The sequence below is a fragment of the Rhinoderma darwinii genome, chromosome 4 (genome assembly GCF_050947455.1).
Source record: "Rhinoderma darwinii isolate aRhiDar2 chromosome 4, aRhiDar2.hap1, whole genome shotgun sequence".
NCBI classification, from domain to species: domain Eukaryota; kingdom Metazoa; phylum Chordata; class Amphibia; order Anura; family Rhinodermatidae; genus Rhinoderma; species Rhinoderma darwinii.
This window is the reverse complement of record NC_134690.1, coordinates 70,503,990-70,576,078: the sequence shown is the minus strand read 5'-3', so window position 1 is coordinate 70,576,078 and position 72,089 is coordinate 70,503,990. Positions and strand designations below refer to the sequence as shown.

The 72,089-nt window shown below is 40.5% G+C and overlaps 1 protein-coding gene across 1 annotated transcript; it reads right to left on the bottom strand.

Annotated features, from left to right (window-relative positions):
* Positions 1-26,114: 26,114 nt before the first annotated feature.
* CLDN18 (claudin 18) lies at positions 26,115-34,853 on the bottom strand. The gene is made up of 5 exons (XM_075863914.1): positions 34,634-34,853; positions 30,320-30,484; positions 28,151-28,289; positions 27,266-27,376; positions 26,115-26,330 (listed from the first exon to the last, which is right to left on the bottom strand). Exons 1-5 carry the CDS (start codon positions 34,851-34,853, stop codon positions 26,183-26,185), a joined length of 783 nt encoding a protein of 260 aa, XP_075720029.1. The 3' UTR covers positions 26,115-26,182.
* Positions 34,854-72,089: the final 37,236 nt, after the last annotated feature.

Sequence of the window (72,089 nt, the reverse complement as noted above, 5' to 3'; positions counted from 1 at the left end):
TCGACAAGCACCAGGGCATTGTCACCAGCCATGTTTATGGTCTGAGGGGAAGGTATAAACACTAAATGCTTCACCTCAGAAACTGTCAACATGACAAAATGGATTTTGACACGACAGCAGAGGAGGTTCATTCATGTACACAGCCATGCGCGGACCATGCGAATTGTGTGAGTAAATAGGACACAATTAAAATCAAGAATTTAATTAAAATCTCCAGTAATTAACCTGTTCCTAACCCATGAAGAAAATGAACGTCATGGGCGGCTGTCATTTGTCGTACCTTGATGTACATTTATGTCATAATGATCTTGCGGGCGCAGCCAGTGCACCTGTGGGATTAGTGGCATGAGGGGCTGTACTACAAAGGGCAACCTCTATTATACTTATGCCCTTGGATGAAAATGTTTTTTCCATTTTAGATATTTACGGCAAATCCACAGGATAATGTGTGCTGAAAAAAACCCTACAGGGGGATTTGCACCCCCACTACCATCCTGAATTGTTGATATGTGGCAGGATGGAGTCAAATACTTAAAGAAGCTTTGCTTCTGGACAACTTAATTTCAATGATTTACACTAAAACCAATGACGATTACAATTATAATAGGTTTTCCAGAACCAGGGTTAACAGTCGATTAGCTGTCTCCTCATTGGCAATAGTTAAAGAGGCTCTGTCACCAGATTTTGCAACCCCTATCTCCTATTGCAGCAGATAGGCGCTGCAATGTACATTACAGTAACGTTTTTATTTTTAAAAAACGAGAATTTTTGGCCAAGTTATGACCATTTTCGTATTTATGTAAATGAGGCTTGTAAAAGTCCAAGTGGGCGTGTTTAAAGTAAAAGTCCAAGTGGGCGTGTATTATGTGCGTACATCGGGGCGTTTTTACTACTTTTACTAGGTGGGCGTTCTGATGAGAAGTATCATCCACTTCTCTTCAGAACGCCCAGCTTCTGGCAGTGCAGACACACAGCGTGTTCTCGAGAGATCACGCTGTGTCGTCACTCACAGGTCCTGCATCGTGTCGGACGGGCGAGGACACATCGGCACCAGAGGCTACAGTTGATTCTGCAGCAGCATCAGCGTTTGCAGGTAAGTAGCTACATCGACTTACCTGCAAACGCCGATGCTGCTGCAGAATCAACTGTAGCCTCTGGTGCCGATGTGGCCGACACGATGCAGGACCTGTGAGTGACGTCACAGCGTGATCTCTCGAGAACACGGCTGTGTCTGCACTGCCAGAAGCTGGGCGTTCTGAAGAGAAGTGGATGATACTTCTCGTCAGAACGCCCAGCTAGTAAAAGTAGTAAAAACGCCCCGATGTACGCACATAATACACGCCCACTTGGACTTTTACTTTTAAACACGCCCACTTGGACTTTTGCAAGCCTCTTTTGCATAAATACAAAAATAATCATAACTTGGCCAAAAATGCTCGTTTTTAAAAAATAAAAACGTTACTGTAATCTACATTGCAGCGCCTATCTGCTGCAATAGCAGATAGGGGTTGCAAAATCTGGTGACAGAGCCTCTTTAATAAGGGCCCCATCACTGATATTTAGCTCGGGCCCTTGAGAAGTATTTATTGGCCTTTGAGTAAGAAGGGTATACGACACTTCAGCGGTGCTCATGGATATATGTATTCAAATGAGATACACCAAATTCTGGTGCAGCAGAAATTGAGATTCGTCAGAGAGGGTGACAATTTTCTGATGTTCAGCTGTCCTGTTTTGGTGAACCTGTACTCTCTGCAGCCTCAGTTTTCTATTCTCAGCTGACAGCATTTTTAACATTGTATGAAATTTAATTCATATGAAATTTGTATGAAAGTGCCACATACAAATCTGTTCTCACTATGCTATCCAGAAAGTCTCAAATAATAGGGTGAACATACATCAGCAGCATTGCAAGGTTTATATATTTGTGCCTAATAATAAAGCTTATATAGTGCATGGAAGGCATATAAAATGATGGGTTATCCCCACACCTATACATGCTGGCACTCACATGAGAGCTACTAACGAACCTACTAACCTGGCAAGCTTTATCAGGATGATTACAAAAGCTGCAGAGGCTAGTATGATGCTTTACTTAAAGAAGCACTCCAGCCCCACCTATAATTCTGCTAGTCAACAATTGCATGTTGGTATACAACAGTTTATTGCTTTAAAGTGTACTTAAAGGCTATGTAAACCATTGAAATGCCCAAAAAACATGTATTTTTTTGAAATAAAAAGTTGTATCAGTGTGTTTTGTGTAACTTTGTAAATACTTTTTATTAAAAATTTGTTTTACTTTTTTAGATACAGCTGCTCTGTATTGTCTATACAGAGCAGCTGTATCTAGAACTATTCACTGAATCCGTCAGTCCCATGGACCTGACGGGTTCAGTGTCGGCGGGTCCTGCGTGTCTCTGACATGAAGGATCCACCTGTAAACCATCACATCTAAGTTCATAAGCTGTCATATGTGTATACATGAGTAATAACACTATTTCTGGCCATTATATGACTTGTATTCTGCATTTTTTGGCAGTTTTCCCCCCTGGAAGGTCTAATTCTCCGTTTTCTCTGAGCTAGTGGGCAGAGCTGAGTTACCTGACCTGACGAAGGGTCCGGTGCGGTCCTGAAAAGCGTTGTCTGTATGAATAAAGAAACTATTTCATTTTATACATCAATTGTACTTACTAGCCATTACCAGGATACTGCATGAACTTTTTATACAAAAATCAGGCAGCACTCCAGAGATATGTAGCAAAAACGTGAAAGTGCTTTATTAATCTATCAGTCAGGTGCGACGTTTCAGCTCTACAATACAATAGAGCCTTTCTCAAGCTAGTGAAAGTATGTGAAATCAGCATAATATAGGCGAACTTCAATCAAGCAGTAATTGTATACAAAAAAGTGATAATTAACCATAAATAAACATATACAATATAAATACAGTGTATGACAAACAGTGATAGAGATAATGCATATAAAGCTTATAATGCAATATACATAGACATCGCTCTTCAAAAAGTGTAAAGACAGTAGATAAATATTTGTAATTTATACATAACTATCAATAAACATTACCTGTAAAAATAAAATCACATGAAAAACACTCACCATAATGGGACCGGCACAGAGGTGTTTTACTGCAAACCGCGCAAATCATGGCGTCCCTGGAAAATAGATAGGTCAGAATTGTGTCACTCCATTGCGCATGTCCGCGCATGCGCAAATGTAAAAAACTTCACTAAGTAGCCATGTTGGAAGAGGGTATACAGGAACTAACCATCAATCTCGCTATTTGACAAGCGACGTAAGTGTAAAAGCAAGGGAGAAGCAGGGAAGTATAATGTACAATATATTTAATCTGATTGTAGTGAGAGGACCAAAAACTCTCTTATTGTAATAAAAGGTCTGTGATGACTTGTATAGAGATAACCAGTTTTTTGGATAGCATCCAAGAAAAAATCCGAACATTGGACCGTCCTTCATTAAGAAGGAAAATACAACCTTATGCGAGCTACCAAAGAAAATACATATACAGTATATGTGTATACACAAAACCCAGGAGCGCACCATATACTCTCCCCTCAAACCACCTCCTTCATTTCTTTTTCTAAACATCAAAACCGTGTGTCATAAGGATGGCATATGCGTGAAAATCACGCAGCCACGCACCAAACACTTATGACACACGGAAATGCAACGAGCAAAAAACGCAGTGTTTTTTTTGCGCGCAAAACGCACGTTGGTGTAAATTTCGCCTTAGGTTGTGTGAACAGTCATCGTATGCCATTCCAAATTTGATGGTACGTACATTATTCAAAGATTAATAAGAAAAGGAGGGGGGGGGGGTTTGAATCATATCACCCTGCTTGATCCTTGTTAATTCTACTCACATAGCCCTGAATATACCAAAAGGCATTAGTGATTAATTTTCATTTCTGGTGAGCCCATCCATGTTTCACAATAGCGTGGTCTGTGAATAAACAGAAATGTGAAAGCTAAAAATAGAATTAGATATTATTCAAAAAACAACATAATAAAATAAAAAACTACAATGAGGCTGTCATAGAACGGAGTAGAGGAGATATGTGGATATATATATATATATATATATATATATATATATATGCAGCAGCGTGAAGGAGATCACACAGCAGTAATGATCAATGCAGCTGAGAATCCAGCACTGGGATGAAACATAACACTTACTACAAGCTGCATCAGCATTTATGTTTGTCTCTGCTCATGCTCCCTCTTCTTACACCCCCCCCTTCATGGACTTCTATGGGCAGCTGTAACATTTGCCTCCAAAGTGTAGTGCATGATTACTGAGATAATGGGCTGATATTCAGACATAACCTATGAAGCCTAGTTGGGGGTAAAATGACTAATCATGAAATAAAAATATCTAATGCAAAGATCAGCTCTCCACTCACTGCTACAAGTTAACAAAAAACAACCGCATCAGGTAAAAAAATAAATAAAGAGGTGAAATCCTCAACACCACAAGGTAAATTCTTTCAGTCGCTGGTCTATGACTCCAAACAAGGGAGAAAAAAGACAGATAGTGCATCACCTTTGGGAAAGTATAAACTCCACGCTTTATTCCATACTTATAAGATTAAACAGAATTAAAAGGCATATATCATATAATATATCCACTTTTACTGTGCAAACTTTCCGCACAGTTTGTATATGGTACTACTACTCAAGGAGTGACGGCCTTTTTTTCCTTACACTTTCTCCGCCAAAAGATGTCAGGATCCTGGGTTTCATCTTCTGGCTTCCTCTGTTGCCCCAGAGGAAGCTGGAAGGGTGAAACCCATGGTCGGGCTACATAACTTGGCGTGCCGCATGAGATTTTATATGATATATTATATGATATATGCATTTTAATTCTGTTTAATCTTGTAAGTATGGAATAAAGCGTGGAGTTTATACTTTCCCAAAGGTGGTGCACTATCTGTCTTTTTCTCCCTTGTTTGGACTTATAGACCAGCGATTGAAATAACTTATATAGCACGCTGCGCTATCGCTTTGTGGAACTACAAGATCTAGAACTACACACCAGTGGGATTTGGAATTGTCTCTTTCGCGTGCAGGCTGGAGGATAAGAGAACCCTTCGTGAACATTTCTGACTTTCTTGCTTACAACCGTCTGAGCGGTAAAACTTTATGAAAGGACTAATCATTATCATTTTCTTGGATCCTGACACATCTTTTGGCGGAGAAAGTGTAAGGAAAAATGTCCGACACTCCTTGAGTAGTACCATATACAAACCGTGTGGAAAATTTGCATTGTAAAAGTGGAATCACACTCACCTTGCTAATAGGACACAACTCTATATGACAGTGGTATAGTAATGAGCCTGGGATAATATCAACTGCCTTCCCCTACAAGACCAGTGTGACTGATGCAGAGTCCAGAAATGTAGCGCCGTGAGGGGGCTCCTGAAGCTGGAGCAAGTTTATAGTGCCTGGGTTCACAAATAGTAATAGTGGTATGCAGGGCCGCCATCAGGAATTTCAGGGCCCCATACAGCTAAATTTTCTGGGCCCCCCTACCGTGGCACCGCCTGTTAACGGTACTAGGTCCAGCACTATATCATGCTACCCATGGCCGCCATCAGGGGGGTATTAGGGGTACTTATGTGAGGGGCCCGGCCAAACCTAATTGAAAGGGGGGCCCGGCAACTGCCTCGACTTGCCTTTGGTAGAAAAAAAACAGGCCCCTGCAACGGGGCCCGTTTTTTTCACCAAAAGAATGTTGTGAGCTGCGGGCCCCCTCTCGTCATGGGGGCCGTCAAACACCGCCCGCCCGTGCGACCGATCGGGCGCACCCGCAAACTCCCGCACTCGCGAGCGCGCACCCGCGACCACACGCATCCGCGACTGCCCGCGCGCGCACCCGCGAACGCCTGGAACCGCACACCGAATTTTGAGGCAGATTTTGACCTGCCCACACTATCTTGCCGCGTTTTTTTGCTGCGTTTTTTGCCCACGGCGATTGAGGACAGCAGACAAAAAACGCAGCGAAAAATGCATTTTCTGCCTCCCATTGATTTCGATGGGAGGTCAGAGGCGGAACAACGGCAAGAAAGGACTTGCTGCTTTTTCTTTTTTCCGCGACTGGCTCCCATTGATTTCAGATTAAATCAATGGGAGGCGGTTTTGGAAGTTGTTTGGTGCTGATTCTGACGCATTGTTTACTTCCAGGAGATAAAAATCTATCTATATTCATGTGTTTCAATACACGTTTTTCTGCCACGGTTTTGTGACCATAAGGGTATGTTCACACGGCTTATTTTCAGCCATTTTTCGGGTCGTAAACACTGCGAAAAACGTCTGAAATTACAGAAGCTGAACGCCTCCAAACATCTGCCCATTGATTTTAATGGGAAAAAACTGTGTTTCGTTCCCACGGGGCGTATTTTTATGCGGCCTTAGTAAAAGCGGCACGTAAAAAAACATTAAAAAGAAGTGCATGTCACTTCTTGAGCCATCATTTGGTCTATAGAAAAACAGCTCCAAAAACGGCCGTAAAAAAATGAATTAAAAAATGCTCGATGCATAAATAACGGCTGAAAATCAGAGGCTGTTTTCCCTTGAAAACAGCTCTGTATCTTACAGCCGTTTTTCGTTTTGCGTGTGAACATAACCTAAACGTCACCGTTTTTCTTAACAAAGCAGATCTATAAAACGTTCTTTGTACATTTCTAATTCTTTGTTTTGTCCCCGTTGAACTGTCATGGAGTTTGGAGCTTTAAAAATTCCCAACTAGTATTAACGTCTTAGTAAAATCTACCCTTACAGTGATATTTCAGAAAACAGTTTTTCATGGCCTGACTTTTTTGAATTTTATTCATAGTTCAACTTTTAATCTCATTTTTGTAATTAATAACGGTAAAATGTAAGGAAACTTGTTTTACTCATCCAGTTTTATACTGTTAGTTTTTAGATTGATGTTAAACATGCATAGACCACAAGGGGGCAGGAAACACCCATTCATTTTAGATTGGAATGAGTGCTCGCCAAATCATGGCGTCCCTGGAAAATAGATAGGTCAGAATTGTGTCACTCCATTGCGCATGGCCGCGCATGCGCAAATGTAAAAAACTTCACTAAGTAGCCATGTTGGAAGAGGGTATACAGGAACTAACCATCAATCTCGCTATTTGACAAGCGACGTAAGTGTAAAAGCAAGGGAGAAGCAGGGAAGTATAATGTACAATATATTTAATCTGATTGTAGTGAGAGGACCAAAAACTCTCTTATTGTAATAAAAGGTCTGTGATGACTTGTATAGAGATAACCAGTTTTTTGGATAGCATCCAAGATAAATCCGAACATTGGACCGTCCTTCATTAAGAAGGAAAATACAACCTTATGCGAGCTACCAAAGAAAATACATATACAGTATATGTGTATACACAAAACCCAGGAGCGCACCATATACTCTCCCCTCAAACCACCTCCTTCATTTCTTTTTCTAAACATCAAAACCGTGTGTCATAAGGATGGCATATGCGTGAAAATCACGCAGCCACGCACCAAACACTTATGACACACGGAAATGCAACGAGCAAAAAACGCAGTGTTTTTTGCGCGCGCAAAACGCACGTTGGTGTAAATTTCGCCTTAGGTTGTGTGAACAGTCATCGTATGCCATTCCAAATTTGATGGTACGTACATTATTCAAAGATTAATAAGAAAAGGAGGGGGGGGGGTTTGAATCATATCACCCTGCTTGATCCTTGTTAATTCTACTCACATAGCCCTGAATATACCAAAAGGCATTAGTGATTAATTTTCATTTCTGGTGAGCCCATCCATGTTTCACAATAGCGTGGTCTGTGAATAAACAGAAATGTGAAAGCTAAAAATAGAATTAGATATTATTCAAAAAACAACATAATAAAATAAAAAACTACAATGAGGCTGTCATAGAACGGAGTAGAGGAGATATGTGGATATATATATATATATATATATATATATATATATATATATATGCAGCAGCGTGAAGGAGATCACACAGCAGTAATGATCAATGCAGCTGAGAATCCAGCACTGGGATGAAACATAACACTTACTACAAGCTGCATCAGCATTTATGTTTGTCTCTGCTCATGCTCCCTCTTCTTACACCCCCCCCTTCATGGACTTCTATGGGCAGCTGTAACATTTGCCTCCAAAGTGTAGTGCATGATTACTGAGATAATGGGCTGATATTCAGACATAACCTATGAAGCCTAGTTGGGGGTAAAATGACTAATCATGAAATAAAAATATCTAATGCAAAGATCAGCTCTCCACTCACTGCTACAAGTTAACAAAAAACAACCGCATCAGGTAAAAAAATAAATAAAGAGGTGAAATCCTCAACACCACAAGGTAAATTCTTTCAGTCGCTGGTCTATGACTCCAAACAAGGGAGAAAAAAAGACAGATAGTGCATCACCTTTGGGAAAGTATAAACTCCACGCTTTATTCCATACTTATAAGATTAAACAGAATTAAAAGGCATATATCATATAATATATCCACTTTTACTGTGCAAACTTTCCGCACAGTTTGTATATGGTACTACTACTCAAGGAGTGACGGCCTTTTTTTCCTTACACTTTCTCCGCCAAAAGATGTCAGGATCCTGGGTTTCATCTTCTGGCTTCCTCTGTTGCCCCAGAGGAAGCCGGAAGGGCGAAACCCAGGGTCGGGCTACATAACTTGGCGTGCCGCATGAGATTTTATATGATATATTATATGATATATGCATTTTAATTCTGTTTAATCTTGTAAGTATGGAATAAAGCGTGGAGTTTATACTTTCCCAAAGGTGGTGCACTATCTGTCTTTTTCTCCCTTGTTTGGACTTATAGACCAGCGATTGAAATAACTTATATAGCACGCTGCGCTATCGCTTTGTGGAACTACAAGATCTAGAACTACACACCAGTGGGATTTGGAATTGTCTCTTTCGCGTGCAGGCTGGGGGATAAGAGAACCCTTCGTGAACATTTCTGACTTTCTTGCTTACAACCGTCTGAGCGGTAAAACTTTATGAAAGGACTAATCATTATCATTTTCTTGGATCCTGACACATCTTTTGGCGGAGAAAGTGTAAGGAAAAATGTCCGACACTCCTTGAGTAGTACCATATACAAACCGTGTGGAAAATTTGCATTGTAAAAGTGGAATCACACTCACCTTGCTAATAGGACACAACTCTATATGACAGTGGTATAGTAATGAGCCTGGGATAATATCAACTGCCTTCCCCTACAAGACCAGTGTGACTGATGCAGAGTCCAGAAATGTAGCGCCGTGAGGGGGCTCCTGAAGCTGGAGCAAGTTTATAGTGCCTGGGTTCACAAATAGTAATAGTGGTATGCAGGGCCGCCATCAGGAATTTCAGGGCCCCATACAGCTAAATTTTCTGGGCCCCCCTACCGTGGCACCGCCTGTTAACGGTACTAGGTCCAGCACTATATCATGCTACCCATGGCCGCCATCAGGGGGGTATTAGGGGTACTTATGTGAGGGGCCCGGCCAAACCTAATTGAAAGGGGGGCCCGGCAACTGCCTCGACTTGCCTTTGGTAGAAAAAAAACAGGCCCCTGCAACGGGGCCCGTTTTTTTCACCAAAAGAATGTTGTGAGCTGCGGGCCCCCTCTCGTCATGGGGGCCGTCAAACACCGCCCGCCCGTGCGACCGATCGGGCGCACCCGCAAACTCCCGCACTCGCGAGTGCGCACCCGCGACCACACGCATCCGCGACTGCCCGCGCGCGCACCCGCGACCGCCTGGAACCGCACACCGAATTTTGAGGCAGATTTTGACCTGCCCACACTATCTTGCCGCGTTTTTTTGCTGCGTTTTTTGCCCACGGCGATTGAGGACAGCAGACAAAAAACGCAGCGAAAAATGCATTTTCTGCCTCCCATTGATTTCGATGGGAGGTCAGAGGCGGAACAACGGCAAGAAAGGACTTGCTGCTTTTTCTTTTTTCCGCGACTGGCTCCCATTGATTTCAGATTAAATCAATGGGAGGCGGTTTTGGAAGTTGTTTGGTGCTGATTCTGACGCATTGTTTACTTCCAGGAGATAAAAATCTATCTATATTCATGTGTTTCAATACACGTTTTTCTGCCACGGTTTTGTGACCATAAGGGTATGTTCACACGGCTTATTTTCAGCCATTTTTCGGGTCGTAAACACTGCGAAAAACGTCTGAAATTACAGAAGCTGAACGCCTCCAAACATCTGCCCATTGATTTTAATGGGAAAAAACTGTGTTTCGTTCCCACGGGGCGTATTTTTATGCGGCCTTAGTAAAAGCGGCACGTAAAAAAACATTAAAAAGAAGTGCATGTCACTTCTTGAGCCATCATTTGGTCTATAGAAAAACAGCTCCAAAAACGGCCGTAAAAAAATGAATTAAAAAATGCTCGATGCATAAATAACGGCTGAAAATCAGAGGCTGTTTTCCCTTGAAAACAGCTCTGTATCTTACAGCCGTTTTTCGTTTTGCGTGTGAACATAACCTAAACGTCACCGTTTTTCTTAACAAAGCAGATCTATAAAACGTTCTTTGTACATTTCTAATTCTTTGTTTTGTCCCCGTTGAACTGTCATGGAGTTTGGAGCTTTAAAAATTCCCAACTAGTATTAACGTCTTAGTAAAATCTACCCTTACAGTGATATTTCAGAAAACAGTTTTTCATGGCCTGACTTTTTTGAATTTTATTCATAGTTCAACTTTTAATCTCATTTTTGTAATTAACAACGGTAAAATGTAAGGAAACTTGTTTTACTCATCCAGTTTTATACTGTTAGTTTTTAGATTGATGTTAAACATGCATAGACCACAAGGGGGCAGGAAACACCCATTCATTTTAGATTGGAATGATCTTAACTCTTATTCTTTAAGCATTTACTGATAAATCTTTTCTTCTTTGATGTTACCTGAAACCAGGAACACTTGATCTTCTTAACAACTAAAAAGAGGATCGACGGCGCTGCTCATTTTATTGAGAGATATAAAAACCAGGATCATCTCACTACTGAAAACTAAAGTCTATTCAAGGCTTTGATGATCCTGTGGTCATCAACTTTGGCTACTGCTGAAGACCTACTGATGTCTCCCTTTGCTTCCTATATCATCTTTAAATGTCAGTGAAAAACTTCAAGAGTATTCCCAAAGCTGTAAAATATTTCTTATGATAAATAGAGAAATTAAAACCAAAAACTGAGTTTAACGTCGACACACCTGTGGAGTTTTTAATATATGGGTATGAAAATTGCCATAAAGACGATGCAATCGTTTTACTTTTTGCTATGATCTTTAACCCCTTCTTGTCCCATGATGTACATTTACATGAACTGATGTAAATGTACGGCATAGTGATGGTGCTGGCACAGGAGCTGGGGCACACCATTACTCGCAGGTGCCAGCGGTATTATACAGTCATCATCCAGCTCTAAAATCCAAAATCGAAGATAAATCAGATTCCAGTCATTTAACCCTCTAGATGCCACAATCAATGCCAACCGCGGCATCTAAGTGAAGTGGTTAGGTAGAGGAATGGGGCTCCCTCTCTCACCCCATCGACCTCCATGCCAATGGGTTATCATGGCAGTCAGGAGCCCAATAAAGCCTCCCAGATCTGCCATCTTAGTACACCAATTAGGCTCAGAGGCCTGTCATCGTTACACTGACCGGCATAAAACACTGCGATACAAAAGTATTGCAGTGTATTATATGAGCGATCGAGCTCATACATGGTCAAATTCCCAGTCGGACTAAAAAAGAAGAAAAAAAAAAGGTGAAAGTAAATCTTTAAAGACATTGAGAAAAAAAGGAAAAAGGGAAAAAAAAACCACAAAAAAAACCTTTTTCCTATAAAAAAAAAATGCTTTATTATGTAAACCATATATAATGAAAAAGACATAATTGGTATTGTTGCATCTGCAACGACCCCAACTTTAAAATTATATAGTTATTTAACCTGCACTGTGAGCATCAATGGAAATATAATGCTAAAATTGTTGTCTTTTGTGCATAAAAAAAAAAAGGTACCAATGAAAAAGTAAACTCATTTTGCAGAAAACAAGTCCTCACACAGTTCCATCAACAAACGGCCCAAAGAATTAGACTTTTGTATAGTTTTCCCTACTCTCGCCACAATTCAAAAAGTGGGTGGAAGTGACTGTGGTCACTGTAGCCCAACGCATGTAATATAATTAACGCAAAAACTGTGCCAGTCAGGGGCGTTTTTAGGGTCTTAAAAGATCAGGAGCACAAGCCCTGAGACATATATTTACCCCCCCCCCCCACCTGAAAAATAAATATTTACATACATATCAGAGATAGCATATCTATAAGACTAAGGCTCCTACAGCTGCAACGGTAAATAGAATTGGATGCATTGTCTCAGCAGACAGTATCACACATGATAGACTTAGGGCTCATTCAGATGAGCGTGATTCTCATCCGTGTTCTATGCATTGAATTAACTGCCGCTGCTATGTCGTATGTGGCTGGTTATGAAAAATGGGGACGACAACTGCAGAATGTTTTTTCAATTTAAAAAAATAAAAAAAACGCCTTGGGCCCCCACCATTTGTGATAACCACCAGATACAACATATCAGCAGTAGGCTAGCATTACCAGGGTGGGAAGGCCCACTGTTTTTGGGCTTTCCCAGCCTAATAATACCAGCCAGCAGCCGCCCAAGTGCCCGGCCATCACTACAGATGGTCGGGTACTGGATCGTACCCGGCTCTTCCCGGTACCCCTGGTGGCGGTGGGTACCGGGGTAATATTTGGGGGTTAGTGTTAGCCTCTGCAACAGCTAACATTAAGCCCCACCTTAGTAATAGACGCTGTCAATAAGCCAGTGGCCATTAGTAAGGCGGTAGTAATGAAGTTTAAAAGAAAATACAAAGACATAGAAGAAATATTTTATAGAAATAAACCTCCCCTCACAACCCTCATTAACCATTTTATTGAAAATAAAAAAAGCTGTCATCGAAGTAGTCCTCGAAACCGACGTAGTCCAACGACCGAACCTGTAGAAAAACACAAACAAACAAAAAACCATTAGTAACACAGGTGATAGGCTTAGATACAGGGACCATATGTAATACTGTCTGTAGGACCATGTATCGAAGCCTACCACAAGGTAGGCTTAGATACAGGGCCCCAGTAGACAGTAATCTTATACTGTTTAGGATTACTGTTTGCTGGGGCCCTGTATCTAAGCTTACAATGTGGTAGGGTTAGATACAGGGCCCATCAGACAGTATCATACATGGCCATTTATCTAAGCCCACCATGTGGTAGGCTTTGATACAGGGTCCATGTGTGATACTGTCTGTTAGACCCTGTATCTAAGCCTAGCACAAGGCAGGCTTAGATACAGGACCCCAGCATGCAGTAATATTACATTTACCCTCCTCTTCGGCACCGGGTGTTGTGGATGTCCTGACACCATCCAGCGTTGTGACGTCATGTCCGGCTCACAGCGTTGTGACGTCATGACGCGAGAAGATGTCAGGACTTCCGCTGCACTCGGAAAGGAGGGTAAGTATAGTGTTATTACTATAGTAACAGGGGCCCGTGTATTTAGGGACATAGGCCACAGTTACTATAGTACATTTTTATAGACCTGGTGCGGTGGGCCGAAGCCCGGTCGCAATTGCGATTGCTGCCCAGTTGCAGTTGTGACCACTGTGACTCCTGTAGCGGCAGTCATCCGGGGCACCGGGCCAAAGATCCGGGGCTTGGGCCCCGGAGGCCCGGTGCTAGCAACACCCCTGACGCCAGCTCTTGGCTGATGTAGATTTCATTAGTGTTGCATGGCCAGCTGAAGATGCAACAAATTTATAAACAAGCCCCGCAAAAAACTAGTCCTGATTTGACAGAAAAATTAAAAAGTTGTGGCTCTCGAAAGACAGGGATGAAAATAAAACAAAAAACGATCAGCGTACTAAAGGCCGATATAGGCAGCGTCATTACGGTGTAAAGCTAATGTTGTTCAGTGGGCTGCCTAATCATTCTGCTCCTGACTCGAGAAATAAGTGCAATTCTTATTCATTCCATTTACTAACCAGGTATTGTGTATAACTGTACAACTGTAAGGTCATAAATAAGGCAAAATAGTGGAAATTCCCGCAGGGATGTCGCGGAGAAAAATGAAAGGAGGAGTTATAGTGCTAAAACTTGATACTTTACTTGCACTTAAATTATATACATATCTAACTGTGCTAATCTATGGCACACACTGCCATAGACATAGACAATTTTTCCACTATGAGAGGCACAAGATTATTTTTGGCTCTAGCTGACAAGATGCCTGACTTGTTCTGACGACCGGCATACACATGGCCAAGGCACCCTTCCTTGATACTAGACTATCTGCTATAGGCTTGCCAGGCCTCAAGATGGTGGCTGCTACTTGCGTTACTTTGTGCCTAGTGACCTATGAGAGGGTGACTGCTGGTTGCTCTATAAAAAATTTCTGAAGGCTTGGGAAAAGGATCTGTTGTTAAACAGAGACACATCGGATTGGAGGATATGTGTATGATTGTGTCTAAATGTTCAAAAAACACTACTTCATTGGAATCGGCCTATAAGGTCTTCATGAGATTGTACCTGGCTCCTGCTAGGATTGCACATTATGTACCGAACTACCCCGCTTCTTGCTTCAGGGGCTTTCGGCTCCCAGTTATATGAACCACATTTTGTGGTTCGTGTTCCGAACTAGTCTGATTCTGTTCTAAAATTTATGGTATTATACACAGTTTATTCAATGTTATTTTACGCCGCAATCCCTGCGTCGCTCTATTACATTATGAGGTTAAAACTACGCCTTCAGTTTCGCCACCGTACCTTTCTTGCTGCTAAACAGACTATTGCTCGCTCATGGAAGGCGATAAATGTCCCATCACAGGAGGTTAAGGTGAGGAAATGTCCCATCACAGGAGGTTAAGGTGAGGATGGATGGATTCTTGATAAATGAAAAGCTTTCAAGCACTTTATTAAATAAATATGACAAATTTCTTTGTATCCGGCAACACTGGATTGACCAGGCCGACTCGTACTTATATCGCCCTGGCCTAATGTGGTTATCTGTCATGTTCTCTTTTCAATATACTCTATTGCTTTGCTTGCCTCAGATTTCCCTCTCTTTCCCTTACCCCCTGCTCCTTTGTCTTGTTCTAGTCAGACCCCCATCATCAGCATTTAGAACTGTCTCTTGATACCTACCTGGTCATTATATTGATGTCTTTATTATATTGTAATGTATGATGTTTGTTAGATTTGAATGAAGTATTTTGTAATTGAACCGGTGTGATAATCTGACACATTTACTGTGTACTTTATATTACTATTACCTTGTTGCACATTTGCATTTTTATGTCTCATTTAAAAAATGAATGAACATTTTGAAATAGAAAATGACTGTAAGCCTCAAAATGGACCAACTCTCAACCCTTAGTCTTTCACTATGCTGGCCACTGGACAGTACTCCTCTCTGACTGTCTTGGGGCACGTATACTCCCTCTCGGGCCCTTCATTGCTACTTGTTCAGCTACCTATACAGAAGTGATCTGCCACGCCACCCTCTACTCGTTCTTCAGGAACTGTCGCCATCCCAGGCCTAACAATAGATACTAACACAGTACCTTAACAATTCTTAAGGCCCTACTACACGGTCCAATGATCGGCCAAATGAGCATTCATATGAACGCTCGTTCCCAATCATTGACCTGTGTAATAAGGGCGACAATCAGCCAATGAACGAGCAAATGCTCGTTCATCGGCTGATCAGCTCTTTTTTTCAGAATTAAAAATCATCAATGTCGGCAGCACATTTCCCTGTGTAATCAGAGAGACGCGCTGACGACATGATGGAAATGTAGACATGGGACGAGCGATCGTAGTAATGAGCGCTGGTTTCCATACATATCCAATCATTGCTCCGTGTGATAAGAGCAAACGAGCAGCGAGAGGAGCTCATTTAGAAGGCCCATGTCATAGTACCTTTAAACCAATATGCAGCTCCTTTTTCTAAGATATAGTAATCAGCTATCCTGTTGTCCTGAATATTATAACCCAGCCCACAAAATTGTTACATTCTTTTTGCATGAGCAAAAGATTATATAAATAAACATTTGTTTCCTCCATACTTGTGAAGTAAAAAGGAGCAGGTGACAATGGATCCTATTCATGAAACCTAATACAAAGCTAAAGTGGAGATATTGCCTATAGGAACCAATCGGGTCACTGTTTTTTCTAGCATTATTTGGTTAGGAAAATGACTGGAGTCTCATTATTTTGCATATGAAACACCTCCACTTTTTTCTTTGCACCACTATTCATAAATAGACAATTGCATTCTATACTGTGTTCACATGATGTATCACATAAGCTAGGAGCTTAGAAAAACACATATATAGTACTATCTATACTATATATTATACACAAGTACTCTATATATATATATATATATATATATATATATATATATATATATATAAATATTACCAGATGATCAGCTGAATAACTAACAAAGCAGTCAGCCCCGCCAGTGGAATGGGGCTAGGGAGGCAAAGGGGGAATAAGACCCTGCTTCTGATTTAGGCCCCCTGATTACTATCTTTTTCTTGTAGATGACCAGCGTTATTGCTGACAACACTTGCTGCCCTTACTTCCAGAATGGTATGGTATCTAACTGGTTATTTTTGATCCTGTGGTTGTGGTGGTTGTCAGAGATGGAGACACTAAAGCTGATATTACACGACCCGGCATGAGAACTCGTTGATCGGCGCTCGTTTGCTCTTTTCACAAGGAGATAGTATGGGGACGAGCACTCATTACTCTGCTCACTCGTCCCCATACATTTCTGTCATGTCGGCAGCACACCAGCTGATCGTGTCTTTTATGCAGCCTGCAATATTATCATTGTCGTCAGCACATCTCCCTATGTGCTGTCTCGTTCATCGGGCCGTGTAAGAGGACCTTTGCTGGTCAGTATTGGTGCAGATGATTGTGGGTCCACACCAGGACAAGGAACTAATTTCAATCTTGTGTATAGTGTTTAACTGCAAATGGAGCTGCCTCATTCCCATATTCGAAAACTGTATATTTTCCATATAGAATAGGACCCTTATGCAGAGCCAATATTATTCTATGGAATGGTTTGTACATCCATTTTTCGATACAACCATTTTTCTGTACTCTAGGGACCAATTACTAAGAAGGCCTATCTTCAATTAGGGATAAGTTGCAATTACGGTAATGAATGTTAGTTTATTGCTCGCATGACTGCTGGGACCCAACACAGATTGCTAAAATAAAGGGGGTTTTACACATGACGATTATGGGGCAGATGAGCATTCGTATAACGCTCGTTTCCTGATAATTGCCCTGTGTAAACGGGGCAGCGATCAGCAGATGAACGAGCAAACGCTCGATCATCTGCTGATCCAATTGTTTTAAAAAAGTTAAATATTAAAACGATTGCTCATCCCCATCCATAGCTCAGTGTGACAGGAGCAAACAACCGCTGATCAACGATGACTCGTTGATCGCCACTCGCTGCACCGGCCGATTATCGGCCGGTTTAATAGGGCCTTAAGGCACCCCTACCTTAGACCTCAAGGAATTGTATGCAGCAATGGCCGAGCATGTGTGCAGCCTCATTCATGCAGGTATATGGGAGATCCAGAAACAGATGAGCTTTTCCCTACTGTGGTCATCCATAGAAGGAAGAATGGGAGACAGGACCTCTCGTGTGGATAGGTGATAAATGTTAGTAAATTCTTTTAAAGAGAGCACGTCAGCTCTCCTAACTTGTCTGTTTTAATGAATTATTGTATTCTCCATGAAATAACAATTCTGTAGTTTCTTTTCTTAGAAATCTGTGTTGTGTGATTCCTCTGTTATTCCTCTTGAAATGTAAGCATGAATTGGCAACTGGATTATATTATTCCCCTTGTCAAATGGGTGTGTTCCTACATGTCTGACACAAAGACACCCACAGCTGGTAACAATAAGCTGTTAATTTATTCATACAACGTTATATTATGGGGAATATTCAGTATTTACTGAAACAGACATGTCAGTAGAGCTGACAGGTCAACTTTAAGAAATATAATGTACTGACATATGGTTTGCACTAATCTGTATTCAGTGGAGCGCCCAATTGCAGTGAATAAAGTCCAGCAATCCACTCAGAAATGTTTATATATGTCAACTTTAAGGCCCCATGAAGACGACCATAATTGCAGATCAGAATAATGATCCATTCATTTCTATGGCCAACAGACACCTTCCCGTATATTTACGGGAAGGTGTCCGAGACATAGAAAGCATCCGTAAAAAATAGGACATGTCCCATTTTTTGATTTTACAGATCGTGCTCCCATACTTTATAATGTATGGCCCGCAAATCCGGGTGATTGTCCGCAGCCAGAGGTGGCTGTAATCACAGGCCGTGCACAGGGCTACAACTGTGTGCAGGGGCCCTAAATAATGAAATACTGACATAATACTGATAGAATGCTGCCATAGATAGGGGGCGAGTGCAGGCAAAATAAACATGTCAATATTTCTAGTATTTTGCATTTTAATATATGTGATGGTAGGAATGAAGCCTGCAATGTTACCTCCCAATTAAAGGGGTTGTCCGCCTTGGGCGACCCTACTTATGGTATTGCCTTGTTTGTAAAAGTCTGAACTATTCTAATATAACATTATTTAACTCGCATGGTGAATGCTGTAATAAAATACAAATGAAAGATGCCAGAAAAAGTGATCAAAAAGCCATATGAAACCCAAAGAGGTACCAATAAAAACTGCAGCTCTTATCGCAAAGATTTTTCCTTGTAAGGGCATGACCAGACGGGGCGGAATTGCTCTGGAATTCCGCTGCGGACAGTCCGCAGCGGAAATCCGCAGCGTACACGTTTCTCCATTGCTTTCCATAGCTTTTTAGTTGGGTTCGTTTACATGTTGCGGACAATTCCGCTGCGGAGCATAGGCTGCGGTGCGGAATTTGGTGTCCGCAGCATACACTGGTTGTTGCGGACGTGTAGCGGACTTGTTGCGGACTCATTGTGGAATTTCTCCATTGACTTCAATGGAGAGTCAAAATTCCGCAATGAAGTCCGCAGATGTTATGTGTGCTGCGCAGCGTATTGGTTTTACTAACATGACATTTCTTCATTCTGGCTGGACCTATGTATTTCTAGGTCTACAGCCAGACTGAGGAAGTCAATGGGGCTCCCGTAATTACGGGTGACTATGTGTGTGCACCCGTAATTATGGGTGACTACGTGTGTGCACCGGTAATTACGGGAGCGTTGCTAGGCGACGTCAGTAAATAGTCACTGTCCAGGGTGCTGAAAGAGTTAAGCGATCGGCAGTAACTGTTTTAGCACCCTGGACAGGGACTTCCGATCACAATATACATCAACCTGTAAAAAATATAGAAGTTCATACTTACCGAGAACTCCCTGCTTCTTCCTCCAGTCCGGCCTCCCGGGATGACGTTTCAGTCCAAGTGACGGCTGCAGCCAATCACAGGCTGCATCGGTCAAATGGACTGCCGCGTCATCCAGGGAGGTCGGGCTGGATGGTGAAAGAGGGACGCGTCACCAAGACAACGGCCGGGTAAGTATGAATTTCATTTAGTTTTACTAGGGAAAGGGATGTCCCTTCTCTCTATCCTGCACTGATAGAGAGAAGGGAAGTACTTTCACCTCAATACGCACTGGCTAGTCAGCATCAATTTAATGGCCATTTTAGGCAGAACCGCAACAGAATCTGCAATGCAGATTCTGTGCGCCATTGATGCGGACAGAGTATGCAGAACTCCGCCACGTCTGTTCATGCCCTTAAAGTGATAAAACATAAAGAAAAAACAATAAAAATTTGGTATCTTCGTAATCGTATCGACCCATAGAACAAAATAAAATGTCGTTTTTACTGAGCTGAACACCATTAAAAATGAAAATCTAGTGGAATCACTGTTTTTTTCTTATTTCATCCTGCAAATATTTTCTTTTCTTATTCTTTATATGTTTCATCCTGCAAATATTTTCTTTTCTTATTCTTTATATGTTTTAAATGGTGCCATTAAAAACTACAACTTGACCCGCAAAAACACAAGCCTTCATACAGATATGTAGACAGAAAAATAAAAAGCTATGCCTTTCGTAAGGGGAGGAGGAAAATAACTAAACTGAAAAAAAGAAATTGTCTGCATCTCTAAGGGGCGAAGGAAACCTCCGGATATAGCCATGTTAATTTTGTAAGATTTACTATAATTTCCCATGTTTTCTCCTTGTCTTACATTGATTGTCACTTTCAATACTTTGTTTTATCGAAAGGATTCGTAAAGGTAGAATTAGTCAAATTTCTGATTTATGCTCCCTCCATTCATCATTGCTTAGTGCTTCCCAATCTGTAAATATAACCTTGAATCTATGATGCTATTATATTAACCACCAAGCTCTCACTAGTTTTGGTTGCAATAGGGATATTCTTCTATCTTGACTACAATGCACTATTCAGTTAATGCCTCATGACTCAGAAATTAAATGTAAAAAGACCAAACTTTCTGATATGGTAAACATAACAGGGTTGGGTGGCTAGTGTGAAAACACAGATAACACCAATTATCTACTGGTCGACTTAACTGTGTCAACACTCAGAGATAAAGGCAGACGCATGGTACTAACTGGACGGTTTCTGTTGGCTGATTTTCAGGGACCATAGTTAACTGTGTGAGAACAGCGTTCCAAATATAAAGGTTTAATCTGCATTAAGTAAATGAGAAATACAACACTAGTCTCAGATTTATTATTCACAGGACTTTGGCTTCATTCACATCTGCGCCAGGGTCCCGTTCCGATGTTCCATAGACGACTATGCTATTGATTCCATCAAAACAACGGAACCTATGCACAATTGACACAAACGGAAACCATTGGGACCGGATCCGTCACCATTGAAATCAATGGTGATGGAAACCTTTGGTTTCCATTTGTGTCAGTCAGGGTCCCGTTCCAACGGAAAGCTCAGACGGAGCATCTGAACGGGACCCTGGCGCAGATGAGAACGAAGCCTAATATGGAATGTAATAGTGTTCTTGAAATCCAATAATTTAATGTAAACTGAAACTCAAATTTTTTGGGAATATTCACTTGAACATTTTTGATTTATTTTTTGTGTTCTGTATTTCCAAATATAACATAAAAAAAATGAATAAACTGTTGTGTACCTTATGCCAACAATGATAGAGGTATGCTAATAGTGTCTTTAAAGCATATCTTATATAGAGAAAGTGAGCCTGTACTTCTCCTTGTCCTACCTGCAGGTTCACTATAAATGTGCAAAAGCCTCTTCCGTTCCCAGAAAATCTGTCATCTGTATGAGGGTATGTTCACACACTAGACTAAAAACGTCTGAAAATACGGAGCTGTTTTCAAGGGAAAACAGCTCCTGATTTTCAGACGTTTTTTTAAGCCACTCGCAATTTTCGCTGCGTTTTTTGCGGCATTTTTTACCGCCGTTTTTGGAGCTTTTTCAATAGAGTCTCTGCAAAACAGCTCCAAAAACGTCCCAAGAAGTGTCCTGCACTTTTTTTTCGCTGCCGTTTTCTGTTTCAAAACGGGCGCGTAAAAAAACAGCCCTGCGGAAGAGAACGCCGTATTTCCCATTGAAATAAATGGGCAGATGTTTGGAGGCATTCGAAAAACTGCCGAAAATAGGCCGTGTGAACATATATATCCTTATGGTAATTAGAAAAATAGGTGTCGGGGAGAGGAGGCGGTGCAGCTGCATTTCTCTCAGTATGTGTGAGCTTGCATGCTGGGAGAGGCGGTCGCAGAAGTAGAAAGACATCTGATTGGTCAGAGTGCTGAGCACAGCGATACCATCACAGCAGAAGGTGACCATCAACTTGGCAAGCGTGGACAGAAAAAATATGCATTTTCATTAATTTACTGTAGTTACATAGACAACAAACAGTAGATCCATCAGCACCGGTAAAGCGTGGGTGCAAGCCCCAGGAACCCGACCAAGATTCCAACTGTATAAACTTCAAAAAATAGGCAGCACTCCGTAGTATAGTGAAAAAAAGTGGGTACTTTATTGCCCCATGTGCAACGTTTCAGCTCTGTCCTCTAGAGCCTTTCTCAAGCCTACCCAGTCTACAGTGACGTGTTTCGGCGTCGCTGTAGAAAAGACTGTTCAGCGCTCCAGTGAACGCTCATTATCTAAGCAGGAGCTTTTAACTACGGTAACCGCTCCTAAACTTAGGGCAGTCTCTTGAACACATCTGGCATCGGCGGAAACTTGGTCTGTGACCGTGGCATGAACAAAATGTTCTCCCCTATTCTATCACATCATTGGAAAACCGATGACGCATCTGAGACTGGGGGAACCCTCTGCAGTCAGCCCTGCTGATTTAGAGAGGACCCCAGTGCTGTCTGTTCAGTATGCTTGCTGTTGGGGCACACTATGTGTTGTCCTAACAGCAGCCTGTGTCATAGTGACACAGTGTAATGTATTAGCATACAGGAATAAAGTATGTAAAGTATAGCATAAAGGAGTAAAATGTATTTTATACATTACAGGTATAAAATAAAGTTGTAAATAAAGTTATTCCTTCGTGGGATTAAATAAAAAAAATTTAACAAAAAAAATTAATAAAAAAAAAAAAGGACATGACCTAAACCCAGCACAAAGTAAGTAAAGCAAAGTATTAGCACATTTAAACATTGTTTTCTTTTATAACTATTGTCAGTGTATAACAACATAAACAAAGAAAAACACATTGCGCTTTTGTGTCACATTTATTGATATATAACGAAATGTAAACTAAGCATAACAAAAAATTTAATTTTCTACAAACTTTAATAAGAAAACACATAGAGTTAATAATACAGAAATCCTGTAAGTGCTAAACATATTGGATAAGGTAGTCATGCGAATGTTTAAAGGGGTTGTCCATGTTGGCGGCTGTTTTTTTTTATTCTAATGACCTATACAAAGTATAGGTTGTCAGTATATGATCGATGAGGTTCAACACCCGGACCTCGCACCGATCAGCTGTTCCGGCTGCTTCCGTGCGCCAGAAGCTATGCAGGGTCGGTGCTGGAAGCAGAAGGCTCCGACCACTGAATAGCGGCTGCACTGCAGTACTGCAACTATGCTCCTATTCAAGTGAATAGGATCAGAGCTGAAGTAACCAAGCATGGTCGCTATACTGTGGTCGAAGCCTTTTGCTTCCAGCACCGACACTGTATAGCTTCTGGCGTCTGGAGGCAGCTGGTACAGGTAATCGTTGCGGGGTCCAGGTGTTGGACCCCCACCGATCATATACTGTTGACCTATCCTGTGGGAAGGACATTAGTATAAAAAACATCCTCCAAACTGGACAACCCCTTTAAGGATACAAATATTACAACTGTTTAGAAAGCGCTGTAAAAAGCGTAGACATAAAATATAACTTTTTACCCCCCATAGAAACAATTTCATGCCAGTTATATACATACAGTATACATCACATAAGGTATGCAAAACAGAAAATGAAAAAAAAACTGTAACATTAACATATGAATGTGGGTCTGCTTCCTTCCAGTTACTAATATACATTGGTATTTAAGGTCGATTTCCCCTTTGAATTCCAATTATCTAAAGCTATAGACCCCTTTAGGCTTATGGGTAATAATTTTATTTTGTGCAAAAACGGAATAATTTCTGCATTATTATCAAATGCCAAATAGATGAATGAGGAATGATTACTTATTTGTGGCAAGGGTACCATTCGAATTTTGTTTTCTTCCTAAGCTACATCGACCGCATTGAAATGTTTTAGAAGGCTATCTCCGCTCCAATATTTATGTTAACATGGAAAGGTACAGGGCTTTTTGAAATTAAATCCATCTTTATTCAAAGAAGAGGAGTAGAATTGCAAATTAAATTGTACTGATATTCCATAGAACCTTAAACTGGCACAACTCGCTGATTGTATATGGCAATAAAACCCCAGAAAATTCAGTGTTTTGCTTTCAAAATGCAATAGAAATGTTTTCTCAATGCTCCTATCCGGCTCTTCTATAAAATCTCATAGTACGTTGACAGTGTGTAAAATCAGAATTTATCTCTTATTTAACTCACAGGGAGAAATACACTTGAGTAAAGTCTGCAGAAGTTAAAGCAGTAAGGAACTGAATAGAGATGTACAGGGCACCTAAATGTGAAAAGCAACAAATAGCTCTTGAAACCTCTTAAAATTCCCTTTCCTGCTTTGAACGTACATTGCAACATTTCCATCTTTATAGATTTGACCACCGGTACTTTTTCTATCACATATAGAAACTTTCTCAAAGTTTTGAGAATTGATTTAAAGTCGCCCCCTTACAAAAAAATAAATAATATTAATGTTGAACACTTCTCAGATGAGTAGCCATAGATTTTTGATGCATCTAAAAGAACTGAAGTTGTTATACGTTACATGGAAACAATATTCTACATCTTTGCTTGTATAGATTTAAGCTAGTCGCATATCAAAAGCCTCCCCCTTGCCTAATTCATAAAGGTTCCTCTAGCAGTTAAATATACATATTCTCAAGAACCTAGAAAAATTATTTTAATAGCACCACATTGCTTCTCCAATATATAATATGTCTCAAAGGAAGTGTGAAATGTTTAAGCTCCTTTCTTTTTCTACAAAGCTCCAAATCCCCCAACATTACCTTCATACGGTCATAAGCGCTAAATAATAAAATGTTGGCTTCCTGCAGTGACCACTAGTGGGAGCTTAGGAGCCTCCTAAAGACGGATTTATGATTGAGTTCAGTGGGAACTGTAGGAATCCATATGCACTGAGCGCACCCTAGTGGAATTTGCTTTTAACTCTGTGGCAGTATGGAAGGAAGGAGAGAATTAAAAACTATGGCACCTCTTGAAATATTTTATGAAATTAATCAGTACAGAATATTGGACCTAATTAGATTAGCAAAAAAAAAAAAAGAACAAATGGTTTTCAAAGGTGGACATTTACCTGCATCGTGTAGAAATTGTTCCCTTCCCTTTTCCCATCCCTTGGTCGCACTTAATGGACATGTGACTTTTTTCAACCGTACTAACTATGTAACTATGTAACTTTAAACTTCAAGCTGTAGCCAATGACATGACGTGACATGTTGGTGATGAGTAATAAATGGGCAGCACTCATGACACAATCCTCATCCAAAATGTTACTTTTAAGCTTGCTAACGAGGCAAAGATAGCTACCATCTTTCTAAATCTGTTATATCTGGGACAACCCAAACGATGATGTCTTGTCTTGCCACTTTGGCAAATCCAGTTGGCAATGTGTGCGGATTGGTCCATGGAGCATCTGTTTTTAGTTAAGAATGGAGAGCCACTCTGTACAAGGAGCCTGTTTTAGCAGACTCAAGATGTCCTTGTTTTATAAGAATGGCCTTTCATCTGAATGGCTGCCATGTGATACAGTTTTTCTACTGCAGCAGCTGCTGCAGGGGAAATGCCTGGCTGGTTGCAGCTTTCCCCTGCAAAATTAGCTGTCTGCCGGGAGTTCGGCGAACCGGTATCCAGGACGATCAGATGATCATCCCGGTAGCCACATTTTGTCGGGTTTGTCTCAACTAAAAATATCAATACTAAAAGAAAAATACACAGAGATATACTTAATCCTAGCAGAACAATCCAATGGAAATACATCTACCGCTACATAGCTCACAGTAATGCTATACTATCACAGGTGGTCAGTGCAATGGGGTTATCTAGAGGCAGAAGTGTTAAGAAGTTAAGTCTTTTGTCCATTTTAATATGTGTTCTGTACTGACATTGATCTTGTATTGACTATTACAAGAAACAGTTGTGATGGTCTAAACTAGGAAAAAATCATTATTAATGTACAGCTAAGAAAAAAATATATAAAAATACCAAAATTGAACTAAAATTGGGGTAATATATATGATGTGAGATTCAAGATTGTGATCTATGCAAATAAAGAAGTCCTTGACCATTTTTACAATAATTGCTTGGATTTGCTGGGTGATGTTGCCAGGTACAGAACTCTTTGATTTGCATCTAACACATTATGTCACTAAAGATAAATGGGGGTAATTCGGAAAGTTAGACATAGTCATATTTTGAAGGTAAGCTCTTGCCATCTTCGCTGCGTCGAGACTCATTGTAAATTGATTTCTTGCTCTTGTCTTCGTATGCTGATGTCTTGTAGCCAGGACTTTTGGCAGATACATGATAGGAAACAGCTTTGTAACTATAGAGAAGACAAATAAAGGATGAGCACTATTATATAAAGAATATAGTAAATATAGTATATAGTAAAATAAAGAGCACATATAATAACGTGATATCTATTGGTGCAGCTATATTTATTGTTGTAATATTACACATTTGGCTTGACCCAACTGGTGATCATGTAAATAGATGTGAGATAATGGATTCATCTGAATATACCTCGTTGGTTGGGTACCAGTCAATTAGCACACTGAGAATCATAATTTTATGGTTGTAGCTCTTGGTCAATTACATAAAGCCCCTCAACTAAGAAGAAGATCACTGGGTTAGGCCTCATGCACACGACCGTAAAAACACCCGTTATTGCGGGTCGTAATTACGACCCGCAATAACGGGCCCATAGACTTCTGTTAGTCACGGGTACCTTCCCGTTTTCTCACGGGAAGGTGCCCGTGCCGTTAAAAAAATAGAACATGTTATATTTTTTAATTTTACGGGCCGTGCTGCTATTCTTTATAATGGGAGCACGGCTCGCAAAAGCGACCGGCTGCCCGTGGCCGGCCGTGCCCAGCCGTGCTTGTAATTACGAGTCGTAATTACGAGCACGGTCGTGTGCATGAGGCCTTAGTCATAAGTAAATATGTCCATTACCTTCTAGTGTATTTAGTAATCTTGCTCTTGCAATACATCTATCTTTTGGATATAATATATTGTTCTCTAAAAATAGCATTTGTCCTCTTTCAGATGGGTGTATTGCACCTTTATTTAACTGTCCATATTCCAGATATAAGACCTGGACCACCCGCGGTTCTACTAATTTGAACTTACAGCCCCACAGTTAAGCAAGAGTACAATAAATGTGTTTAAACAAGTCCTTATTGGTAATTTGTTTTAAGGAAAGTTACTTAAAATAATGAACTGATTAAGAAAAATTCAATTGACAAGTTGACTTACTTAGTTTCCTCAGGCATTAAACCTCGGCATGCTATACACATCATAACTCCTCCAATTAATGTTATGCCACCAGCAACCCATCCAACAAACAGAGCAGACCCAAATGTGTATCTAAAATACAAGAATATAATATCTATTGTTAGAATCAGATGAGTTATTATGTCCAGTTATATAGAGCATTGCACAACGAGAACTAGTGAAAAAAACGACTAAAAGTAAAAATCATTTTGGACCTTTTCAAAACTACATATTTCACATTGTATTAAGATTAATTAAGTTAATTAAGTAACTGATGGCAAGAGTGGGAGGTGCATGACACAGGAATTAAAGGAGAGAATCACTGTGTCATGCACCACCCCTTCAGCCCCGCACTAGGCCTAACAGATTGGCGCAGATTTACTAAGCTGTATAAGATAAGCATAAACTTAGACAGCATAAACTTAGACCAGGCCTAAAGATGTACCAAATTTATCACAAAGGTGCCCGTTGTATGATAAATTTGTCACATTTTGCTAGACATGTTAAACACTTTTCTCTTCTTTATGCCAACTTTTTGTTGGCTTAGTTTTCATTTTGCTCACTTTGGCTCATTTTGGTGCAACTTGGCACTTTATAAGCTATGCCCCTTTCCCGCTAAGGCACGTCCCTTTATAGACAGTTTTTAAAGTGCCTAATGAGGCGCAAACATCTTTTCTTAAATAAATATATAATAAAATGCGCCAACATTTTTAGAGTTTTTGACACATTCTAGACGCAGGCACAGTAATAAATCTGCCCCATTGTATTACTTTTTCCTGGATTGTTCATTTAAGCTCCTGGAACATTTACTTGTGTCCTAAGTATCTCATTGATGTAAAGTAAGTGGTAATTAAATATCACAATTACCTTGTTTGAAGAGTCTGGAGACCCCCCATACCTCCCATGCCACTGATGGCTCCACCTGTATACATGCTACTGGTGGTCATCCAGAAGTTGGTCACCAGCATATTAGCGAAGACAGACACCCCAATTATGGAGCAAAGACCTTCAAAAGACCAAATAAGATGACATTAATTAATAATTATAATTAACAACAAAGTTTTTGATACCACTAAATATAGTAGTAAAAATGTTTTTTTAAATAAATGGGTGAATACAAATGGAAGCTTGATAGAAAGATGCCAGCATATTTTTGGGGGGTTTTAACAGCACTACATGTTGACTATAATATTAACTATTTGATGTAATTATATAAGCATTTGCTTTTCATTCTATATTTTCAACACTTCTCTATTATTTGATGTTAAGGACTTAAGCTTTTGATGTATGGTAGATCCACATGCCTTTCTATACCTGTATTTACATTGTAGATATGTGCGTATTGATCCATGACATGGTCTCATGAAATATTATTCAGCAAACATGTATGAGTGTCCATCACATTATCATTATTTAACACCTCATGTTATTTACAGTAGTTTTACATCTATAGAACTAAGTTATACCTGGTGCTTAGGACATGGAATGTTGAAACGGAATAAAAATAGTTAATTTATTTTATTGAAAGAATATTTTCTACTTTCCTTTACATAGTTTTGCCACATTATGAGATTTATGAATGCTTGTCGCAGACAAAATGTAAACTAAATTATTAGAAATAATAAATTAATCATATAAGTAAAGTAGAAAGAACATATTAGGTCAATGGAAGAAGTGTCATGACTGGTTGCCCAGTCAGTCATGTTTTTTTTCATTTGATGTTTTTAGAGCAAAGATCTTATATCCTGATGTTGAAAATGTTAAGGTATCATGCAAACTGCTGTTTGCTACTTAGAGCAATAACGTTCCTAAGTGTGAACTAGATGCACCAGAAAATAATGGGGGAGATCTACTAGGCAAAATGTGCTAGAATTCTATCAAAAAATTTACCAAAGGAAGCATATGGGGTGCAAAAAAATTGTTATGTTTTTGGGACTTTTTAGACCTAGGGATGTTTCTATAGGGAGTAATAAAAGAAACTGGTATATAGTCACATCAGCCATAAAGTGGAATTTGGAAGAGAAATCCAAAATGCCCAGTGAGTTGCGTCGAATATACTATGCAACTTGCCGTCTCCCTAATTCATGTATCTTACAACACTATTGATAAATCTCCCCAAGACTTTTTCTGCTGAACATCAATTTGATTTTATTTTTAATGATAAGATTATTAGGATTAATTGATGATTACTTCTTATACCATTTGGATACAGTTGTTTTGCATTTTGGTTTGTCATTATAAAGGGAAATTCCAACATCGGCTCAATAGTCAGCAATAGTCAGGCCCAGAAGTGACCTTATAACACATTTTACTACAGCCCTAACTTCTTAGTAACTGAGAAAGTCTTTAGAGAGGGTTAGGACTAACTTCCTCTGGCCTCCTTGAAGTGATTGCCTCATCAAAGACAACCATTTTCAGAATGCAACCTTTGTTTTCTGGTCCTACTCCTGGCAGCCACGGGCAACAAGTCCGCCAGAATGGAAGCTGCTCATTCCGAGCCACTCTCCATTACGGCTTTTAGAGGGGGATCCCGAGTGTGGAAACCCCCTCTATGATGTTTCTATGCTGTAATAGGGTATATGAACTGGAATTGTTTTCATGAAAGAAATCGCAACCATCAATTTTCTTGGAACCTGGTGGGGGGTTGACTGGAATACAGCTTGACAGAGCCATCACTATTACAGTAGCAATCAATTAGCTGTAGAAATTCCCTAAGAGGTAAACATTTTTTCAGAGGTTTTCCCAAGGTAAAATGGTTCAGAGTTATTGATCTGAGGGCTATTTGTCCCAGTCATTTTTCATTTCTGATTCCTAAAATAACTCTATCTCTATCTCCATCCTCTGAGAACGGGTCTGGTCTGTTGAATGTGAAAATGAATGGTATTGTGCATTACCCCCATAATCTATTGGGTGTAAGCCTAGATGGCTTTAAGGTGTGAGAGGAAAATCTACATTACTCATATTGGCTATTAGGGAGATACTGTATAAGACTGGAGAGATCTAAACAAAGAAAGAATGGACGAAGGAACAACTCACCTGCAACAATGAACATTACTCCAGATGTCAGGGTGATATTGGCTTTGGCAGCATCTTCCATGCTTCCAATTCTGATACATTTCAGAGCAAAGATGGAAATAAGTAGACCAATTGCCCCAAGTACAATTCCTACAATCATTAAAGCTCTGACTGCCTGGAACATAGCTGTAAAGATAAAAGCATTAAGCTGAATAAAATATTCACTATCTGACTATGAATAATAGCTAGATGTAAACTCATTGTAGAAGTTGGTACAATAGGATGACTATTAGGAACGAGAATCATAGGACACTTCATCACAGCCCAGGCTGCAAAAGACTTAGGGTGATATTACACGGGCCGTGTAAACGAGCGCCGATCAACGAGACAGCTTGTTGATCGGCGCTTATTTGCTCCTTTCACAAGGAGCTATGTATGGGGACGAGCGCTTGTTACTCCGATCGCTCGTCCCCATACATTTTTATCATGTCGGCAGCGTGTCTCCCTGTTTACACAGGAAGATGCGCTGCCGACAAAGATAATAGTTTGGTTATTTAAAACGATGCAATCAGCCGATGACCGAGCACCACCGAAATTGCACCACCATGGCCACATCAGCATCCAGTTCATCTCCACTCATTTTCTGATTTTACTGATTTATGGGGTTTCCCAGTGATCTGAGTTCAATTTTCCACTACTTCCTTTCACTCTTCCCTTTTATCATTCTCAGTCTTAATAAACTGCATCACACCTTGAATGGAGGTGCCCCCCTTGGCATCCACCTTTCTATGCTTGTTACCCTAGTTTGTTACGCCCTTGCCACAAAAAAACATTACATTTATACAAAATAGTTGATGTTTTCATCCATGGGTGGAGATATTCATTATTTTATTGTATTGTACACATAGTCCTAAAATATATTCTAATAGTTTTCACCTTTTTTTTTTTTATTTGTTTGTGTTTGTTGCTTTGGTTGCTAACGATATTCTCTGAAAAAGATTTATTTCTAGCACACAGAATATTTAGCTATTGTTATATTTACCCAGTAATGCAGTTACATGATAGAAAGACATGGACAAGAGAAGTTTAAAAGGATATAAATTATACATCTAACTTGAACTGTTATGTATAAACACTTTAACCCAGTGAACCTAAAAGTAGAGAGGATGTCTTGTTATTTCTCTTGTTTTGCCTTTTCCTCTGCTTCTATTATAGTCTATAAAATATTAATTCCTGCAACAATTATTTTAGAGTTGCATGATTGATGGACAATGGGATGGATATGGTCCCATAGTTGTAGCTAGGCTTTCCTTTACCTGGGACAAATAATAGGTTTGCTGCATTAGCCCTGTATTTAAATACTCTGGTTAAGGCATTGGCTTATTTGCACCCCTCTCCTGGCACCGAACACCTAGGGGACGCAGTTAACCAGCCCCCCTTAGCTACACCCCTATATGATTCTCTAATGGTTTCTCATGTCAAGATGGCTTCTAATAAACCCTTTACAAACATGTCATAGGGAGGGAGGGGGGTTGTATGGAGCAGGCTCATTTGCTCACCTGCTCCATATTCTGTGGGTGGCAGCTGTAGGATACAGCTGACACCCTGCTGTAACTGCTGGCCTACTCTGACAGCCTAGTGCCCTGTCATTGCAACACGGGGGCCTAATGAAGGCCCCAGATCTGCCAGCTTTGTGCTTGTATTAAAGGGCTTTTCCACCTTCTGACATCTGATGACCTATCCACCAGATAGGTCATTAGTATATCATCGGTGCGGGTCCGACACCCAGACCCCACATCGTTATGCTGCTACGTTGGCCTGTGGGCACCGGATGTTATGGCACATTATTCTATGTACGGAGCTGGAAGCAGTTGGCACCGTACATAGCATAGCGGTCATGCTGTAGAACTGCAGGTCTGCTCCTATTCACTTGAATAGGAGCAAAGCTGCAGCTCGGCCGCAATTCCGTGGCCAGCTGATTTGTGCGGGGTCCGGGTGTCGGACCCACACAGATCATGTACTGATGACCTATCCGGTGAATAGGTCATCAGTTGTCAGAAGGTGGAAAACCCCTTTAAGCCCTGCAAGTATAAGGCTGGATTCACACAAGCATGTTCGGTCCGTAAAAGTCGGAACGTATTTCGGCCGCAAGTCCTGGACCGAACACACTGCAGGGAGCTGGACTCCTAGCATCATAGTTTGTATGACGCTAGGAGTCCCTGCCTCTCCGTGGAACTACTGTCCCGTACTGAAAACATGATTACAGTACGGGACAGTTGTCCCGCAGCGAGGCAGGGACTCCTAGCGTCGTACATAACTATGATGCTAGGAGCCCGGCTCCCTGCAGTGTGTTCGGTCCGGGACTTGTGGCCGAAATACGTTCCGTCCTTTACGGACTGAACATGCTCGTGTGAATCCAGTCTCACAGTATGGGGAGACATATATTAAAAAAAAAAAAAACAGTTAAATAACGTCTTTTTATATATAAAAAAAAATATATAAAGATAAAAAAAATATATATAAAGATTAAAAAAAACTCCTTTTCCCGAAAAGTAAGTAAATAGCAAAAACATCATTGGTATCGCCACGTCAGTAAAAGTCCGAACTAGTACAATAAAACATTATTAAACCCCCACGGTGAACGGCGTAAAAAATAAAATAAGAACCAGAATTTATGGGTTTTTTCGGTCACTTCATCTCCCACAAAAAAATGTAATAAAAAGTGATCAAAAAGTCATATGTAAAACAAGATGGTATCAATAAAAACTACAGCTTTCCCCGCAAACAACAAGCTCTCAAAAAGCTCCATCGACAGAAAAATTTGAAAGTTTTGAGTCTTAGAATATGGTGACACAAAACAAATTATTTTTAACAACATTTTTTTAATTGTAAAAGTAGTAAAACATAAAAATAACTATATAAATTTGGTATTGCCGGAATTTTATTTACCTGCAGAATAAAGTTAACGTTATTTTTGCCACAGGGTGAATGCTGTTAAAAAGAAACCCCCCCAAAAAAATTGCTATTTTTGTTCCATTCGACCCCAAAAATAAAAATCTCAAACTTTCCCAGTACATTATATGGTACATTAAATGGTGCAATTAAAAACTACAACTCAAATCGTCCCAAAAAAAAAAACCCTCATACAGCTATGTCATTAAAAAAATAAAAAAGTTATGTGTCTCGGAACGCGAAGAGTGAAAAATGAAAAATGACCTAGTCATTAAAGGGTTAAAGCCTCATAGAGTCTAAAGAATGGTATTTATTTTCAGGCAAGTATTTTTCTCATAAGTGTATACACAGTCTTTTTATGCTACTTCATTACATAAATTTTCAGTATTTTTGTTAGAGAATAATAACTTACCCGTCTATCCTATAATGTATAAAGACTAATGTATATCAATGACTGAACATAAAAGCAACATCAAAGGCAAGTTGGCCGGCATACATTTCCTTTATAATAACTCCTATAATATATTTATACAAAATGGGAATGTTTATTTTCTAAAAGTAGTGGATTATACAAGTAGATTATCCCACTTTCCATTAAAAAAAAAAAACTGTTAAAATATATCAGTATAACATTTGTGCAAGAAGAGACTAGTAATTCCTATCACAATTCCACTATTCAAGGACAGGGTGTGGACTGCATTGATATCGTTCATATGTCTGATAAGGTTCAGCACGCCTGAATCACTGGTGATAAGATGTGTTCTGTTTCGTAGAACAAAAGGGCAAATTCACAACCAGGGCGCTGTTTTGGATCAGTGCTCGGAAGTCAATCAAATAAACACAATTATTTTAAAATAAAGAATAATTCTTCAGATTTTATATTTGTATCCAATATTCGTGAATTACATCTTTGCTTTTCCAAACACTAGAATTCGAATAACAGAGAAAGATGTGAAGTAGTGTTTGCGAACTTCATAATCTCAGTTTAACTATGCCAAGTTTTCTCCACCAGATCTTATAAACAGGAGTATGACTAGTACTGCATATTAATAACATTTTCTATATTAACACATAATTGCTGTCCGTAGATATTAAAAGTGGCAATAACAAAAAATTTATATAAATGGAATCCACACAATGCCTCAAGAAGTGAAGAGGAGACCTGAGCTGTTTAAAAAGCATGTGAAAAACATACTTAGCTGGCCAATATATGTTATCACTTTATTCCAAACTATTCTATTCATAAATTATTATTTTTTAAAATTACACTCAATTTATAAAATATAAAATTTATGTAATTTAGTAGGTTAATGCTAAAAGACAAACCACAATAAAACAAATTATACAATTCTAATAAAAAAGTATATTGAAAAATAAGTGGACCTGGTAACCCAAGGATGGTGAAGTAAGGTCGGCACTCTGTAAATCCAGAGCTTTGTCGTACACAGCTTCTCCATAGTCCCTGGTAATTAAACACTGCAGTCACTGGGTTGTCGTAGAGGTCCTGTGTACTCCACATATCCAGACATGTGGATGCAATGATGCCAGCAAAGCCCAGGGCTGAGACTACGAAGCCCATCGTTTGGCACATTGTGACTGACATGGTTAAGAGCTGTTGGAGGTCCCAGCTGGTTCTGTGTGCTTCTCCTGATCTACTGGAACCCCATTCGGAAGGACAATTATAACCTCCTCTCTCTGCTACCTGCTTTGTTTGCTCATTATGTTTTCATAAGATATCACGGTTTCGCCCTCATTGTTGGTAGTGTGTGGTCGAGTTTCACATGACACAACGCAATACTAAGATATCGGCACTGAGTAGGGTAAATGATGACAACAACGCCACAAGGTTATAGCGTCATGATATAAATTATTGTTATGGTTTCTATTTTGACCAAAATTATGCAGCCCTTTTTTTACGTTCAGATATTTACTAAATTCGATGGCAATACCTATTATTCTATCAGCGTTTTAAAAATGAAACAGATAAAGAACATTTCCTCCTGAAATAAAACAATGGTCCAGAAATGTAATTCCCAGTTGTCCTCTTATTCTATTATTCCATTTCTGAGCTACACTGGTCTCCTTCCATCAATTATTTTTGTGTTTCAAGCAGCCCCAACAGGCCATGTTTTGAGGCCTCGGTACATATACCACAGATTACTTAGTCTCCGTTCAAATCTTGTTTAGGCTTTATGTTTGACGTACAAATTGGAAGTGTGCCGCTGATGGTATGCCCCTAATGTATGCTACCTTATGCCTATACAGTTGCATACGTCTACCATTGACTGCTATTTTTAAAAAAACATATACTGGCCAAACATATACTAAAAGGACACGCTATTGGCATGTGCTCCCAAATGTGGAATGAACATAGCTTTAAAGGGTTATTCCCATCTTATAAAAGGATGGCATATCCCTAGGATATTTCATTACTTTATGACCAGTAGTGTCCACCTCTTGGGACCCCAATGATCCTGAAAATGAAACGTCCGCAAGTACTGATTTAGTGCTGCCTTTTCTTCTAAGTTCTTTCCTGCACAGCGGCACGTTCTGCTACTGCAGCCTGCCGCAATAACTTGAATGGGACTATGATGCAGTTCCCTGCATAGTGGGTGGCCTGAATACACCATTAAGTAAGTAATAAGTACACAGGTGATCTCTCTATTGAAATCCTTACCAGTTGGGTACACTTCATGACTGGAGTGGAGAAACACTGCTCTACATAGGTAACAGATGTCTGATGAGAACCACTATTGGCAGCCATTACAGTGCCCAAAGTAGTTTGTTTCACCCAGCTACATTGTTACAGAAACATACATAAGAAGACCAACCAGTGACTTATATTTCCTTCAAGGCTTATGGAAAGCTAGGAGGCACCTCTATGGACACCTGTCATGACCGTCTCGCAGCCTTTTTACCCTGAGTAGAAGACCAAGATAACTCAGAAGCAGATAAATACAATATTAGGACTTGTAAAAATACAACTCGGAAACATAATTTTTCAAAATGTTTCTCATTAAAAACATTTTCCATTTGATTAACCCAGGACAAAAAATTTGGATTTTTATGATAACGAAAATAAATCTCATCTTTAGAAACCAAAAAACTCCTTTACTGTACTATAAACATGGGGCAAAATTAATGGTTAGACATTTTAGGAAGTAAAGTATATAGTATGTGCTACCGTAGTAGAGCAAATGTACATTCATAAGCCAATGGACTCCTTAATATAATATAATATAGTATAGAGATTAAACAATAGGTGAATGTAAAAATGTTTAAAGCCTGAGGCACTGTTCATAGCACGCCAATACTTTGGAGGTACATGTCGGAAGAATTCCGCGACGTATACCTCTGCCGTAAGGCTCTGACATATGCCACTGTATAGCCACATAGTAGTATATTTTACCAACTGGTGACAATGTAAAGCATACCATACCGCACGGCTTTCCTGTCACTCTTTTGGCCTCCATCTGGTAAATTTGGGCCTATGGCTATGTTCAGCGCTGTAGCTTTCCATGATGTTAACAGAGCCTCTCTCTCCCCATTAATATAATCTGAAAGCTTACATCTCAAATGCCCTGGGTTGCTCTAGTTTGCACAAAATCTTTCAAAACTGTATAGCTACCCCTGTGCCTACCAAGCTGCACAGAGGGACAGAGGTTGTCACGAGAAATTTTATTTCTCAGGTTCTGCATGGTAGTAGATATTTTTTTGACTCCTTTACCTTTTCCATGTAAATCTCCAATGTTAAGACACCATGGTAAAGCTTGTCAGATTTAAAGGGACTGCATGAGTTTACAAAAAAGGGTGTGCTTATTTATTTTTTTATTTTTAGAAACAGTGCCACTGTTGTCAGTAGGCTATGTCTAATATTGCAGCTCAGCTTTACTCTATGAAATAAGGCTGCAAAATCATATATATTTTACTAAATGTGGATCTGTCAGCTTAATATTCTGCCTTGTATAAGGGCAGCATATTACAGCTACAGGCCTGTACTACTAGTAACCAAAATGGCACAAAAAAGAATGTTGTGCCATTTGGCTACTCGTAGTGCTGGAACATGTACCAGTCCGATAGTTATTTAATCAGGGGTATTCATACGGAGAGCTCTTTCCCCACCTCTCCCTTCCTCCCCCGCCCCTCAGGGCAGGGGATAGAAGGGCTGCTGTATTTGCACGTGTACACAGCAGCCTGTCAATCACTGTCCTTATGGGCGGGAGAGGTAGGCGGACTGTTCTCCTTATGAATACCCCGGACTCATAAGATTTGTGACTAATGTATTGTTTCTGTGCTCCTAGTAGCCAAATGGTACAACATTTTTTTGTGCCATTTTGGCTACTGGTAGTTTGAACCTGTAATATTAAAGAGGCTCTGTCACCAGATTTTGCAACCCCTATCTGCTATTGCAGCAGATAGGCGCTGCAATGCAGATTACAGTAACGTTTTTATTTTTAAAAAAACGAGCATTTTTGGCCAAGTTATGACCATTTTTGTAGTTATGCAAATGCGGCTTGCAAAAGTCCAAGTGGGCGTGTTTAAAAGTAAAAGTCCAAGTGGGCGTGTATTATGTGTGACATCGGGGCGTTTTTAATACTTTTACTAGCTGGGTGTTCTGATGAGAAGTATCATCCACTTCTCTTCAGAACGCCCAGCTTCTGGCAGTGCAGACAGCGTGTTCTCGAGAGATCACGCTGTGTCGTCACTCACAGGTCCTGCATCGTGTCAGACGAGCGAGGACACATCGGCACCAGAGGCTACAGTTGATTCTGCAGCAGCATCAGCGTTTGCAGGTAAGTAGCTACATCGACTTACCTGCTAACGCCGATGCTGCTGCAGAATCAACTGAAGCCTCTGGTGCCGATGTGTCCTCGCTCGTCTGACACGATGCAGGAACTGTGAGTGACGTCACAGCGTGATCTGGCAGAAGCTGGGCGTTCTGAAGAGAAGTGGATGATACTTCTCGTCAGAGCGCCCAGCTAGTAAAAGTATTAAAAACGCAACGATGTACGCACATAATACACGCCCACTTGGACTTTTACTTTTAAACACACCCACTTGGACTTTTGCCAGCCTCATTTGCATAACTACAAAAATGGTCATAACTTGGCCAAAAATGCTCATTTTTTAAAAATAAAAACGTTACTGTAATCTACATTGCTGCGCCTATCACATGCAATAGCAGATAGGGGTTGCAAAATCTGGTGACAGAGCCTCTTTAAGCTAACTGATCCGCCTTAAAGGGGAGTGGGAGTTAACTGTACTCAAACCTAAACGTTACATTTTTGAGTAGAGTTTTTAGCAAATTTATATAGTCTATTTATGTTTTACTACTTTTAAAAACATTTTTTTTTTTTTGTTGCCACATTTTGAGAGCTATGACTTTATTTTTTTTACATTTGACGAAGCTTCATTAGGGCTTATTTAATTGCGAGTAGAGTTGTAGTTATTATTCGTACCATTCTGACGTTCATTGGACTTATTTCTTATTATTCCTTTTTTTGGAAGTGGGATGAAAAACACATTTTATAATAAAACGTTATAGAAAAACTTTGGCATATACTTGGTGTTTCATTTTCAGCTGTGAGAGCAAAAGTAAATTTGCATGACTATACTATATTTGTATAAGATAGGACACTTAAAAGGCCAATGTATTATGTGGAGATTTTAATTATTTTTTTCTATTGTCACCTTTATTTATTTTTTGTATTTATTTTTTTACTGTCACCTATATTTTTTTTTTTTTTTTTTTATTCTTAATTTTTTTTTAGATGGGTAGCTAGGGAATTGTTCATCAAATTTTCTCTTTTACATAGATTGCTACTACAGAGATATTGATGGAGTATGGTGCAAAAGAAGAAGTTCTGCTTTAAAGCGTCAGGAAATTTCCATAACGGGGACATGAAATACAACAACCAGTACTGATATGTTCAGTTAGGCTCTGTGCACATTACAACCTGGTACCACCTTTTTATTCTGCTCAGTAAGGAAATTAAACATTTACATTGCACAATCTGCCCCAGCTATGTACAAATTCCATTTAAAATTAACCCTTAGGCTAGGGCTCCTAGGTGACTTTTGGTCATTGAGTTTTAGTATCATTGAGACATTACATTTTGCAACCTTAATGTTTGCTTATGAAGGAAAAAATTTGCGAGCAACTTGCAATGGACACAAAATCTGACCGTATCTTTTCCCCATATCAAAACATTGAGGTTGCATGTGGGACGTGGTAATGCTTAATGCTAATTTTATTGCAACTGGAGTCCTAACTGTTTTATATACACATAAATAGGATATCTTCTAACCTATGTATTTCAAATGGATTAAAGAGGATCTGTCAGTTCTCCAGATGTATCTGTTTTAGTAAAAACTTGTATTCCCTATAAAATTACAATTCTTGATCATCATAAGTTTAAGTTGTGCCATTCGTCAGTTATTCCTACTGGAAATGGATAAATTAATTGGCAACTGGTAATTTCCATTCCCCTTGTCATGAGTCTTGTCCCTACACAGTCTGACAATGTCAAGACGGCTGGGAAAAGTCATTTTGTGTAAGGACACACCCCATTGTTAATGGATATGATAACACTCAATTGTCAATCTAGTCATAAATGTTTAGGAGGAATAACAGAGGAATGACACAATCCAAGGCTATGATATTCAGTTTGCAAGTTGTAGGTTTACTTAATTTTAACATGAGTCAATCAATGCAGTGTCAGTGTTTTGGTGTTGACTAGATAAACCCCTTTATTCCCTCGATAAAATAAACTATAGGAGTAAACTATAAGAATATTAAAAATCACCACTGAGTTTTGAGATGGATATTACAATGCCCCTCATAGTGTACCAATGAAATTGTGCACTTCATACAGTGCCAGACCGAGTGTGCACCCATGTACTTCCAGCTACAGTATGCCATTTCATACAGTATCAGTCATGGTGTGCCCTCTGCCAGCGCCCAGTTGCTGCTACAGTGTGCATAGACTACAGTGGCACACACAGTGTTCCCCCATATTGGGTGCAGAGGTAGCAGTGGCCCCTCAAATCCTTGTAACTTATGGTGCCTAAAGGCCCCTCTGCCATACAAGAAGACATCAGTATTAATGGCATGTGGTAGGTGGGGGACCCCGTTACAGATTTTGCATTGTGGCTCATGAGCTTCAAGTTATTCCTTTGCCAACAGTTACCCCATTGCCAGCCAAAAATCTCCCCATTGTGTAACCCACAATGACTTGATACAGCCACAACGCTTCCCCCATAATTCTTTCCACTGTCATCCACAATGCCTCCATCACTGCCAAGCAGGGAATTGTGGCTAGAAATCCACAACTACACACACACACACACACACACACACACACACGTAACTTCCTCTTCTTGTACTAGAGGTTGGACCAGAAGAAGGAACTGCTGCCCGGAGCAATCTGTATCAGATCACATCTGCTGTAAGGGATATGAGCAATGCCTATGTAGCACATCATGTAAGATATATGTCTACCTAGATTCATAATTACATACTGTAGGTAAAAGGCTCTGTTCACATTTATAATGGAACCATGACATATCCTGCTGGATCCCATTCACTTTAATGTGATCTGTTGGATTTCTTTAGTTTCTATGGCAGGAACAAAGCTTCAGACGGTGCTATTCCTGTCATATAATAAACCTGAAAGCCTAACAGAAACCCAGATGGAGCCATTAATGCTAGATTGTATAGAGCTTCAGGGTAATATGAGTAAGTAATGATACATCAATTCATGCACATTAACTACTGGTAGGGCACTTGAGTATAACTAAACAAACAATCCTCCCCAGGTGCATATTATGACTCCTCTTAGTCACTCCCCTTTTTCTAGACACTTTTCAAAACCATGGAGACAGGTGCAAAAAGTGTCTAGAACATGTAATAAATTTGGTGCCAGTCTTATACACCACTTTTTTGGGGGAAAATTTCTGCAAGAATTCTGCCGTAGATGCTTGAAAAATCTCCCGAAGTATGTTCTTTTCTCTAATAGAAGTTGTAGCCGAATCGTTATTCCCAATTCTAATCCTATTATCAATTAATTTATAAAATGGAATATGTGTATTAAAAATACTAAAAGTCAAGGAGGTGAAATTATTATTTAAAATGTTGAGAGATATGTAAGAATTCCAATATTGCCATAATAGTAAGTAAAGCCATTGAACCATAAGTTACCCACCGTACGCTCATTTTCATGAAAAAGATAATTTTCCATGAGGGTGAAACTTTGAATTATATATTTGACTTTATTAATATGAGGTTACCACACTAACTCAATGTATATTGGGTACTTTTAAAGAATATCACGCAGTGAGGCCATTTCCAGAACTCTTTATAGAAGTAATAGAAATTTGGAGCCCATCATCTAATTTTAAGGCAGTATTAACTATACAACAATGCACAAGAATATTTGGGCCTAATATTTAATGGTTTCTTAATGGATTTTTGCCATATTCATATTGATTCACATAAACTTGGCAACAACCAAAAAATCATTCGTAATTATTGGACAGTATTACACAATCTCCCTTGTGCAAATAAGGGACAATCTTAGCAGATTTTGGAATACATCTTGCGGTAATAAACTTAATAGTACTACACTTCCTACAGCGCAAGTCTTCTTCATCTACTGGACTGGTAGCTAAGGCTTCGTTCACATCTGCGTCAGGACTCCGTTCAGGCGTTCCGTCTGAGCTTTCCGTCAGGGGAGCCCATGAACGCAGCCCTGACTGAAACAAACAGAAACCATAGGTTTCCATTTGCATCACCATTGATTTCAATGGTGACGGATCCAGTGCATATGGTTTCCGTTTGTCTCCGTTGTGCAAGAGTTCCGTCGTTTTGACGGAAGCAATATTGTATTCAAGTAACCTATGGTTTCCGTTTGTTTCAGTCAGGGCTCTGTTCATGGGTTCCCCTGATGGAAAGCTCAGATGAAACGCCTGAACGGAGCCCTAACGATTGTGAACTAAGCCTAAGAGGTGACAAGCCAATATCCACTGTGAAAATTCTTCCATGTGGGCAGCACAGTGGCTCAATGGTTATCTTTATTGCCTTTCAGCGCTGAGGTCCTGGGGTTCAATCTACATGGTTTGTATATTCTCCCTATGTTTGTGTGGGTTTCTTTTCTGGTTCTCTGGTTTCCTCTCACACCAAAAGCATACACAATGTCCAATAAATTGCCCATAACGCTGCTCAGGGATTTTAATTTCAATAACGGTATAAATCCATTTTAGGAAAAACTAATCTCAGAATAACCCATGCAACCAACTTAAATATTTATTTGGTTTCTCTGAAATCCACAATACTAAAATAACATCTACTTTCATTTTGTAATAGAGACAAATATGTCTATTTTTAATGAAAATAAAGGTTACTACATTTTACAAAATATATAGAAAATGTTGATCAATGGTAGAGCATCACGGTTAAAAGGTAAAGGGGTCGTCTAATTTCGCAAAAATCAGTGTTATTTACTTTGTTAGGAAATTTAGAGTTAATACAGGGGGCCTCTGTTCAGGAGCCTCATCTCCTTGTCAAAGTAAAAAATGGTTGGAAAAAGGGTCTTTCTCACTTTGGAGGACCTGTCCTGTCCGGCATTACACAGACATCCCATTGATTTGAATAAACACTGTGTAATGCTTAGTTTCCCCTGTAGTGGCGCTGCAGGAAATTAAAGACTTACTGACAGGTTTCCCCACAGATTACAGCTGATCGCTGAGGTTCCCAGCAGGTGAACACTTTGTGATCAGTTTATTGTTATGGGACATTTCAAACAAGTAGGGATTGTCCAAATCAGAGAACCTTTTTAATGGCCACTGCATGTACTTTACTAAAGAATCTTCCAGTGGACCCAGGTTTTAACTCAATAATGGGCCTGAAAGATACAGCTGAAGACAAACCGATTTAAAGCAAATTTGGAGCCAATCACTTGCTGTTAGTGATAATACTTATGAGTTGATTCACAAATAACTTATTAGATTTTAATTATTATATGATAACATATATTAAATTGTGTGCGTGTGTGCGTGCGCGCGCGCGTGTGTGTGTGTGTGTAAAGATAGCAGCAGAATTAAGGATGTAATTAATATTTCATTATTAATAATCATCATATAGAATATTGTATGGCATAACCGTCAAAACTTAACTCCAGGCTTAAATTATGGTGGTTCTACCAGCATTGGCTGATAATCCAACACTTGACTCAATGTGGATATTTAAAAAGTAGATTGTTGTTATTGAGTAATAAGTTCCTACCAGAATATTTCTCATTAATAAATCTTGACTCAATATTATAAACAAGCTAGGTGAGGTTCACAATAAAAATTGCAAGCTTTCAAGTATTTTAGTTTAGCAAAATTAGTCATTTTAAACTTGAAATTTCTGAAAGATTAAATTGTTTATTTTGAAAATCCAAGTTTGTTGTTACATTTCCAGACTGTTATTTATGAACATTATTGTAGTTACATCTTTTCTATACTTAGGCGGGATTCACACGACCGGGTCGGGTCCAAGCCCGAGTGCCGGCCGGTAAAATCGGCCATTCTGCCCGGCCGGTTTGCATAAAGTTATGCATCCGTGCCGGGCCGGGCAGATCCGGACAGTGACATCAGCGGCAACTCCTGAAGGGGAATCCCCATGTGTTCGGGGATTCCGCTTCAGGAGTTTCCCCTGATGTCACTGCCCAGATATGGACAGAGACATCAAGCGCTCTGTCCAGGAGCGGAATCCCCGAACACACGGGGATTCCGCTCCTTCAAGGAGCTAAAGTGCGGCTAGCACATAGCAGAGCGGGGAGATACCTCCCCGCTCTGCTATAGTGGCGTCGCTACAGTAGTAGCAGCCGCAGCTGCTGCTTCTGCTACTAGCGGCGCCATCAAAGGTGTTGCCGGGCCAGGGCGCTTTTAAAACAAGCAGGAGAAGGGAGCCAGCGCAGCGCTCCCTTCCACCTGCTGTACACCCCGGCCCTGCCACACCGTGTACAGCGATGCCATTCGTCAGAATGGCATCAACTCCTCCTCCTCACATGCACTCTGTGCTGTGAGGAGGAGATAGAGCGCAAGAGCCGGAAAACCCGGCCGTCACTCGGGACACATCCCGGTGATGGCCGGGTATTACCCGGCCCCATAGACTTCTATGGGAGCCGGGCGGCCGGGTACCCGGGCGAAAATAGAGCATGTCCTGTTTTTTGACGGGCGGTTTTCCCGGCCGTCAAAAAATCGGTCGTGTGAATAGCCCCATTAGGGGTCTATTATTCCTAATGCAGCCGGGTGCCGGCCGATTTATGAACGGCCGGCACCCGGCCGGGAAACCCTGCCGTGTGAATGAGGCCTAAATGGAAAGTTGTTAGCCATAATAACATTGCACCGCAGTTAAGACAAACTAGGTTGCTAAATTCCATGGCATTCTAATTGGTTAATGGTCTACCATGGGTTAATATACTGAAATAGTAATTGCATTAATTTGTTTTGAATTCCCATTAAAAAGTAATGAAAAAAAGGTTTTATTTTTTTGTAGCCAATTCAGTTGGTACCATTTGCAGATACGTAGCATTAAGCCTAGATTTGCACAGTTTTCATGCAGTATTTGATGCAGAAGAAGAGAGGAGAGAAAAAGTATTTATTTTATACATTTCCTTCTTTTTGTATCTACGCCCTGACTTTGGCTTAAAAAAACTGCATCAAAGTCTGCACCAAAAACTACATGTGTGACTGCAGCCTGAAAACATGTTTTTTTCAGGAATATAGGCCATTAATGCATATTCCTAGAGAAAACCTCATAAGGCCAGGATCACACACACAGTTTTTGGCTTTGTTTTTGGAGCCAAAGCCAGAAGGAAGGAAAGGTATAAAGTTATACAGATCCATCTCCTTTTTGTCCAATTGAGTCAAAAACATAATCGAAACTGTGTGTGTGATCCTGCCCTTTACCTTGTAAACGAAAAAAAAAATGGTCTCATTAATTAAAATTATAATGTAATATATATTATCAGTACCAGTCATGATGGTTTCATATTTAGTCTGTTGTTAATAATAAAATAAAGTACCACTTTTACACCCTATATTTTTTATATCATACATTTCATAAAAACAAGGCAAAATGTATAAGATTATTTACAAATTATTTAAATTATGCATATTTTTTATACAAATTGCAACTAGAGTAACATTGGTACACCAAATATATGCACCATGACATGTTTCTGCTGATGTATTTAGTTTTAAAAAATGGTGCTCCTATCAAGAACACGGCTACTTGGTTGTGTCCTTTGTATTGTATTTTCTGTTTGTTAGGGTATGTTCACACGGCAGCGTCCGTAACGGCTGAAATTACGGGTCTGTTTTCAGGAGAAAACAGCTCCGTAATTTCAGCCGTAACGGCATGTTGAGGCGCTTTTTCGCTGCGTCCATTACGGACGTAATTGGAGCTGCTTTTCCATCGAGTCAATGGAAAACGGCTCCAATTACGTCTCAAGAAGTGACAGGCACTTCTTTGACGCGGGCGTCTTTTTTACGCGCCGCCTTTTGACAGCGGTGTGTAAAAAAAATGACCGTGTGCACAGAACATCGTAAGACCCATGCTAATGAATGGGCAGATGTTTGCCAACGCTAACGAGACGCATTTTCGTACGTAATTCGGGGGTTAAAACGCCGGAATTACGTCCGTAAATAGGCCATGTGAACATACCCTAACTGTTTCTGACCACTGTTGGGTCGGTTTAACACAGTTCTCTGTGTTATGTGTATTGTATTCTGCTTAAATATGAATAAAAATCAAAATAAAAAAACAAAAAAAACATTGGTACACCAGGCATCTTTAAGAATCGATACAGACATTTTTTAAAATATTCAATTATTTATATAACATATGAGAACAATTTCACTTCAAAAAGAGATTTAACTTTTTTTTTTCTTTAAGAAAAGTGGGAAAACCCCCCAGAAAGGGGACAATTATAAGGGGATGTACACACATGGAGATTTATTGCAGAGTTTTCTATGACTTTAAATTCGTCCCAAACATCTGAATGGGGTTCTCTCTGCAGCATGTGCATGGATTTCTGTAAACCCCATTCAGATGCACGGGAAAGTCGTAGAAATTTCTGCAATAAATCTGCCGCTTATGAACATACAATATGTTCCAGAAGCTTTACTGTCTTTTCTACCTAGAAGTAAAAACTGCAAGTAAATGCTATACATCTGTCAGACCCCCAAATGGTTCATTCAACTATATCATCAATGAAATCAGATATCACAATTATCAAATATAATGTAAAAACAAAATTCTCACCAGGTAATCCAAGGATAGTGAAATATGAGCGGCATTCAGTATACCCGGAGCTATCTCTAATGCAACTTTGCCATAAACCCTGGAAATTGAATGTTTCAGTCACTGGGTTATTATAGAGGTCTTGAGTGCTCCACTGATTCATAACCGTTGCCGCTGTTAGGCCAGCCACACCAATAGCTGCAAGAAAGAACCCCAAGCACTGGCAGAGTGCTAAAGCCATGATGCCACTCTACGTGTCTATGTGCCCACAAGTTTAGATTCTAAAGACAGGTTATTGCAATTAGTGCCAGCGCTGTAGATATGCTATATTTTTTACACTTGCAGTGTTATATACGTCATATATTCAGCAGTCCAGCTGCATGTTTTGAGTAACCGCCCCAAGCCTAATCTAATGTGGGTAGATAAGTGTGACTTTCAGTACCAGGCAGCTTTTGTTGTATCAGACTTTCTGTGTTTACCCAGAAAAATAAAAAATTCTCCACCCAAATTATATTCATGAGTAACAGTCACATAAGAGTAAGCAGAGTTTTGTTTAAATTTTTTGAAGCCCAGGTCTGCGGAAAATAGATTATGAATTTTCTATCCTTATAAACTGTACATGAACAAAAGAAATGATGTTATAGCAGAATAACATTGCAACAATGGAACATTGCATAAGACCATATGATTTACTTTTTCTTTGAGACGACCACCCTTCTTCTTCTTCTATAGAGGAGGTCAAAGAATAGGGCCAATTTACATAGGATATAAGAGAATTGAAAACCTATCACAGACAAATTTGGTCTGGATCAGGGAGGGTCTTATCAAAGAGGTGCTTGTATGTAGACGTTTCACAGTATATACTGTACATATAATAGTATATTCCACAGCCCTGATCAGAAAATGCATTCCCTTATAGAATTTCCTATCTCCTAAGGAATTTATCCGGGATTAGAATAAAGGGTCAGATTTTACTTCTAGAAACAGCACCACTCCTCTCCATTCCATGAGCTGTGTTTGGTATTTTATCTCATCCCTATTCAAGGAATGGGACTGAACTGCAATACTACACATAGCCTATGAACCGGAGAGGGGCGCTGTTTTGTCTCATGGCAAGTGCCCCATGATGGTGTAGAATCAGGAGTAGCAGCAAGAAGTCTATCCAGCTGTTATCGATGCTTGATGGAAAAGGGAGAACTCTGGAAAAGGCTCTTTAATCCCAACACAGTTACCACTCTCAGTTACTCTCACTAATTTATGTGGGTACCACATGCAGCACTAGGAGATTGAGTGCTTTTTACAGTTGATTTTTTATTTTTATTAATGGTAATATGCTTTCTGTCGGGGGTCCCATTATTTTTTTTAGGACAAGAATAGTGTAGTCTGCAATGCCATTCTTGCTGTCAAAATTAACTGAACCCACTAAGCAAATGCGATCAGCAGTAACGCTAATTTGAACAGAACATTATATATGGAAAATTATGTCTCATATATTTTTTATGGTAATGAATATTTTTACATAAAAAGGGTAATACATTTTGGAATAGTTGGGTTGTTCTTTGTCCCTTGTTCTTTATTATAATCATATATGCACATTTTAATGGTCATTCTATTGTTAAAGGGTTTTTTCCATGAGGCACATTAATCATCTATCCACAGTATATTGTAGGTGACAAATGCCTGATAACTGGGGGACCCCCACCGATCACTAGAACAGGGCTCCCGAGCCCCCGTTCCTCCTCACTACACGATTGCAGTGAGAGGGATTTTTAATGGAGTGGAGGCAGGGGCGGATTAAGGATACCATGGGCCCCGGGCACTTTTTCAGGTCTGCCCCCCCCCCCCCCCGAACTCCGAAGACGCTGTACCGTATATATTTTCAGATTTCTGTTTAGGCGGCCACAGATCTGGCCCGGTTTTAATTTAGCTGTAAAAGCAGAATGAGCCATATAGAAGAAAGAAAGCAGAATACTTTGAGACACTGAAGTGGTCAGGAGCTTTATAACTTTTTTATTTTTACGTCAATGGAGTGGTGTGTGAATAATTATTTTTTTGCGGGAGGAGTTATAATTTTTATTGGCACCATGTAAAAATACCATATAATGGGTGAATTGGAAAAAACTGAGATTCCTCCATGGTTTTTTGGGTTTAGTTTTTACTGTATATATTTACCTTCTCTTAAGGTAAAAAGTAGATTTAACATATACTCTTACCTTAAGAGAAGGTAAATATATACAGACCCAGAACCAAGCTCAGTACATATATACAACACCAGAACCAAGCTCAGTACATATATACAGCACTTGAACCAAGCTCAGTACATAAATACAACACCAGAACAAAGCTCAGTACATATATATAATTCCAGAACCAAGCTCAGCATATATATATATATATATATATATATATATATATATATACACACAGCACCATAACCCAGCTCGCTACATATATACAGCACCAGAACAAATACAGTTCAGTACAGAGCTCATTTGCAAATTCAGTTTAACCCCTGTTGTATAAATTTGTACGACATAAAACGACAACTCCCAGTATAGCCTGAACAATTGTTAGGATATGCTGGGAGTTGCTGTTTAACAAAAAAGAATGCTACCATCCGTCATCTCGGTGCAGATCATACAGTGACTACAGTACTGATCAGTCACAGGAAGAATAAACATTTACATTGAGTGACTCACAGGTGATGTCTCATATTCTTTTTCGTTCTTTTTCTCTTTTCTTCTCCATCTGGTCCAGACCTCTATGATGACTTCTCTCTGGCACGGCCCATTTATGCAGTTCACAGCTCAGATGTCTTTGGCTCCTCACTTTTCCAACATTTCCGCACCTGTAAACGAAGATAAAATTCTCATGATGCCACACTTAATTCTTCTAAATATAATAGTATCATACAATGAATATAATAGTACTAAACAGTGTACTCCTGAATATAATAGTATTATACACTGCGCCCCTAAATATAATAGTACTATACACTGCACTCCTGAATATAATACTATACACTGTACTCCTGAATATAATAGTACTATACTCTGCACCCCTGAATATAATAGTACCATACACTGTACTCCTGAATATAATAGTAATATACAATGTGCCCCTGAATATAACAGTATACACTGCACCCCTGAATATTATAGTACTATACACTGTACTCCTGAATATAATAGTACTATACACTGTGATCCTGAATATAATAGTACTATACACTGTACTCCTGAATATAATAGTACTATACACTGTACTCCTGAATATAATAGTACTATACACTGTGCTCCTGAATATAATAGTGCTATACACTGTGCCCCTGAATATAATAGTACTATACACTGTACTCCTGAATATAATAGTACTATACACTGTACTCCTGAATATAATAGTACTATACACTGTACTTATGAATATAATAGTACTATACACTGTGCTCCTGAATATAATATACTATACACTGTGCTCCTGAATATAATAGTACTATACACTGTACTCCTGAATATAATAGTACTATACACTGTGCTCCTGAATATAATAGTACTATACACTGTGCCCCTGAATATAATAGAACTATACACTGCACCCCTGAATATAATAGTACTATACACTGCGCCCCTGAATATAATAGTACTATACACTGTGCTCCTGAATATAATAGTACTATACACTGTGCTCCTGAATATAATAGTACTATACACTGCGCCCCTGAATATATATATGTGTGTGTGTGTGTGTGTGTGTGTGTGTGTGTGTGTGTATGTCTCTGTATATGTGTGTATGGGAGACAGCATATCTATAGCACTACTACCCTATAAACTATGGATAGGATGAGATACAGTGGCTCAGCACAGTATCACACATGATAGGATTAGATACAGTAGCTCACCAGACATTATCACACATTATAGGATTAGATACAGTAGCTCAACAGACAGTATCACACATGATAGGATTAGATACAGTTGTCAGGGATCATTACTATGTATATTGTTTGAAAAATATTATCCTCACACATATGTATAAACATTTCAGTTCTTTGTGTAATATAGTGATATATAATAAGTTATTTGTTCATGTCGGACACACCAATGGAAGACACCGCCCCCTGGAATGCAAGAAGAGTGTGCATAAGAATTTGCAGCTGAGAAGCCGGTGGGGGGCTTGGGCACTCCCACATCGCTAGGGAGGAGGCATGTGTCTTTTTCTGTGTTTCTTTGTTCTGAATAAAGTTTCAGTCTTCCTCCTGGCTGACTGAGGGAAAGATGTCTACCAACATTACTCTGTGTGGTGTACTTCTTTCCAGGCATGCCTTCAGCTTTCAATTTACAGAGGTGGTTATTCGGTGTGAAATACGGACCTGACACAGTGGCTCAGCAGACAGTATCACACATGATAGGATTAGATATAGGGTCCAGCTCGCTGACATTGCGGTCCGAGCGCTGGACCCAGAAAAGGTAAGTATAAGAATTGTTTTGCTTTTTTATGTGTTACTAATTATTTTCGTGTGTTTGTGTTACTTTACAGGTTCGGTTGTTGGACTACATCGGATTCGAGGACTACTTCAATGACAGCGTTTTTTTTATTCTCAATAAAATGGTTAATGAGGGTTGTGTTTGTTTTTTTATTTCAATAAAATATTTTTTTCTATGTCCATGTATTTTTTTAAACTTTATTATTACCGCCTTATTAATCGCTGCTGGCTGATTGACAACATCCATTACTAAGGCGAGGCTTAATGATAGCAGGGGCAGAGGCTAACACTAACCCCCATTACCCCGGTACCCACCGTCACCAGTGGTACTGTGAAGAGCCGGGTACGAACCAGTACCCGACCATCTGTAGTGATCTGTAGTGATGGCCGGGTACTGGGTCAGCGACAGGCTGGTAATATCAGCCTGGGAAAGGCCAAAAACAGTGTCCCTTCCCCCCTGGTAATGCTAGGCTGCTGCTGTTGTATCTGGCCGGGTCCCCCCCATTTTTCATAACCAGCCATATACAAGAAAACAGCAGCAGGTTAGCATTACATAAGGGGGAAGGGCCACAGTTTTTGGTCTTTCCCAGCCTAATAATACCAGCCTGCGGCCGCCCCATTACCCGACCATCACTATAGATGGTCAGGTACTGGATCGTACCCGGCTTTTCCCGACACCCTGGTGGCGGTGTGTACCGGGTTAATAATGGGAGTTAGTGATAGCCTTTGCACCGGCTAACACTAAGCCTCGCCTTAGTAATGGACGCTGTCAATCAGCCAGCGGCCATTACTAAGGCGGTAGTAATAAAGTTTAAAAAACAAACAAAGACATAGAAAAAATATTTTATTGAAATAAAAACCACCCAGACAACCCTCATTAACTATTTTATTGATAATAAAAACGCTGTCATCGAAGTAGTCCTCAAATCCGACGTAGTCCAACGACTACTAAAAAAAACAAACAACAAAAACGATTAGTAACACATGTGGTAGGCTTAGGTACAGGGCCGTTGTGTGATACTGTCTGTCAAGGCAGGCTTAGATACAGGGTCCAGCAGACAGTAATCTTATACAGTACATGTGGTAGGCTTATATACAGGGCCCATCAGACAGGATCATACATGGGCCATGTATCTAAGCCTACCATGTGCTTATGTAAGATGCTTAGCTACAGGGTCCAGCGGACAGGATCACACAATCTGTGATCCTGTCTCATGGGCCCTCTAAGCCTGCAACATCATAGGCTTAAAGGAATTGTCCAGTCCCTAAACATTGATGGCCTATCCTCAGGATAGGCCATCAATAGCTGATGGGTCGGGGTCCTTCTCCCGGGGCCCGCCAATCACCTGTTTTGAAGGGGCCGCAGTGCTTGTACAACAGCTGTTTCCCCTTCATTTCCCTTACTGGCTCACACTGCGAATAGCCGACACGGATTCACAATGTGAGCAAGTGACCGGGATGAAGGGGAAGCACCAGTTCTCGTACGAGCGCTGCGGCCCCTTCAAAACAGGCGATTGGCGGGGGTCCTGGGAGTCGGACCCCGCCAAGCAACTTCAGCAGACAGGGATATTAAACTTACCCTCCTCTTCAGCCGAAGCGGATGTCCTGACTCTATCCAGGATCAGGATGCTGTGCGCAGCGCATAGCGTTGTGACATCATGTGCTGCGCACCGGAAACAGGAAGGTAAGTACTGTAGTTACTATAGTAACGGGCCCGCGGCGCCAGTTACTATAGTAACTTTTTATTGATGTAGTGCGGCCCCTATAGCTACGCCACTGGTTGGGTGAGAGGTCCCACTTCACTCCGGTTCTCTGAACCGGCTGTAATTTTAACAGCCGGTAAGGGAGAACCGGGTCGAACTGGGCCCCCTTCCAGCCTCAGGCCCCGGGCACTTGCCAAGATTGCCCTCATTATAATCCGCCCCTGAGCGGAGGTCACACATTTGCCCTGCTGCTCCAAACAATGTCAAAGGGTCAGACGGAAATATCGATGTAGGGCGCTCAGCTGTTGCACGTGCACGACTGCCGCTCCATACAAAACAAACTATCTTTTCTCTTCTCCTCACTATGAAACACACTCACTGATGCTAATCCATTATCCATCTGTATTCTGTGTTTTACTATCTCTCACTATCTGTCTGACGTCCTCTGCTCCTATCTGTACCTCCACAAAACAGCAGTATTTCCTGGTTGGGCCATTTATAGTGGAAATGTCTCATATGACTGTCATCCACTGAGTCATCAGTGACTCATACCCTATACCCCTTACAAATGGATGTGCAAAAGAGAGGGCTGCCTGCAAGGCATTATAGGGAAGCCCGCCCCACTGCCGTTTGAGGTCATGTAATCATTTTTCTCTGTTTTCTTGTCTTTTTCTGATCTGCAAAACGATGGCTTCAATTTTGAGCGATTCGTGCAGGAATCCGAAAAGTTTTGCATTCACTAAAATGCAAAACTTTTGGGAAATTCGCTCATCTCTACTTGGGACCCTCGTTCTAGTGACTGGTTAGGGTACCAGTAGTGGGGCCCACAGTGATCATACATTTATTATCTATTCTGTGGGAAGGTGATTAATGTTCTCAGTAGGTAGACCCCTTTAAGTATAAGTATGTATGCAGTAAGCTCCATCTAGTGGTGGCTGCAGTCACACAGAACTTTATTATTTAACTTTTACACTATACAGTATATTTGGAGCTCTGCAACAGGTATATGGTTTTGTATGGTATTTTTTTTCCTATGAGTTGGCATGTGTCAAACAGATATCCCAATACCTTACCAGCATAACATAAGGTGCTTGTTAATTTTAGAGATTGTTGTCCAAACACCTTTTCATATGCTAATCCTAATATAAAGGGTGAAAGTTAACGTTTTAGTAAGTTAAAATATTATTAACCTCGATTGAAGGTACTATCAACAACAATTTATCATCTATTCTGGGACTTTTGGGACTCGCACCTATCTCTAGAACGTGGCCCCCTTAAACGCTGTACTGCCGCTCTGTGTTGTGGCTGAAGTGTGTGACTTCCGACCATGAATTTCGCTGAGTTACGCTGTTTCCATAAGTCCCAGAGAACTGAATGGTTGTTATGGAAACAGCGTAGCTCGCATGCTACGCTGCTTCCGTAACTGCCATTCACTACTATAGGAGTTATGGAAACAGCGTATCTCAGCGAGCTACGCTGTTTCCGTAATTCATGGTCGCTAATCACAAGCTTCAGCCACAACACAGAGAAGTGGAATAGGGTATAGGAGGCTCCGTTCTCGAGATAGGTGCGGGTCTCAGAGGTGGGACCCACATCTATTTGACATATTTGACATATCCTGTGGATATGTCATAAATGTCTCTGATGGGAAAACCCGTTTCATTGTTCACTATGGTTATTACTATGCTCATGTAATGGATTTGCCTGACACAGCTTCTTTGTCGACGCCCGTGGTTAATCAGCCTGCATCTGTGCCTAGGTCAGTAAGAGTGACTCGATCTGCTACCAATCAGGCTGGGAGGCTGAGGAGTGGGAGATCCTATCACAGCCTGGCCAGACGGAGCTAGCTCCCACCCTCTGTCTATTTATACCTTCATTTCCTTCTCCTCCAGTGCCTGTGATTCTTTCCTGTTTCCTGGCTCTGCTGCTCCTGCTATTATTATTATTGACCTTGCTTCATTTGGACCCTGGCTTTACTGACTACGCTTCTGCTCTGCGTTTGGTACCTCGTACACTCCTGGTTTGACTCGGCTCGTTCACTACTCCTGTTGCTCACGGTGTTGCCGTGGGCAACTGCCCCATTTCCCTTAGCTTTTGTGTACCCTTGTCTGTTTGTCTGTCGTACACATATTGAGCGTAGGGACCGTCGCCCAGTTGTACGCCGTCGCTTAGGACGGGCCGTGCAAGTAGGCAGGGACTGAGTGGCGGGTAGATTAGGGCTCACCTGTCTGTCTCCCTACCCCGTCATTACAGCTCATCATGTGTAACACATTGAAGATTTAGGTTTGATTATAAGATACAGCAACAGAGTATTAACATTCAGTCTTTATTTTTCACAGTTACTCAAAGGATATGAAACGTAGAAAGGGAAAAGCCAAAGACTTTACCATTGCATTCATGAATTCTATTTGTGCGACCTCTGCTACATTGTGGTCTAGATTAAAACAAACATAACTCACTGCTTATGAGCAAAACCAAACATATCTGTGTTTACCACCACTGATTAGGAGGCCTCCGCACCCTGTCTTCTCACACACTGAGCACCCAGGTGATCCCCATTTTCCGTTAAGGTTCACAATTTCTCTTCTGCAAATCATAGACAGTAGATTGAAACTGTGAATCATTTCTGTTTCCAATAACACGGCTCCATGAGGAGGAGTGACTGAATTCATGTATCACTTCCGTTTTTTACCGGCAGTATTTTCTTTTATATACACTTACTCATGAGATCATTGAAAGTCCCATAAAACCAGCCATATTTAATAATGAAAACAAGATAGTGAAACATATTATTTTTTTCTAATCTGCTTTTATTTTATAATGTAGATTTTTTTATTCTATTTTTGATACATAATTATGGGTTTGTCCATCTTGCCTGAGCTTTTGTTAACAGCATTTAGAGAAATGCTTTACAGCAGCTACGTTGACATTGGTCCCTGTAGTCTAGAGGCGTGTCATTGTGAGGTGCATTGTGGCGTGCATGTATGTGATGGTGATCGCACAGGCACAGAAGCTATGCCCATGTGATCTCTGCAAGAGCCTGGCTGTGACTGATAGCCGGGCTCCCGCTGCAATGGCCGAAATCTGAGAAACCTCCTATTGCTGCTATTTAACCCATTAAATTCTGCGGTCAATAGCAACCGCAGCATTTAAGTGGTTTGACAGAGGAAGGAGGCTTCCTCTGTCACCCATTGGCGACCCGTGAATGAGATAGCCGACTGTCAATGGGTTGCCACGGCAGCTAGGGGCCTAACAAAGGCCCCCAGGCCTAGCATGACTATATGCCGTGCCAGAGGCTTAATTGACTGCCTGTCAGTGGCAGTAATGCTTTGGTATAGTAAGTATACCAAAACATTATATCAGCGATCAAAAGATTGCATTGTGAAGTCCCCTAATGGGATTGAAATAAAACTAAATACAGTTGAGTAAAGTTAATTTAAAAAAAAAAAAGTAGTTTTAATTAGAACAAATGTTTGAAAAAAACCTTAAATACACATATATGTTATCGTCACAATCGTATCGAGCTGAATAATAAAGTTAACACATTATTTAAACAGGATGGTGAACGGTGTGCAAAAAACCCCCTGCAAAAAAACACATCAAAATTGCATTTTTTTCCATTTCCCCCAAAAAATATAATGAAAGTTAATCAATAAGTCCCATATACTTCAAAATAGTACCAATGAAAATTAAGCCTTATCCCGCAAAAAACAAGCCCACTTATGGCTACATCGACGGAAAAATACAAAAGTTATAGCTCTTGGAAAGCAGTGATGCAAAAACTAATTATTTTTATTTCAATTTGTGCAAAGGTAGTAGAACATAAAAAACCTCGACATATTTGGTATCGCCATAATTGTAGAAACACACAGAATAAAGGCAACATGTTATTTACGCTGCATAGGGAATGGCGTAAATTTAAAACGTGAAAAAAAAGTTGGAACATCTGTTCTTTTTAGTTCATCAACATTGAAATTGAAACACCAAGAAGGACAATTTTTGTAATTGTGGAAATCACAGGATCGATGTTAATGATATATAAATGATAAAAAAATAAAACAAAAATATTCCAAACATCTTTATTTATTCAGTATCGAGTATGAGTGCCACGCGCAGAAATACACGCACTTTCATGCCTTGGCACGCTATTAATGAGGTTATTAATGGTTGTCTGAGGAATGTTATGCCACGCTGAATGCAATTGGGGTCGCAAATCATCAAGATGGGCTGCTGGCAGCTTCCTTTGCAATTGTCGACCAATGACGTCCCAGATGGGCTCGATGGGAGACAAGACCGAAGTAGCTGCAGGCCATGTTAGCACGTTTAGGCCACTCAGTCTGCTCACAGTAGCACGAGCAACATGCGGCCTGAGTTTGTCCTGTTGAAATAGGGTTTCTGGGAAACTTTGGAGATATTTCCTGTACCACTGGTTCCACAACCAAATCAATGTAACGCCGAGCTTCTAGCGTTCCTGAAATGAAGACTAGAGAGGTCCGGCTACCATACATTATGCCACCCCACACAATAATCCTGGGAGTAGAACCGGTGTGACGTTCCCTTGGCCTCTTCATGGCGTTGCCCACGTGGTCTCCAGACTGATCTCCGACTATCATTGCGTCATTCCCTCCTAGTTCCCCCCGGGCACATGACCTGCCTTTCTCCCTAGCTACGCCCCAGTATACATATATATTTATATACACAGGCCCAGCGTTAATGTAATTGCCATGGCTGCAGACCCTCAGAGAAGTTGGCATACACTGCTATCCACTCCTCTTGATGCCCGTAGGGTGTGCTCGCCCCTGCTCTTAAAGGGCCAGCGTGCGCACCAGGAAAATCTCCCCCAACCTATCCCAGCATATCATGAACTATAAAAGGAACTGTGCATATTAATTTCCTTCCTAAGCATTGTTGTGTCTACCCATGTTTGTCCTGCAAATGGTTCCATAGCTGTATCCTATATCCAGTATCCTGTATCCCATTTTCCCGTATCCAGTATCTGTGTTTAGTTCCAATGCCAAGTCGAGTGTCTGAGTCGAGTTCACCACCTGTGTCCAGTGTCTGTGCCAAGCCGAGGGTCCGTGACGAGTTTACCATCTGTGTCCGGTGCCTGTGCCAGCCCAAGGGTCTAAACAACTACACTACTCCATTGTCCGGTGCCTGTGCTGACCCAAGTGTCCGTGATGAGGTTACCATCTGTGTCCAGTGCCCGTACCTGCCCGAGGGTCTAAGATGACTACACTGTCCCAGCGTCCAGTGCCTGTGCCAATCCGAGTGTCCATGACAAGATGGCCATCTGCGTCCAGTACACATGCCAGCCCTAGGGTCTAAGAAAACGACACTATCCCCCAGTGTCCAGTACCTGTGCCTAGTCCAGCATCCAGTGTTGGTGCCTTCTTCCAGCAATTACGCTTCCCCCAGAGACTATCATTGACTTTTCTTTCCCTAGAGACTATCATTGTGTTCGCTTCCCCCAGAGACTATTAAAGACTTTGTTTGATCAGCTGCTTCTCCAATACGGCATAGTGGCCCAGTGGGTCCATATACCCCACAGTCGTGACAGTTTGCTCAGGACATGGACCCCGCTGGTCAACCCAAATCTGCAGTCCAGTTAATGCAAGCAGATATGCGTGATCTCCGTGCACGAAAGGATCAGCTCCTACAGGCTGTTAACTCTATAGTAAAACCATTTGGATCTTACATCCGTGTCTGCTCCCTCTACTTCACCTCCTTTTAACCCACCTGCCTGTTTTAAGTCCGGAATTTCGTTGCCTCTACCACCTCGCTACAATGGGGATGCAAAAACCTGTAGAGGCTTCATCAATCAGTGCAACATCCACTTTAAGTTATGTGCTAATCTCTTCCCCTCTGATGAGGCCATGGTCGCTTTTATTGTCTACCTCTTCTCTGGCAAAGCCATGGCATGGGCGAATCCCATCTGGGAACGAGAGGGTCCAGAATCTCAATGTTAAGGTGCGCACGTGTGCTCAGTCCCGACCTTAAAGGGCCAGTGTGCACACATGTTAAACTTCCCTAATCTATCCCTGATCATCCTGGACTATAAAAAGGGCTCCATCTTTCCACTCCTTGTCTGAGCGTTATTGTTGTCTACCCATGTTTGTATTGCAAATGGTCCCTTAGTTGTATTCTGCTCACAGTGTTCCCGTGCCCTGCTACCTGTATCCTCTATCCTGTGCTGTTTTAGTTCCTTAACCTTTCTAGAGTTGGAGTCGTGTTGTGTCATTTGCCACGCCTGCTGTTATACACCAAGTCTAGTGTCACCTGCCACGCCTGCTGATATACACCACATCTGGTGTCACCTGCCATGCCTGCTGTTATACACCACGTCAGTTGTTATCTACCTCTCCTGGTAGTATCTGTCACGTCTGGCACTACCTGCCACGGAAAGTCCCATCCATGCCAAAGCCTCTGCTACTGTTTGTACCCTTATGTTTGTATAGACTTTGTATAGACTGTGACTTCTATAGCTGCCACTCCGCTACGGCGCAGTGGCCTAGTGGGTCCACATACCCCTAGATCACGACAGCCCGTAGCATGTGCACGCACTGGTCTGCGCTCTTAAAGGGCCGGTGCGCACAACAGGAAAATCTCCCCCAACCTATCCCAGCATACCAGGAGTTATATAAGGAACTTCGCCTATACATTCCTTGCCTGAGCAATTTTGTGTATACCTATGTTTGTCCTGCAAACGGTTCCTTAGCTGTATCCTGTATCTCGTATCATGTATCCTCTTTTCCCGTATCCAGTACTTGTCTTTAGCTCCAGTGCCAAGTCGAGTGTTTGAGTCAAGTTCACCACCTGTGTATGGTGTCACTGCCAAGCCGAGGGTCCGTGACGAGTTTATCACCTGTGTCCGGTACCCTTGCCAGCCCTAGGGTCTAGACGACTACACTACTCCAGTGTCCGGTACCTGTGCCAACCCGAGTGACCGTGATGATGTTACCATCTGTGTCCGGCACCCGTGCCTGCCCAAGGGTCTAAGACGACTACACTGCCCCAGAGTCTGGTGTCTGTGCCAACCCGAGTGTCCGTGACAAGGTGGCCATCTGTGTCCGGTACCCGTGCCAGCCCACTTTACCAGTGTCCTGTACCTAGTCCAGTGTCGGTGCCTTCTTCCAGCGAGTACGCTTCCCCCAGAGACTATCATTGACTTTCTTTCCCCAGAGACTATGATTATGTTCGCTACCCTCAGAGACTATCAAAGACTTTGTTTGATCAGCTTGTTCTCTGCTATGGCGTAGAGGCCCAGTGGGTTCACATACCCCACAGTCGTGACAGTTACCTTGGATGTTGCCCTGTGTGGTACCTTCTTTAAGCGCCATACAGTGCAGCAACCAGCATCGTACACTGCAAATATAATATACTGTACACTGCCTCGTGTAGTGGTCATAATGCCAACATACAGTTCTCAAATAATACCAACATACAGTCGCCAAATAACAGCTCCATGTGTAATTTAATGACCGTGATATACAATTAATAAGATTATATATATATTTATATATTTATTTTATTTTTATTTATTTTTCTTATTTTTTTTCCCTGTTCTCTGTTACCCTGCAGTCTTACGGTGAATAAGGGTCATACACGGACAGCAGTACAATTTGAGTTTGTCTTACTATTTGTCTTGCTATATGAACTGTTTGTGCTTATGAGTCATTAACCAGAGCACAGATGGAATCACAGGGATATCTATCAAGCTGACATAATGATTGTAATGTACACAAGGGTACTCTGTATCAGTGGAATTATCACTTTCTGCTACTGTTTCACACATGTTCTAGATAATTGATCAATGGTCTATGAGACTATAATTCCCGATTTCAATACAGTGTTGTTATTATTATAATTAGCCTCAGTACCATATATACATAGGCTTTACTCATACCAGTTCAACAACTACAGTACTGTGTTTTCAAATCCTGCCTTCAACTAGCCATGGGGTGTTTTAAACCCATAAAAAATTACTGGTCCTATTTAAATGTGCAGTGTAAGTTTATGATTTAGCTTTAAGGACCATATAATACTTGAATGGACCTCATATTATTTGGACAATATGTGACAGGTGCCCTTTTAGAAGACTGCTACCTGCTCAGTACCTATTAAGAGGGTTAATTTATATTTTGAAAATGTTGTTTTTTTTAGGTTGTTTTATTTTTAATGATAAGCAAATCCACCCAAATTAAAAAAAAAGAATTAGAAAAAAATGCTGCAATTTTTCGGACTAGAGGATGGAATGCAGATAAGTAGATATAAAGGTGGGAATGGACATAGAGCTGTGGGCTTTCTTTGATTGGTAAGCTTTTGTGGGGAATTAGGCTTTTATGTTGCCTTTAAAAGGGCATTCCCTTGGTTGTTCCATGATGACAAAAAACCCTAATTTTGGTCAAAAACCTTCACTACAATACAGTGCTGTCCTTTTAAAATAGACTGCTCTAAATTTTTATGCAGAAACTCAGTGTCACAAATCCCCCTAATTCTCAGGTCATATCATTAAAGCTTGGCTGAGGATCACATTTAGGATTAAATTGACCAGAAGCTTCCAGCGGGAGCAATTATCCAATAAAACAATTGGAAACAAATTGACAAAGCAGTGGTATTATCGAAATAGCTACTCTCATCCGTCACTCATTCTCCAACACAAGTTCTTAATGGGAAAACCAATTTCTCCCAACTAATAGGCCTCCTCGGAATTAATCTGAGAGACAATAGGGTAAAAGAGTAGTTCTGCTATTAGCAAATGATGCAGAGCCAGGTTCTCATTATTTCAGGAGCTGCAGTCCCTGTATTCCACTATTATGTTCTCAACACGAATTACAACCCTCATTTGAAATGATTAAGTGGATATAATTATTTTTCAATTAAAAGTTAGGTATTCCACTCCAGATCCATCATTTAAACTTGCTTCCTTCTCTTTCTATCTCTCTGTTATTTGAAATATGCTCATGTGCCTGTAGATTAAAATAAGTCACAGGATCATTAAGCCAAAAATAGAGCTTGTAATTTATATTTCAGAGCCTGTGAGCTAAAGATTTAAAGAGTAATCGTGCTGAGGAAAATGGGGTTGGGGGTAGGGATTAGGAGTATTGCGAAGTTCATGTATCATTTGATAGTTTATTCCCAGCAAGGTTACCAGATGACACACGAATTTAGAAATATAATACATTACATATGTTCTTGTACACTAAATACAGCATATTAAAACCTAAAGCTGGCAATATGTTGATTAAAGAGAACGTCACCCTCTGTTTTCATCTTAATCATTTACAGCAACTAATTTTTTATTTTTCTCCTTAAATAATATCCATAGATTGGGGTCTGAAGAAGCAATGTTTGCCCTGCCCTTCTTGTCTAGTGCACATCCAGTCAGTACAGACAGGGAAATAATATAACATGGTTGAAATCTCATTTTAAACTTTGTAGAAGGTGTTTTGGAAGGTGAAATGGCTCCTGGTCGTGTCTTGAGTCTGAGAAACACAAATTTCTATTAAAAATACAAAGGTTAAATACTATTTTAAAACTGTAAATTGTTAAGTTTCTCAATGGATATGTAAACTTTTGCATCAATGGGGGCATGGTTTGGCACCAGCAGAAAACAGTCACCTGAGTCTGTAGCACTGCACTGGACCCATGTTTTGCTGATCCTGCCGACATCCAACCTATACAAAATTTCACAAAGACAGTCTCACTGGTCACGGAATAGCAAAGAGGGAAGAATGAGCCAAATGGCGGCTGAAAAACTGCAGGAATATGCCAGAGGGGATGGATAAGATGGCAGCCGCGAAGCTGGAGAAGGTTAAAGTCGATATAGGCCTGATTAGGCAAGACATGCATGCTTTGCGTGAGCGACTGACCCATGCTGAAGAGCGCATACCGGGGCTGGAAGATAGGGTTGCTCCTGTCCCTGAGGCCCTGTCAGCCCTGGAGACGGCCACAGAGCTGTGGAAACAGAAGTCAGACGACTTAGAAAACCAACAATATCAGGACACTGGGATTACCTGAAGAGAGTGAAAGCCAGATCCCAGTGGATTTCCTGTTTAAATGGCTGCATGAGCTATTCCCTGGTGCGAACTTCTAGACAGCGTTTGTAGTATAAAAGGAACATACACTACCGTTCAAAAGTTTGGGGTCACCCAGACAATTTTGTGTTTTCCATGAAAACTCACACTTATATTTATCAAATGAGTTGCAAAATGACTAGAAAATATAGTTAAGACATTGACAAGGTTAGAAATAATGATTTTTATTTGATATAATAATTTTCTCCTTCAAACTTTGCTTTCGTCAAAGAATGCTCCATTTGCAGCAATTACAGCATTGCAGACCTTTGGCACTCTAGCTGTTAATTTGCTGAGGTAATCGGGAGAAATGTCACCCCATGCTTCAAGAAGGCCCTCCCACAAGTAGGATTGGCTTGATGGGCACTTCTTGCGTACCATACGGTCAAGCTGCTCCCACAACAGCTCTATGGGGTTGAGATCTGGTGACTGCACTGGCCACTCCATTACAGATAGAATACCAGCTGCCGGCTTCTTCCCTAAATAGTTCTTGCATAATTTGGAGGTGTGCTTTGGGTCATTGTCCTGTTGTAGGATGAAATTGGCCCCAATCAAGTGCTGTCCACAGGGTATGGCATGCCGTTGCAAAACGGAGTGATAGCCTTCCTTATTCAAAATCCCTTTTACCTTGTACAAATCTCCCACTTTACCGGCACCAAAGCAACCCCAGACCATCACATTACCTCCACCATGCTTGACAGATGGCGTCAGGCACTCTTCCAGCATCTTTTCAGTTGTTCTGCGGCTCACAAATGTTCTTCTGTGTGATCCAAACACATCAAACTTCGATTCATCTGTCCATAACACTTTTTTCCAATCTTCCTCTGTCCAATGTCTGTGTGCCTTTGCCCATATTAATCTTTTCCTTTTATTAGTCAGTCTCAGATATGGCTTTTTCTTTGCCACTCTGCCCTGAAGGCCAGCATCCCGGAGTCGCCTCTTCACTGTAGACGTTGACACTGGCGTTTTGCGGGTACTATTTAATGAAGCTGCCAGTTGAGGACCTGTGAGGCGTCTATTTCTCAAACTAGAGACTCTAATGTACTTGTCTTGTTGCTCAGTTGTGCAGCTGGACCTCCCAGTTCTCTTTCTACTCTGGTTAGAGCCTGTTTGTGCTGTCCTCTGAAGGGAGTAGTACACACCGTTGTAGGAAATCTTCAGTTTCTTGGCAATTTCTCGCATGGAATAGCCTTCATTTCTAAGAACAAGAATAGACTGTCGAGTTTCACATGAAAGCTCTCTTTTTCTAGCCATTTTGAGAGTTTAATCGAACCCACAAATGTAATGCTCCAGATTCTCAACTAGCTCAAAGGAAGGTCAGTTTTATATCTCCCCTAAACAGCAAAACTGTTTACAGCGGTGCTAACATAATTGCACAAGGCTTTTCAAGTGTTTTCTAATCATCCATTAGCTTTCTAACACAGTTAGCAAACACAATGTACCATTAGAACACTGGAGTGATGGTTGCTGGAAATGGGCCTCTATACACCTATGTAGATATTGCATTAAAAACCAGACGTTTGCAGCTAGAATAGTCATTTAGCACATTAAGAATGTATAGAGTGTATTTCTGATTAATTTAATGTTATCTTCATTGAAAAAAACTGTGCTTTTCTTGCAAAAATAAGGAAATTTCTAAGTGACCCTAAACTTTTGAACGGTAGTGTATATTCCAGACTAGGCCGTTACCACTAGGAGCTCCTCCTAGGCCTATGCTGGCACGATTGCAAACCGCAACGATCGAGATCTAATTCTACGCTTGGCCCATAAACTGCCAGAAATTCGATTTAATGGAGCTGCAATCTCTATTTTCCCCGACTTCAGCGCTAGATTACAAAAAAGAAGAGCTGCCTTTATGGCATACATGGCGAGGCTTCGGGTGGTAGATGGCGATCATTCCCTGTTTTTTGTGACCCCTAAAGACGCCGATGCGTGGATAAGCCACGAACGCAGATCACACCAGATCTGAGACATTTCCCTCAGACTGTATACATTTATTCAAGGCACAATAAATTCAATGGGATACCTGCTCCCTGGGAACTGAACTACACTACACCTCATAATCCCATTGACTTAAAGGGGTTTTCCAGAACCAATGTAATTTGTAATATGACAAAAACTAAAACAAAAAAGATCATTGGACATAAACCATCACACTCTTGGTAAAATATTTGGTATTAAAGTAAGTACAAATTTATTAATTAATTTAAAAAGTATAGTCGATTCCGTTCACTATAATAAGTAAAGCATTCATAGACCTGGAAACAAAGATCTATGACATACAATGTAATTGCTAAAAAAGAACACCATAAATGATCAGCTGAGAAGATAAATATATCACGATAAGTACTGCTGATTAAGGATCCAAAACCATCAAATTCACATATACAGACAATATATGAGAAATTGCGTGATGCAAAACAATTGAAGACTAAGTACAAAATATAATATAATGAATGCATACAGATCCAAATGTACTTATCTATATCTTCACATGATCAAGGGGCCCCAACGATAAAATTGTCATGCGGATTGTTGGTTCGGCCGAATGAATGTCCTTTAATGATGATATAGGGAACCTGTGTCTATGTGCCGAAGTTTAGAAGCACAAATCACTTGAAAGACACCTCCAGTTGTTAGGACAAAATTAGATGTGGGAGAAGATTTAAATTTAACTTCCAAGATCAGACTGGCATGACCCAATTCGAGCCACCTGGGTAAAATTAAGTCTACTCATAGCGTAGGGTGAACTAGACGATAGATCCCAGTTGCGTTCTTCAGAACGGGGTCAGTAAGGGGGATAGATTCCTGACACTCTTCACAGTGTTCCCTATATCATCATGAAGGACATTCATTTGGCCGAACATACAATCCGCATGACAATTTTATCAATGGGGCCCCTTGATCACGTCAAGATATAGATAAGTACATTTGGATCTGTATACATTCAGTATATCTCCTCTCCACAGCTCTTACACTGTCCGTAGCAGAGACACGCCCCCTTGCCAGTTCGGTTGAAAAGACTGATCTTCAAAGCTGAAGAGAGAGCGCGTGCACTTTCTCTCCTCACTCTTGCTGTAACACTGTCCATATCTGATTGGACAGTGTCATAGCCATAGTAACACGCACCCTTGCCAGTACACGCCCCGTTGAGTGTTCATGGGGTTATTTACATATGGGGCGCCAAATATAACGGCATCGGTATTTAAATAACGGAGGGAGGTAGAAAAAAAAAGTTAAGTGCCCCAGGGTTTGTTCAGCCCTCCCCATTACATGCTGCACTCAGCTGCACATGTATGGGGATATGAAAGGTTCTCTTTAAGTCAAAACTTAAGTCAGAAAGACCCAGAAACAAGCAACAACTGAAGACGCTGCAGAAAAGGCTGGGCAAAGCATCACAAAGGAGGAAACCCAGCGTGTGGTGATGTCCATGGGTTCCAGACTTCAGGCAGTCATTGCCTGCAAAGGATTCTCTACAAAGTATTCAAAAAATATATTTTATTTATGGTAATGTTAATTTGTCCAATTACTTTTGAGCCCCTGAAATGCGGAGGCTGCGTAGAAAAATGGTTGCAATTCCTAAACGTTTCACAGGATATTTTTTTTCAACCCCTTGAATTAAACCTGAAAGTCTACACTTCAATTTCTTCTCAGTTGTTTAATTTCAAATTTAATGTGGTGGCAGCAGAGCCCAAATCATGAAGATTGTGTAACTGCCCAAATAATTCTGGACCTAACTGTACCTCCCCGGCATCATTAACTTTAGTTCATCATGCTGCTAATTTTGCGGCTTTCTACCCTGGTGCCAAATTACTATGTATGGGGGATTTAAATATGGTAATGGACACTCTACTGGACAGACACTGACCTCCTCCGCTATTAATTTCCAGTTCCACCTAGTGTTCACATCTTAAGTTGCTGATGGAGGAGTTGGGATGGGTAGACCTGTTTTGCTTTAGGTATACTTCTGCAAAAGTGTACTCCTGTTTATTGTTAAGTCACAACTCATTGTCCCATAATGATCTCATATTTGGTAATACTTTATTAATCGCTATGTCACCTCAGGTTTTGTATCAGTTTCCCGTATTTGGCAGTCTCAACCCCTCTGATCCTACTAGACCGAGGGGATGGAACGTTCATCCATTTTGGCTGACTGCAATAGGTGCAAATGACAGGATCCCTGATCAATTGTCGGTGTTCCTACAGGACCATCATGCATTTGAACATCCAAGCAATATGTGGGATACTTGAGGGGTTGCCGTAAATCATCTATTTTCTACCAAAAACGTACTTCATCAAGAATGGAGGAGGACTTAGCTGCACAATGTTCAGAATTAAAAGCTATATATGTGGCAGACCCTTCTTAACAGGCAGAAATGGTTAGCGGCAGGACTACGATATTTGCTGTACCTGCAGGGAAACGCAAATCGTAATCAGTTTTTTACGAAACAGACACAATTTGAGCTGGGCAAACAATCAAGTAAAATGCTAGCTCATAATGTACATCAAAACTCACAGTATCCCTCCGTTCTTAAAATTAGAGATGAAAGAGAGATTTACCCAATATTATAGGGACTTATACTCTTCCCGAGTCATGTATGATACTTCGGAACTCCATTCCTATCTTGATGAGGTATTCTTCCCCACATTATGGATTCCGATAGATTACTCCTGGAGGCTGACATCACTCTGGATGAGGTTTCATGGGCCCTCAAGGATATAGCCAAGGTTAAATCACCCTGCCCTGATGGTCCACCAGTAGAAGTTTACTGTAAATATGCTGAACATATAACTCCTAAAATGCATAATATGTTTCTACAGTCACTTGCACAAGGGTCTCTACCTGAGTTGTTGAATGATGCAACTATTGTTGTTTTGTTGAAACCAGACAAATATCCACTGGATTGTGGTTCATATAGGCTCATTTCACTCCTAAATAGTCATTATAAAGTACTTACTAAAATACTGGAGAACAGACTGAATACAGTCATCCTAAATATTATTCACCCCGATCAATCAGGATTTATGCCTTGAAAATCTACCTCCAAAAACATATGAAGGGTACAGGTGGTGACACAGGTGGGGATGGCCTTACAGAAAGACTGGGCGATGACATCATTGGGTTCCGCAAAGATGTTTAACTCCATTGAATGGTCCTACTTGGTAGAAGTCCTGCATCGGTTTGGTTTTGGTTCCCAATTTATACAATGAGTTTCCACATTATATAAGTCCCCCCGGGGCACAAATATTGGTAAACATTATTCTTTCCTTGCATTTTCAGCTGGCTAGAGGACCTAGACAAGGATGCCCCCATCCTTGTTATTATTCACCATAGCTATAGTGCCTTTGGCTCTGCTCTTACACCAAAATGTTATGTATCATAGGGTGCAATTTGGTGGGAGGGGAGATAGAATAAGCCTTTATGATGATGATATGATTCTTTTCATGTCACAACCTAAAGATACCTTGCCGATGGCGATTGCCGTGATTGTCAAATTTGGGGAATTCTCAGCTTTATACAACTGGGCTAAATCCTTTTTTATGCCACTGCGTTATCAGGGATGGGCACCAATGGAATGTGGACTTAAAGTAGTCACAATTTTGAAATACCTGGGTACAATAGTGAGTAAAGGTCATGGTTCTGATTTGGGAAATAATGTCTACCCCCCGCTGGACTATATTTAAACCAAGTTTAACATTTTTAGCTCGCTACCTCTTACTGTCTCTGGCCGCATTAATCTAATAAAAATGATTATTCTCCCTAAATGCTTGTATATACTGGAACATGCAGCGGTTCCTATACCCTTGTCTTTCTTTAAAAATGTACATGCCCTATTTCCATCTTTTATATGGGGGACAAATAGATTGAAACTTAAAGTAACTACATTACAAAAACCCAAATCTTTGGGAGACGCCTGACTTCCAGACATTTATTTATATTATCTATCTGATAAATTACGCTATCGGACCTCATGGGCCAACCTAGAAGTTCTCCCTAATACAGAACACCTTCTTGCCTTTTATCTAGATATGCCCCAATTATGGCCTATTCTCGAAGGCACATCTGTGGCACCCAGGAAACTACTCCCACTTCACAGAATAGCAGCGCAGGTATGGCTAGCCACTAGGAAACTATTTTTTTTTTCTGACATAATGGCGGTGACACATTTATGGCATAATTCCTCACTGATTCATATGTCGACCCCCCTGGACCCACAATTCTAGGTAACGCATGGGGTAAAGTGTGTTGGAGACATGTAGACGGAAGGTAATGTTAAGTCTTTTGCACAAATGAAAATAGATTTTGATATTTCTAGAGAATCTTTTTGCAAATTTCTACAGATCAGACACGCTTTGCAGACCCAACATCTGCCAACGGGACGATCTATTTTCAACTTTCCTTTCATTGGGATCTTTAGGTCCCAAGGACCTCAAGGCTTGATATCGCCTATATACTCTTTTCTTGTCTAGGCTAAATTGGAGGCAACACCTCTGGCTGTTGAGGCGAAATGGAAAAAACTGATACCCAAAATAGAGCCTGAAATTTGGAGGGATATGTTAAACTCCCATTCATTAGTGTCCCCAGCGGCCAATAATAGGATGACACAACTATTTATTGTTCATCAAAGTTACTTGACTCAAGTCAGGGTTCACAAAATGAACAGGCGTCCGACCACTGAGTGTCACAGGTAAAGCCCCTAGATCGGATTTCTGGCATATGATCTGGTTGTGTCCATGTATCCATTCATTTTGGGAAGAAGTAATTGCATTGGTTTCTAATGTCCTAAAATTCCCAGTACCTACAGCATGATGCCCTTACTATGCCTCTTTGGAATTGTCACAGAAGACTTATGGTCACATCATGACAGGATATTCTTAAGAGAGGTATTATTCTTGGCTTGTAAAGCTATTGCGCTTAGATGGATGGGCCCTTAGACCCCCTGCGATTTCTCAATGGAGATCCTTGTTGAATTCCACTTTGCCAAACGTCATATTGGTATAAAAAAAATAGAGGGTGTTAGGGGAAGTTTTCTAAGGTTTGGGTATCCTTGTGTGATTCTCAGAGTATACTGTTTCCTCCATACATGTTCATAGATCTTAGGAATACACTTTTACTGCGTAGTGTATCTTGAACCGTATAACATTTAGACATATGCAATGCTTTATATATACTATATCAAATGCTCCTACATTTCTGTACAGACCTAGCCTTTTTTTCTTTGGTCCTTTTACTTTCTATTTCTATTTCCCTTTCCTTTTTTTTTTTAATGTGCTTTAGTATGTTAGTTAGTATGTTAATTTAGTATTAGTTAGTATGTTAGTTTAGTATTAGTTACTTAGTATGACAGTTTAGTATTAGTTAGTTACTTAGTATTAGTTAGTTAGTTAGTATGTTAGTTTAGTATATTAACGATCTGTATACTAAACCACTGTAACGCTGTAATGCATCTCATTCATGAATATGTGAACTTGTATTGCATTTGTATTTGGAATTGTTACTTTTCAATAAAACAAGTTTAAAAAAAACCCTTTTGCATGATTTTTTTTATTACTTCAATACATCTATACAATGGTGAGCACAGTAGAGAGGGCACCCCTGTGGCCAATATCCAAATGGGACTCCATTGTGTTGCCGAGGACAGGAGGACCTGGTGTCTGTTTCCCTCTCGACCATTACATGAACCTTGGGCCAATTTCCCACCTCCTGGTTTGCTAACAATGCTGTTCCTCTGGAGGAACCAAGGGGATGTGACCAACCAGGGCTGAGTCCTCTCTCTCCAGACCCCCTAGCAGCTGCATGGTCTGCCCTAATGACATATAACCCCTTGCATCTAAAATAATAAAGGAGCACCTTTGCAAATAATCTTTGCAAAGTACTGTTATTTTGTGTATACATCAGTTATTTATACCTATGTGTCTCTATGGTTACAGACTACAAAATACATTCTATGTAGTCTTGTAAGAATGTAGGAGTGATCCCCATCCTTTAAGGGTTCACTTAGTTTATTTGTTTGCATTGTATATATCGAGATTCTATGTGGATATTGCTGTGCTTTTGTGTGTATTCTGTTTGCTACTAAATGTTTTTTTCTCCTAAGGGTTTATGTTCCGGATAAAGAGATGTTCCGTCAGTACATTGAATATAATTTGTCATTTGTACTGTCATTTGTATTCTGGTTTGGTTCACAGGTAATGATGCCTTACAACTGTAGCTTTTAAGCATTTGGCACAGGGAGAAAAGGCCAAGATACCATGTTAGGAATTGCTGAACTATAACAGCATTGGGGATGTGACATAGCGTGACTATATGCGTCCTCACGCTGGGGCAGTACGTAAGGTCTATTAGATGGATGCTCCTGCATCATGGGGTTGAGTGTGCAGGGCCACAGGCATACTCAAATATGCCACTGTTATTGGGCCTGTTGTGAGATGGGGACCCGGCTCTTAACTCCACCTGCTTCTTGACATAGAGCTAAAGCATTTCCTGAAGCCACCACTAGGGACAGCACAGTGCATAGAGATTTGTACAGCTTCGACTGAGTTTAATGGTAGCTGTATAAATTCATATGCACTGAGCTCCCCCTTTTGGTGCCTGCAGGCATCCAGTTTTATTATGTACTAGGGAAGCAGGGGATTTAGAGATGTATGTGGTAGATCTATCAATGTATTTATTCTAGTTGTCTGGTGTAAATACATTGAAAAGTATGGTGTTTAGACAGTGCTCCATATTTATGAAGCACCTGTTCTGCTTTCTCTACATAAGATTTGGGTAAAGTTGGCAAGGCTTCAGCGTTTTGCAGAGCGCAACTTTTTAATTAAGCAGTGCCTCCACTTTTCTACATAGAAAAGTGTTGGAAAATGTCCCATCTGGCATTTTTAACTTGTTAGATTCATCAACAGAGCATGCAAAAATCTATCACAATCTGTTACACGCTGCATCAGTAATAACAGAGCGGCCCTTATAAAAATTGAATAAAAAATTATGGTGAACGTTATCATAATAATTTTTTTTTATATTTGCGCTATCAGTGAGGGGTGCTGCCCAAGTTTTGCTATCAAGCCCTATGATTTCTGGCACAGGCTATGATCCATTGACAGCAGAGGTGTTGATTCGTAGTGCCAGAGAGCACCAGTGTTACGTGGGGTCCAGAATTTGAGTGGGTCCAGAAAGTCGGCAGGTGACCCCGTGAGGGATAGCATGCTATTGACCGGTAAATGTGCAGGAGCCTCCCCGCAATTGAGCGAGCAAGCAAGCAAATTTGGATAGACTGTAAGCCAGGTAGAG

Coding starts and splice junctions, on each gene's coding strand:
- CLDN18 (XM_075863914.1), bottom strand. CDS start 34,853: ATGTCAGTCACAATGTGCCAAACGATGGGCTTCGTAGTCTCAGCCCTG. Junction 27,377..28,150: donor CTCCAGACTCTTCAAACAAG/GTAATTGTGATA, acceptor CTTGTATTTTAG/ATACACATTTGGGTCTGCTC. Junction 26,331..27,265: donor TTAATGCCTGAGGAAACTAA/GTAAGTCAACTT, acceptor TCTTCTCTATAG/TTACAAAGCTGTTTCCTATC.